The sequence below is a fragment of the Rutilus rutilus genome (assembly GCF_951802725.1).
Source record: "Rutilus rutilus genome assembly, chromosome: 1".
NCBI classification, from domain to species: Eukaryota; Metazoa; Chordata; class Actinopteri; order Cypriniformes; family Leuciscidae; genus Rutilus; species Rutilus rutilus.
This window is the reverse complement of record NC_140209.1, coordinates 54,264,649-54,336,737: the sequence shown is the minus strand read 5'-3', so window position 1 is coordinate 54,336,737 and position 72,089 is coordinate 54,264,649. Positions and strand designations below refer to the sequence as shown.

Here is a 72,089-nt window from a genome sequence, read left to right as displayed (position 1 = left end):
TCACACATCTCCCCTAAAAACCCCACAATTTGAATAGTATGCACAAACGGGGCTGAATAAGTTATACGCTTCAAGTGATAATTCACCAAAAAAAAAAACTGATAATTTAAATGAAGATCTTTTACTGATCCACATGTCGTTCCAAAAACATCCATGACTTTCTTTCTTCTGTGGAACATAAGATATTTTGAAAGTCCAAACAACATATCCTGGACCAAAAAAAGAGACTCTTTTCAAAAGATCTTCCTTTTGTTCCACAGACAATCTGTTGTTTTCTAATCAAAAACAGGAACAAAATCCCTTTCAAATGAGTGAAAACATTTTTTAAATGAAACGCTTTATACAATGCAGATTGTTTCAAAAAGCAGCTTTACAGGGATAAACAGGAAAATAATGATTCAATGATGCAAACAGAATTCAATTCTGCTGTAAAGCAGCTCTAAAAAGTCATAATTTAGTTGAAATCAGTGCATTGTTGAGTCATTTCAGTTCAATAACTGTAAAGTACATCAATTATGAAATAAGTTCAATTCAGCTATAAAGCAGCTCTGCAGAAAACAGTGACGTCATCATCTCATGCAAAAGTGTCAGTGCAGTCAAATTAATAATTTTAAACACCGGTTCTGTTTAATGATGCTTTCCATGAATCCAAAGGTTTCTACGATAAACTTTTGGAGTTATGGCACTTTTTGTTGTTCATAGCTTAAAAATGCTTGGAACAAGTTCATTTCTATTCCCTGGTTTGTTCAAATTTCTGCCCCAAATTATGAGCAAGCGCAATAGTGACGCTTGCTTGGTAATCACTGCTGATGATTTGAGGTGTTAGTTTCACAACTAAGCACATTTGAGTTCATAAGTTTACAAAACCTTGGCTTGCACAATATGCAAAATGTGGTAACACTTTAGAATACTGTTCCTTCATTAATGAATAATTACACAGGAACAAATGAGTAACGCACTATTAACATTATAGTAACTACTATTAACTAACAAGAAACTCTGATTAACGAATTAGTAAGTCATAGCGTTCAGTCGAATGTGGTAGTTCACTATTAGCTAATCAGTAACTACTATTTTTCATACCTCACTGAAGACTACTAACTACTATATACAGGTTAATAATTAATATTAATAATGCATAATATATAATAAGGTAATGGTAACTCATTAGTAATTAATCAAGTGTTACTACATCCTTCTAAAGGAACTACTAATAATTTGGATCAGTATTCTAAAGTGAAAAACATGATAACTACCTAATATTGACTGAAGTCATTGTAAGTTTTAAGGCTTTTGTAAGGTTTTTGACAGTAATGACTCAAGTGTTACTACATCTTTCTAAAGGAACTACTAATTATTTGGATCAGTATTCTAAAGTGAAGATCATGGGAACACACTAGTAATGACTAAAGTGTTACCAAATCCATTGGAAGGAATTACTATCAAAATCTTACAAAAATCTCAAAAGCTTACAATGACTTCAGTCAATATTAGGTAGTTATCATGTTTTTCACTTTAGAATACTGATCCAAATAATTAGTAGTTCCTTTAGAATGATGTAGTAATACTTGAGTCATTACTAGTGGGTTACCATTACCTTTTATTATAAATTATGCATTATTCATGTTAATTATGAACCTGTAGATAATAGTTCTCTGGGAGGTATGAAAAAAATAGTAGTTATTGATTAGCTAATAATGAACTACTACATTCATCTGAGCGCTATTACTTACTAATTTGTTAATCAGAGTTTCTTTAATAGTAGTTACTAGAATGTTAATAATGCGTTACTCGTTTGTTCCTGTGTAATTATTCATTAATGAAGGAACAGTATTCTAAAGTGTTACCCAAAATGTTAATAATTTAAAAAAATAAGCGGGATCATAATAATTGCTTCAAACCTTTGAATTGGAGGATTTGGGTAAATTGTCCTTACTTTGTTTTATATATATTTAGCTCTACTCTTCAGAAGCTACAAAAGATATTTGCATGTTTAAATAATATTTAATCATCCGCCTTATTAAGATAAGTAGACGGGGGAACGCAAAAGCATATCATTTTTCCTCCCATGCCATGTTTTTTCCCCCATCGCCATGTTCTTTATGGGCTCTGCGAGTACAAAATAAAAAACAAACATTGAAATGTTGCACTTTCTGCAAGATCTATGTGAACATATCTCATAAATAGTTCCTTCTCTGACAAAATGCCTCTGTCATTATTCACCGACCTCATGTTCGTGATTAACTAACCAACCTCCCATTCTCCCCATTATTATTAAATCAAGAACATGATGCATAACAAGCTTCATCCGTTGAGCATTGTGTGCGGATTCACTTCCGTCTGGACTCCCTCGGAGAAATATCAGGCTTTCACGCTGCTGTTGGTGGTTGGTCTATTGGTTGAGCTCCATATGAAATGCATTACTTCTGGTTTTCGAGCCTTACAGGAGAGTTATCATTCACTGGAAGCAGACTGGAGCGGATTCCTCTCCACGGGTTGCTGTGGTGCTCAGGGAGGCGCTCAGTCAAGGTCAGACTGAAAGGGCTCTTTGTGTGAGCTGGTCCGGTCTGAGAGAGCGAGACGGCTTCAATAGAGCCCTGTGATGCCACACAAAATGGAGGAACGGGCCATGTGGACTACGAACCTGACCATGCAAGATGCTCGTGGTTTATTTTCAGAGCATCTTTTTCAACATTCAGTATTACACCGAATAAGTATAAGCAGGCCCACTTGGGTCCTCAAAGAGTTTAGTTTTTCTCCATCTCTCTTTGTTTCACTTTTGACAGAAGCACACCCATAATGTCTCTCAGTGAGTGGCCACAAATAGACAATTGCTTTTGCAGGCTGTTCTGCGCTCAATGGAGAGTCTGAATTCCAGTCCAACGGCAGCAGCTCTGGAATCGCTCACTGGGAAATGCAAACAGTGTTCCCATGACAACGGTGCGGCGCAGCAAACCCTCGCTCCAAGCTCCTGCGAGGTGAAAGAGAAAAGAAAGGGAAAGAAGTGTGGTTGTCCATTTGCACAGCCGCTTTGAGCGTCTCGCTGGCGACGTTCTGTCGAAGGGCATCCCGACCGCATTGTGAAGTGTGTTTGGAGTTTTTGGATAAGATATTCCCACTGGAACTAGACGCTGACCTTGATGTAAGGTCACATTGCCAATGTTTAGTTGTTTATGTAGACTTATATTTAATCTGGGGAAGTGGACCCATGCCCTTGTCACCAAGATAAAGTTGCTGCGTCTTGCAGAATGAACTTCCCCAAAACCCTTTTCTTAATCTGACTGTAACCAGGAGTGTAGCAACTACAACTCTCCCCCTATTTTTTTTTTTTTTTAGAGATAAGCATTATTATTTATGAGTAAAAAAAATGTTGGAAGCTATCTCCATGGTAAGAAAAAAAAAAATCTGTGAAAAAACAGAAAATGCTGGTAATTTTCTGCCTGGACATTAAGTTTACGGACATTTTCTTGTGTGGAGTTACATTCAAGGGTGTAGAGTTACATTCAAGCTATTTTAGGGCATGAAAACAACTTTTTTCCAAAGAAAAAAACTTTTAAATATGTAATTTTGGTGATCAAAGATGAGTTTTAAGGGATACAATTACTGACTCCAGGGAGACTTGGAGTACATAAATGCAATTTATAATTACTTCTATTGTCTTTGAAATTTTGAAATATGGCTAAATTGTACTCCCGAATACTGACAGGCCTTTATGGTGAACAAAAAAAAAAAAAATGTTTAATGTCATTTTTATTGAATGTCATGTATTATTTAGATATATTTGCAATTATTAGAAATATTTGCAAGTCTAATATCAAATAACACTCTAGAGTTAAAATTATAATCAAGGGCCATGTGCTCTGTATGTTAGTCAACACAATAAGTGTACTTCTTTAAAGCATAAAATTATTAAAACAAAACGATTTAAAATGTACTTTAAAGTAAAACGTTTAATTTGACAATTATTATAAAGTGCTTTTTTTTTAAAACTTAGTCATGAAAGTCAAGTCTCTTAAAGTACACTTAAGTGGCCTTTTATTTCATTAATATTCAACGCTATCTCACGACCAATTCGTACGAATGATAAAAAGTTGGCTAATTCGTACTAATTCGTACGACCTCACTCGTACGAATTTGTACGATTTGTCTAAACCCACGTGATGGATAGGTTTAGGGGCGGGGTCAGGGGTAGGTCATTCGTATGAATTCATACGAATTGGCCAATTCGTAAAATATGTACGATTTTGCAAAAATCTTACTAATTCGTACGAGTCAGGTCATATGAATTCGTACGAATAAGCCACCTCGTAGAATTTGTACGTTTTCCCGTGAGATCTGGCTCTAATATTATATTATTTAAAACTGCAGTGTATATTATAGATTTGAAGAACACTACAAATGCACATTCAATACAGTTAAGTGCATCTTTTTTCTTTAAAGGGGAAAAGGTGAAAGACAGCAGACAGGGACTAATATGTCTGTCACACTATTCAAAACTAAATAAATAAATAAATAAAGGTGGTAAAACATCTATACAACTATAATGTAATGAAATATGCTAAATGCTCACCGGCCAAACATCCGGAATCAATATTTATAAGTGTCTGTGACCCATTAAAATGCCTCAAAAATGTAGATTTATACAACATATAGTAGATTCTAATATGCGAAAAACGGTATAACAACCGAGTAGTATGTCCAAGTACATACAATTTAAAAAGTATCCGGATGGCCTACTACTTCTGGCAAAATTCTGAAGTGCACATTCATTGGACACTTTACTATCCCATGAGGCCACAGGAGAGGATTTATGAATGACAGTGAAGCGACACAACTGTCGCTGGTAGGTCACATAACAGTAACATGGTGGATGTAGTACGTCTGAATTTCATCCAAACAGAAGCCACTGCCAACTAGTTTTACATCCAATGTTTTTCATTTTTTTTGGTCTACTGGATATGTTTTGTTAATCTGTATTTTCAGCACTTTGCCAGTTGAACGATCAACACCAAGTAACATAAGGTAAACTGAACAGGCCTATGGCATATACCTATAAGCTCAACACAAAGGGCAAACGTCACACTTTAAAAAATTAAGGTTTATTGGTCTCAATGGTTCCATGAAGACATCCATGAAATCTTTCAATTGTACAAAAATTTCTTTATAGGGAAAAAGGTTCTTTGGATTTCTTAAATGTGACCCTGGATCACAAAACCAGTCACATGTCGCACGGGTATATCTGTGGCAATAGCCAACAATACATTGTATGGGTCAAAATTATCGATTTTTCTTTTATGCCAAAAATCATTAGGATATTAAGTAAAGATCATCTTCCAAGAAGATATTTAGTAAATTTCCTACCGTAAATATATAAAACATTTATTTTTGTGAGTGAATGCAGCACAATCGCGAACATAAATGGACACCTTTAAAGGCGATTTTCTCAATGTTTCGATTTTTTTGCACCCTCAGATTCCAGATTGTCAAATAGTTGATCTCGGTGTTGTAGTTGTATTGTCCTATCCTAACAATCCATACATCAATGGAAAGTTAATTTATTCATCTTTCAGATTATGTATAAATCAGAATTTCAGAAAATTTACCCATGTGACTGGTTTTGTGGTCCAGAGTCACAAATGTTCTTCACGCTTAGAAAAAAATGGTTATTTTAAGAACTGTTTCACTAGAAGGTATTTAGGGAACCAAAAATGGTTTCTCTATGGCATCACTGCGAAAACCCCCTTTTGGCACCTTTATTTTTAGGAGTGTGAGCAAAGTTATATATTGCGCCCAGTCAGATTGTGTCTCCCATGACTATAGCTACTCTTGCTCGCCCAGTTCACTATAAGGTTGAGGTTTGAGCAGACAACACACAGTTTCCTGGACTCTAAATGCTATAATCACAATGAATGGTTCTGATCCAAGTAATGTTAAAATGCATAACCATCCACATTATAAGAATACGGGAAACTATTCATTTAGGACATCCTTGGAGTGGACCGAATAAACACTGAGCGGTTAAGATATTTGCAGAAACAGCAAATAGCGCAGCGACTTGGCAGCAAGAGGTCCAGAGAAAGAGCCGGGGGTCCCGAGGGAGAGGAGATGGGCAAGCGAACAAAGCGAGTGATTGGTGCTCTGTGGGCCAGTGACATCTCTCCTGCAGGGGAAGTGGAGGAATGCTGGGAATGTGTTGACTTCACACACGCGCACCCCCCCACAGAAGCCTGGCCTTGATGAAGGCGAATCAATAGGAGCTCTGTGGCGTCTGCACGTGGCGCTTCCTCCAGGACAAACACTACGCCTCGGCCCAGAGGACACCCACCAGCTAGACCTTCACACACAGACAAGAAAAACATGCATATTGCTTATGAACGCGCAAGCAAATGGCCTTATAGCACATCTGAACATATATTGAGTTTTTTTCAGTGTTGAGAATTATTTTAAGCGTTTTGTCCAGTAAGCATGTCTAAACTGGATTATAGGAACTGAATTGACTTCTTACAAATTGTATGCTCTATCTCCTCTCATTTTAGAATGTTCAGAATAGCATACAAGCATGTAGTATGTAGTCTATTTTCTTCAAGTATGCATACCCAGATTACCTGACTAAATGAGCAACGTGTTAGGGTTGAAAATGAAGGGTGAAAATGAAGTGCGCTTAATTGCATTTCTGCCATTACACCTCTCGAGTGTTTGGCATGGTAATGTCTCTGACAATGTTGATATGTTTGGTCTTGATGGAATAGATCTGCTCTGCTGCAGAACATGTAGGGGATTTGCTGCAGCCAATGCAAACACGACACGCTGCTGTGAGCAAGTAATGCTGCTGTTGCTGTACAATAGCGTACATGAATTACCTGAAGCAGATCTATACAGGTGGATCTGGGGAAGGTGGAGGGTTTCTGAAAGCATGCTGCAACTGCAACAGCAAATGCTGACCAAGTATTTAAAGGTTGAGCAGCGAGCTCATTGGCTACTGAAACAGTAGAAACCAATCAGCTGTGCCCTATAGACAATGATGTGATTGCAAGCAGATTGAGTTATGGACCCATCAACCTGCTCTATCTAGAGTTTCATGACAGAAATTTGTATTGAATGTGAACTTCAAGTGTTCTTTAAATATTAAGGATATATATAAAAAAAAACTGCTTGCAGATAGTATAAGGCCCTGTCCCAAATGGCACACTCCAGACTTGTGGACTTCCTCAGAGTCCACACTTTGGTGACGTCATGTAGTGCAGACCTATAGGGCCCTTGGCGCGAGTCCACGAGGGCGCATTGAGAGGTATTTTTGGGACAGACTCGACCGTCACGCCGGAAATAACGGTCTGATTGTTGTTGGACAGGAGAAATCACATTTTTCGCGCTCCGACGTCTTATCTCCATGTCAACTACACAGCCTAATTTTACAGTTCTATATTTTGATATTGTGCATGCCACCTGGGCATTAGACAATAGATACATCATGATGTTTTATTAACAAGGTTCGGGAGGAGCACGTTCAGATAATTAACACAGGTGGAGAGCACTCAGCAATCAATGGTAAGAGGTGTGTATATATACTCAGCAGTCTCACCTCATTCCATTGACAGTTTTTGCAGCATCCCTCCACCACCCCTTCTCCACGCTTCTAGTCCTAAACACTTACATACGGGGGGAGTACTCTGGGTTCGGGCCGAACTCCGAGCTCGGAGCCCTCCCTCCGGACAGCACGCCAAATACGCATTAAACTTTACCCCTTCAAATTATATGTAAGTGTGAACTCGTGAAATGCTTATTTAAATTATGTATACAGTTGTACATAATGATACATAATGTTCCATTTGAACTAAGATTACAATTTTAACACATAATGAAAATGTGCACGAGTTTCAGATGAATTTACAGGTTTCAATATTCATACTATGTTTATATATGACTCAGTAAAGCCCCGACATTCGGTCCTATTTATTTAATGAATCATAATGTGATCGTATTATCCAACACACTATTATTATGTTTGAGACATCAACCACTGCTCGATGACCATAATGTTTGTATAAACTGTAGGTAACAACTGGTAAAATGTACATCTAGGTCATAAAAACCGTAATATTTTCTTCTCAGCCATGTCAACAATTATCCGTGAGCGAAATCTCCTCCCATCCGTTGTCTGATTGGCCTTTCGCAAGGATTCCTGGGTAGTTAAAGTGTGTGGAGCCTGCATCTATGCGGGCTTCGCGGAAGACCGCTTCAAGGGTACAAAGGGGGCTGAGCACACTTCAGAGCGTTAAAATGCTGAATGGGACGGCCTACGGACTCGTAGACTCGGCGAGCACGTGCAATTTAAGTCCACGAGACCGAAAGTCCGCATGAGGTGCGCCATTTGGGAGAGGGCCTTATTAATGAGAGACATCTTAAGTGTACTTAAAGTGTACGTAAAGGCATGGAGGGCTCACTTTTGTCTTCCCTTGTGAAAAAAGAAGTGCACTTATTTGTACTGAGTGTGCACTTGTAGTGTACTTTTTATTTTTTAAAAGCTGTATTTGCAGATAATATATTAATGTAACAAAAGGTCACTTAAGTGTACTTAGAAGGAGCACACCTTTGTTACTGTTTCTTAACACACATCAGTACATTTATAAAAAAATGCACTTTGTAATAATATCAAATTAAAAGTTTTATTTGTAAATATATTGAACATTTGTGTTTTGTTTTAATAATCTTCTGTCATGCTGTAAAGAAATGCACTTAGTTTGATGTGTTGACTAAAGCACATGAAAAGTACTTAACTGTAGTGTGTTATTAAGTGTTACATTTAAAGTTAATATATTTAAACTTCATAATTATAAATATATTTAAAGAAATTACATACATTTCTAAAGAAATTACATTAAAGTATATTTTACATATAAAGATGTACTTAAGTCATACTTAAGTACTCTTAAGTTCAGCTAATTTCATTTCATATACATTTAAACAATAATATATTTTTATTTAATTGCAATTAACATGCAATTAAGTGTGCGAAGTTACCTATTATGAGCGGATAAATGAGAGACGTGTTAGGATCTACCCTGAAAAAGAAGTGCGCTTAATTGCACTGAATGTGAACTTGTAGTGTACTTCAAATCTTAAAGATATATTTTAAAACTGTGCTTGCAGATAATATAATATAAATGAAATAAAAGTGCATTTATTTTGATGTGCTGACTAATGTACTAAAACAAATGTAAAGTACTTGAGGATAATTTTAACTATAGTGTGCTATTCAATATTACATTTAAAGTTAATGTATTTTAAATAAATTGCAACTTCATCATTACAAATGTGTAATTACAAATATGTTTAAATACAAGACATACAAGTTTCAATATGAAATTGAAATACATTTTAGTTTACCGTAAATGCTTGTCAGTACAAAAGCACTCTAAAGTTCAGCTAACTGATTTTAATTTAAACATAAAACATTTTTTACACAAAACATTTCAATTTTTTTTTATATATTGTTATTTGCTGAGTTAAACATGCAACACAATGTGTCTTGTGAGTTTTAACGTACATTGTCTAGCATTGCATAATGCAAACTGCTTCATGCTAGTTATAAATATAGTAGGCAGTATTCAGTGTACACTGCTCAGTATGCAGTAAGTATGCTAGTTTTACATTCAAAATGTAGAGCCTCATTCATAAAACACTAGGGGAACGAATTGTTTCAATGATTAAATGCCACAATTTACATCACAATGGATTTACAAACCATTTATACACAAATTCGTTCTGCTTGTGTGCTTCATGAATGAGGCCTAAAGGCCTGTTTTATAATACATACTATACTTAAAAGATATACTGTATAACCTACCAAAGCATGAGGATGAACCTCAAGTAGAGGTTCTGGAAAATGCATTAATGTCTTTTATCTAATAAAAATGGCAATGTGGTAAAAATACGTTTTTTTCAAAATGAAGGCTTGGATTAAAATGACATTGTTATATGATAAAATGTTCCATAATAATCAGAAAGGAGAAATCTGAGAGCTCTCGCTTTAAATCACAAGACTTAAACTCCTGTGAGTTTGAGAGGGAAAACTAAATCTTGTCTGTCTTATAACCTCTTTGTAAATGATATTTTGCCGTTTTGTTTTCTGCTCATTTTCACAGAAATTATCTCCTGTGTAACAGTACATGAGCACAAAACAAATAGCTTGTGACAATTAGATTAAGTACAGAGTCTGAAATAGCAATTGAATGTGAAAGGCCAAAACCCAGCATGGAACTAGAGTGCTGAGGAATAGCGAGTGTTTTATGATCTCCAAGCGCAAGTCTGGGGAATTCTGTGAAGAAATTACACTGCGGACAGTCTCAAATGACCAAACAGACATGGAGGCCTCACTTCTGTCTTCTCTTGTGAAAAAGATGTGCATTTAATTGTATTGAGTGTGCACTTGTAGTGTATTTATATGAAGCCCCTTAAACGACATGTTGAAGGGGGGGATGAGATTGTAGAAAAAATTGTCAGTGCTTTTGTGTTCCCATGCTAAAGATTTGTTCCTCCAAAAAAGTTTGCGTTCCCACGCAAATCTTTCGCGTTACCCGAAAAACTTACCTGAGAAACTTTGCGTTCCTTCGCAAAACTTTAGTATTACCAGAGAAACTTTGTGTTCCCTCGCGAAACTTTAGCGTTCCCTAAGAAACTTTGCGTTGCCTAGCAAAACTTTAGTATTACCCAATAAACTTTGTGTTCCCTCGCAAAACTTTAGTATTACCCGAAAAACTTTGTGTTCCCTCGCAAAACTTTAGCGTTCTCTAAGAAACTTTGTGCTCCCTCGCAAAACTTTAGTATTACCCAAAAAACTTTGCAATCCCTCGCAAAACTTTAGCGGTCCCAAAGAAACTTTGCATTACTTCGCAAAACTTTAGTATTACCCGAGAAACTTTGTGTTCCCTCGCAAAACTTTAGCGTTCTCTAAGAAACTTTGTGCTCCCTCGCAAAACTTTAGCGTTCTCTAAGAAACTTTGTGCTCCCTCGCAAAACTTTAGTATTACCCAAAAAACTTTGCAATCCCTCGCAAAACTTTAGCGGTCCCAAAGAAACTTTGCATTACTTCGCAAAACTTTAGTATTACCCGAGAAACTTTGTGTTCCCTCGCAAAACTTTAGCGTTCTCTAAGAAACTTTGTGCTCCCTCGCAAAACTTTAGCGTTCCCTAAGAAACTTTGCGTTGCCTAGCAAAACTTTAGTATTACCCAATAAACTTTGTGTTCCCTCGCAAAACTTTAGTATTACCCGAAAAACTTTGTGTTCCCTCGCAAAACTTTAGCGTTCTCTAAGAAACTTTGTGCTCCCTCGCAAAACTTTAGTATTACCCAAAAAACTTTGCAATCCCTCGCAAAACTTTAGCGGTCCCAAAGAAACTTTGCATTACTTCGCAAAACTTTAGTATTACCCGAGAAACTTTGTGTTCCCTCGCAAAACTTTAGCGTTCTCTAAGAAACTTTGTGCTCCCTCGCAAAACTTTAGCGTTCTCTAAGAAACTTTGTGTTCCCTCGCAAAACTTTAGCGTTCTCTAAGAAACTTTGCGTTCCCTCGCAAAACTTTAGTATTACCCAAAAAACTTTGCAATCCCTCGCAAAACTTTAGCGGTCCCAAAGAAACTTTGCATTACTTCGCAAAACTTTAGTATTACCCGAGAAACTTTGTGTTCCCTCGCAAAACTTTAGCGTTCTCTAAGAAACTTTGTGTTCCCTCGCAAAACTTTAGCGTTCCCTTAGAAACTTTGTGTTCCCTTACGAAACTTTAGCTTTCCATATAAACTTTGCATTCGCTCGCAAACCTTTAGCATTCCCAAAGAAACTTTGCATTACTTTGCAAAACATTAGTATTACCCGAGAAACTTTGTGTTCCCTTGCAAAACTTTTGCGTTCCCTTAGAAACTTTGTGTTCCCTTACGAAACTTTAGCTTTCCATATAAACTTTGCATTCGCTCGCAAAACTTTAGCATTCCCAAAGAAACTTTGCATTATTTTGCAAAACATTAGTATTACCCGAGAAACTTTGTGTTCCCTCGCAAAACTTTGCGTTCCCTCACAAAACTTTAGCGTTCCCTAAGAAACTTTGCGTTCCCTCGCAAAACTTTAGCGTTCCCTAAGAAACTTTGCGTTGCCTAGCAAAACTTTAGCGTTCCCTTAGAAACTTTGTGTTCCCTTACGAAACTTTAGCTTTCCATATAAACTTTGCATTCGCTCGCAAAACTTTAGCATTCCCAAAGAAACTTTGCGTTGCCTAGCAAAACTTTAGCGTTCCCTTAGAAACTTTGTGTTCCCTTACGAAACTTTAGCTTTCCATATAAACTTTGCATTCGCTCGCAAAACTTTAGCATTCCCAAAAAAACTTTGCGTTCCCTCGCAAAACTTTAGCGTTCCCTAAGAAACTTTGCGTTGCCAAGCAAAACTTTAGCGTTCCCTAAGAAACTTTGCGTTCCCTCGCAAAACTTTAGCGTTCCCTAAGAAACTTTGCATTACTTTGCAAAACTTTAGTATTACCTGAGAAACTTTGTGTTCCCTCGCAAAACTTTAGCGTTCCCTAAGAAACTTTGTGTTCCCTAGCAAAACTTTAGCGTTCCCTAAGAAACTTTGTGTTCCCTTGTAAAACTTTAGCTTTCCATATAAACTTTGCATTCGCTCGCAAAACTTTAGTATTACCCAAAAAACTTTGCAATCCCTCGCAAAACTTTAGCGTTCCCAAAGAAACTTTGCAAAACATTGGTATTACCCGAGAAACTTTGCGTTCCCTCGCAAAATTTTAGCGTTCCCCCTCGCAAAACTTTAGCGTTCCCTAAGAAACTTTGCGTTCCCTCGCAAAACTTTAGTTTTACCCGAGAAATTTTGCAAAACCATCGGTCATTTTCTAAAAACATTTATATACTTTTTAACCACAAATGCTTGTCTCGCACTAGCTCTGCAATGCGCCACGCATTACGTAATCACTTTAAAAGGTCACGCGTCAAAGCGTCACGTAGTACTGTCGTCACGTCACGTAGGCGGAAGTACAGACCTAGTGTTTACAATGCGAACGTGTAAAGACTAAGTCAAACACCCTTTACAAAACACATAAATAAATAAAAGGTAAAACAACGATGTCGGACAATTTTGAAGTTGGAGGAGAAAATAGTTTTTCGCCCTACCCTACCTTTTCCACCTGACCTTTACAACGTGATTACGTAATGCGTGAAGTCGTGGACCTGCAAGACGATAATTTGTGGTTAAAAAGTATATATATTCTTAATGACCAATTAGATAAGTTTCACAAGATAAGACACTTATTCCTCGGCTGGGATCGTGTAGAGCCCTTTGCAATTTGGACGTTCAACCCGTTGGTTCCCATTGAAGTCCACTATATGGAGAAAAATCCTGAAATGTTTTCCTCAAAAACCTTAATTTCTTTTCGACTGAAGAAAGAAAGACATGAACATCTTGGATGACATAGGCGTGAGTAAATTATCAGGACATTTTTATTCTGAAGTGAACTACTCCTTAAAGTGCTAAAATGTTGGGTTAAAAGGTGAAATAGTTTGATGTGTGCAGTTTTCTTTCCTGTGTTGATGTATTTCCTATTGAATCAGGAAATTTGGTCTGAAGTCTGAACATATTGTAGGTTTGTCACTTTAAAAAAAAAATTGTCAATAGCTCTGAGCGTAGCTTGTAGCTTTAATGGATGACATCATTGAAGACACTAAAAATTAATAAATTCCAGCCATTTCCACAGATAAGAAAGTAAATAGTATATAGTGGTGTAAGGTAAGCATTTCCCCAGAACAGAAATAATGCACATTTTAAATGTGTATATCTGCCAATTGTTTTTTTTTTTTTTGTTAGTGTTTAGTAGGACCAAAGCATATAGACGAGCTCAGGCTAATCACAAAAAAGTCACAAAATTCTTAGCTTAACTGCTTTGAAACTTTAAAAGCATAATAAACCATCCACAGGCTTATCAGTTCACATCTGACATTCGCTCCAGGACGTCTGCCAGTGCTGTTTTCATTGGGGATATTTCTGATCTGTAGACTCAAATGATAAGTTTATGAGTATGATAAATCAAACCGAATCTAAGTAAGATATGACAATATAATCATGTCACATTGGATTTACAACCTTCCCCTTCTGCCATTCACTTGCACCCGATCTTAGTGTGTGCTGAGCGTCTGTCACCTCACATGAGTGAAGAGAGCCATATACGTGGGATCTGTAAGCAAACACACAGGGTATAGGGCCCTTGAGAACAGCCCTCTCAGCACCCCCAAAAGAAGCTGTGTCTAGATGAGAGAAGAGGAAGATGTTGGACAAACACACTACCAAAGGCAACTCTGTTTACTCTTCACCCTCCCCCAGACGCCATTTGCTAAAAGCTGGCAGTGCCATTTCAGTGGCCCCATGGCAACAGGAGAGAATATGTCACTGGGGTAAGTACTTTCTCATGATGTCATGAATTCATTATCTTGGCACAATGAAATACTGCATTGTCTGGTGCTCTGATAAGCCTCCTAGCAGTGAAGGGTGTATTTATGATAACTTAAAATTATGATTCTTTATAGCTTTAGTACAAACTTCTGTACAATGTTTAGTACATTTGCCATTTTGAATTTTTGAAAATTTCTTCAGAACACCCAAGCATTATTATTATTATTGTATGTTTAGTACAAACTTCTGTACAATTTTAGTACATTTGCCATTTTGAATTTTCTTCAGAACACCCAAGCATTATTATTATTATTATTAATTCACATTATTATTGAGCATCAAACCAGGACACACAGGGAGGTTTTTTTTTTTCACACACTCTTATATAGTAGTTATTAGAGTAGTTCTATAAAATGTTATCTATTATATCAATATTAGAGAAAATGTCTTAGTTGATGAATATCATATAGGCTGTTGTCATATCTTTTATATCATGTGTTCAACCTTCTTCCTGGACAACTGTCACCACACATCTTGAACAGAATCAAATGCAAACAAAGTAATAAAAACAACCACATTGTAAAAAAAAATAGTGTTGGTTTAACTTAAAATAGTAAGTAACCTGGTTGCCTTCAAATTTTTAGTTAATTGAAATTAACAATTTCACGCGCTATAGGAATTATCATCATAAATTTGACTTTCCTAGTTAAAAATTGGACATGAACGCCCTCTCAAGTCGTATTTACCCCTGAAAAGCTTGGGGATAATTTTGATTCCCAAGTTCCCAAGTTGGGCGAGCCATAAACTTTAAACATGGCGGAGGGGAGAACCATTGCTGCTGTGACTGCTATTCTTTATTCGTTTTTTTCCCCACAACCGCTACATCTTGTCTGGTTAAGTAGTGCACATATATGAGTAATCATTTGAAGTGTATTGTATGTTTTATACACAGCTCAAATAGCCTGTATTTGACCAAATTTCCAGAATCGTCAGCAGGATGACTATAGATAGCGCGGTGAATGTTTATATGGTTGTCAACGAATGGAACGCTAAATATCAGTTTGGCTTTTAAGGGTAAGAATTTCCCAATAAATAGGCAAGAATAGACCTGGTGCTCTCCATGCTTCCTTTTCTTTTCCGACAACTGCGCTTGAATGTGACGAGCTCGTAATCACAACTTCAGAAGTGGGAAGTAGGAAATTTCCGATAGCCCCTTGAAGGTAGTTTTAGCTACTGGGTCATTTATGAGAACAGGATGGATTGAGACGCATTCAATAGCTAGAAGGACATTGAGGACGCTTCTTTTTTTTTTCTTTTTGTCAATGAAGTCCATGAAACCAGGACTGTTACATTTGTTAGTCCCAATTACTCTAGGAAGTTTGGCCACCAAGGTGTCATTTTGTAATACATTCATAAAAGCTCTGTTCAGCTGAATTTTCACAAGCGCTGTTAGTTAGTGCTTTTATTAAAGGAGGCCGAGTAAACAATAACAGAATTGTCATGTTGATTTAATCAAGTGCATTGGTGTCAGTTTATGCTGGAGATTCTCCCAGATCTTAAATCTGATGAGCGTACAGACACATTAGCATTTGTAGAGAAACTATGTCTCCATTAATTCAGAAGTAGGCATCTCTCTTCCACACTTAAACATCAGCGTCTGAGTCTGAGTGCAAAGCTGGCTGTTTGTTCAGAGTAAAGAGCATTTGTGGTGTTGCCGCTGCTCTGACGGAGTCCCTGGCAACCAGAGTGGCCCACCCTGACCCGGACCACTTCATAGAGGATGTGAGTGGACCTGAACTAACCCAGGATAAATTCAGTCATTAGAATGAGGGCAGACGGGGTCACAGCGGTGTCACACAGACAACAGCCATTGTGAGGTGACAATGTTGGTTTGGGCTCAGCAGGAAACAGCAGGCGGACGGGCTGTGATGATGGATGGGTCTCTCCGTGGCACAATGGACGAGGAGATTGATAGATGGGAACTGCAGACGGAGGGCCACACAGAGGCGGATGTGAGCTGTTTGCTTCAGGACAAAGTGAGAGTTAAGGAAAGGTGGGGGGTTGAAAAACATCGACAGAGACATTGATCCCATTCCACAGATGTGTGACGTGATTGTGGTAGGACGGGTACATTCGTTTTGAAAAGGAACATATTTGCTCCCTTATAGTGCAGATATTGTGGGTTAAGGCCTTCCTTTACAGTGATTTTACCATGGTTAATGGGGCAGCTATGCATGAGACAAAGCAAAGAGACACTAAATAAAGAAAAAAATGTTGGTTTATGCCAAGTAGGTTTTTGTAGGCTATAATATAATAATTACTTCATTTTACAACAGATTTGAATGTGGCTCATTTAGTAATTTTTTTTAGCTAGTTCTTGTTTGGATGTTCTAATACAGTGTTTCTCTTAACTGGTAGCCGTTTTGAGAGTGTACAACAACAACAACAAATAAGTGTTTGTGTTGCAAGACTTTTATTTTGAAAGGCGTTCGTGAAAGCGGTTTACTCTGTCAGACACAAAGTGCCTGAGAGACAAACGTGTTGTCGTTGTGATGATTCAATATCTACCAAAAAAAAAAAAAAACTATACAGAAAAATCACTCCATTCGGATAGAGTGAATTTGATTGTGGTTGGATGAGAAGTATAAACATATACCATTCCGACACCCTATTGGTTTGTACGCGATCCATCCAAAAAAATGGCGGTTTTGAATTTGATTGTGTGGGTAAAAAAGGGTTTAGGCGGGTGGACAAAATTTGGGCTGGTTTGGTTTTCAAACATCTACAACATTTTAAAGTCTAATTTTAAAGCTACACTGTGTAGGATTTACTCCCATCTAGCTGTGAAATTGTATACGACTACCAACTGAATATTACTTTCTAGCCCCTCCCATTCCGAAGGCGTTTTAACTCCTACGGTGGCCGTATTATTTTAAATCTGCCGGCAAACGCGAGCAAATCTCCCTCTCTCATTCGTCACGGTGCCACTGCGTGTAAAAACGCGAAAGGCGAAGCTTGTATGTCCCTCTTTGTCTAATGTATTTTCAAGATGGATGCGCAACATGGCTTCCGCCATTCGAGCGACTCGCTCGTATGTATTCTAAATGGCAGATTATACACTTACGAGAATACTTAATTAGTTGGTTGAAGTGATTACACATTAATGAGAACGTATAATTTTGAAATAACGTGTTTTTTTGCTAAAAATCAACTTAAAATATTACACAGTGTAGCTTTAAATAAATAAATAAACTAAAGTGTGCATGTAGTCCATAAAATCAGTCATCATGACATTACTAAACACATCAGCTGACGTTGGTGTTGGCGTCACCGACGAGCACGCACTTTTAGCCAATCAGCGATCAGTGAATATGAAAGCGGTTTACTCTGTCAGACACAAAGTGCCTGAGACAAACGTGTTGTCCTTGTGATGATTCAGTATCTGCCGTCAAATGAGATTTTTTTTCAGGCTGCTATGAGTCATTCATTATTCTAATTTTATTTTCATAGCTTGTTAATATAAACAGTCTCTCACCTCAGAAAAATTAACTTTCCAGTCCTGTCAGACATGCTCGTAGCGCGCATGAATTATTTTTGAATTATCTTTAAAAAAAAATTATGAATGGGGCTAGGAAGTGACAATGTTAGTGACATTCTTAAAATGTATGTCCTGTATGCTAAGTGCAGTGCGACCGTACTTGTGTGTATGTCAGTCATTTTTGAGAGATTTTGCATGCTTCCTAAAAAAATGGTCGCGCTTAAAATTGCTAAAATGTGGGTCACGTGGCCAAACCAGTTGAGAATCACTGTACTAATAAGTCTGAAATGTGTAGCAAATCCTTTGTCTCGGCAACTAGAAAAAAAACAACAACGGTGTCATATACAGGAAACCAATCTTTCACTGTCTCATCTCTCTGCCGGGAAAGACTATAAATTACTACTGTTATTCATGTGCCAGTAGCCAACTGCTAACAGGTTCATTGGCCTCTATGCAATCACTGAATCACCTGATGGAGTTATTCAGCAACAAAAGAGCTCTGTTTGCAGAAACTCTCCAGCCTGATGCAACCTTTGGAGAAATGAGGGAGGGAGGTATAAAATAAAGCTATGATATGTGCAAGATATTTGGATATTAGAGGAACATTAATTATATATATATATTTTAAATTAATTATTTCATATTATTTACTCCATATTGTGTTATAAATGTATGTATTTAAAAACAAATTGATATATAATATATGAAATTATAACAATAAACATTAGATACACTGTCATTCAAAAGTTTGGGTAAGTTGGTAAGTTTTTTTTTATTTGATTTTTTTTTAAGAACTTATGCTCACCCAGGCTACATTTATTTGATCACAAAAACAGTAATACTGTAAAATATTATTACAATTTAAAGTATCTGTTGTCTATGTTCATATATTGTCAAATATAATTTATTACTGTGATCAAAGCTGAATTTTCAGCATTAATGCCCTCAGTGTCACATGTTTCTATCTGATGATTAGAAAGCTCAAAAGAACGGCATTTATTTGAAAGAAATCAACAAATTTCTTTACTGTTACTTTTGATCAATTTCATGCGTCTTTGCTGAATAAAGGTATTAATTTATTTAAAAAAAAACATTGTACTGACCCCAAACTTTTGAACAATAGATAACTAGAATTATTGTATGTGAATAAATAATAATTACTCATTAGCATTTATTAAATTCCTGTGCAGTTAAAATAGGATCCAAAAATGGTTTACCCTTATGATGTCTTTGCAGTGGGACGAACCCTTTGTGCACCGGGACGAATTCATAATTCCTAACCAACATGTTGATCTGAACTCAAGAATACTATATTAAGAAAAAAATAGTGCTGATCTTAAAATGCGACAAACTTTTAAAAATATTTTTAGAAGGTTAAACTTTATTTTGATGGTCCACTTTAGACATTCTAGTAACTATAAGTAACTTTGCAATGTCAACTAACTCTCATTAGAGTATTAGTAGATTGTAGAATGTAGGTTATAGGGTTCAGGTTAGCAGAATAAGTTGACATGTAGTTGCAAAGTTACTTATAGTTAGTAGGATGTCTAAAGTGGACTATCAAGATGAAGTGTAAGAAAGGCAAGAGCAAAGCTCAAACCCACACCTAATGCCACAGTACATGAGTAATATCTGCTAAAAAAGTGTCAGGTCTGAGATGTGTCACACTGTGAAAACAGGAACTTACCAGCAGAAGCAACAAGACATGGACATGATAAGAACGTTATCATTTCACTATCTATAGAGCGATCTGATAACAACCTTATGAATAGGGAAGTGTGTGTGTGTGTGTGTGTGTGTGTGTGTGTGTGTGTGTGTGTGTGTGTGTGTGTGTGTGTGTGTGTGTGTGTGTGTGTGTGTGTGTGTGTGTGTGTGTGTGTGTGTGTGTGTGTGTGTGTGTGTGTGTGTGTGTGTGTGTGTGTGTGTGTGTGTGTGTGTGTGTTTGACAGCTGAATCATCAGCTGTATAAAGAATGGCTGAGCAGAGGGAAAGTACATCTTAAACAACAGTCCCACACATATGCACACACACTGTCAGCAGTGCTTGCTGCACATATGCACAATCCTGGCATTTATATTCTTCAAGTGGGTAACATCGCTGGGGTTGTACAGGATCAGACCCCTTGACCCGGCAGAATGAGCTCAGGCAAGGAAAACGACCAAAGGGAGCAAACAATGACGACTTGCAGGTGTTTAAATACAGCAGGTGGAAGAGTAAACATATTAAGCAGTAAATTATGAGCACAGGGTAAACCACAGGGATAGGGCCGTAATCATAAAAATGACACATGAAGAGATTTGAACTCATTTAGATGGGGAAGGTTTTGTGTTTCGTGTGAAAAGATTTTGCAAGATTCTTCTAGGGAATAAAATGCAGCCCCTTGTGAAAAGGAGGTAGGCCTACCACCCCAATAAGCATACTTTTAAAAAGAGTACTTATTATGATAATAATAGACTTTAAAAAGAATATACTTAAGTGCTAACTTAATGTAATGTTTTCAGACAGTTAATTGCATGTTATTTACAATTAAAGGTACACTATACTTTAATTGGTTCAAAATACAACAATTCAGCATCCGTCCTTCTTTCAAAGTGTGTTTTTGTCTTGCCCTGATTCACTATGGTAAGTGTTTATATTTTAGACCGGGCGGGAAGGATTGTGTACATACAGTGTGTTTCGTTATGTCAATGTTGCAGTAGCGCTGTGCTGGAATTTATTTTCAAGCAACTACTGTGTCTATTAATAGGTACAGTAACGTCTTCAGCTAGTCAGCCTGAGATCCTTTCCAGTTGGTTAAATAATATTTTATGAGCAGTAGGTGAAGCATATTCATTCGAGTATCTTAGTGTATCTTTAAATAAATAAAAATGTATTATCGTTTAAATGTATATTATATGCTTATAGTTGTACTTTTAGAGTGCTTTTTGACCCACTTAAAGCTGTTTTTTGGGTTAAAAATTATCCAAAATAAATTTCTGAGCAAGTACATAACCAGCCAGTGTTCAAAACTATCTGCTGAAATGCTCGATTCAAAACTGTAGGCTTGTAATAATGTTTTTTATTCCAGTGGTACTGGTGGATTTCCATGGGAAATTTGAGCATGTCTTTGCGTCATTACGTCACATCTGCACACATAAAGAAGGTGTCCCGGCTAGTTAGGCTATGAGTGTGTGAGGATGTTGGAGGTGGAGATTTATAGCCTTTTCTCACAGCACTTGATATAAACGTATCAATTTGATGGGAAAAAACGACAATCACCAGTAACAACTGGAGATTCACCCATTGTAAAATGCAAAAGACTTTGGAGTGGCTCCAGAAAAAAAGAGACTCCAACTGGGCCCAATGCGAAAACAAGGATAAATATCTGAAGGGCATTAAATGTAGTCGTGCAATGCTGATGTTGTTAACATTAACAATTTGAGAATAAAGTATAATTTGCATGGTTTGACGTGATATGATAAGCGATCGTTATATTTAATTAGCGCGATTTACTGCAATGCTTTTTTTCCCCTTAGTTGGTCAGAACAAAAGTGGATCCACAAAAGTGGATGCGGATAATTCCGCGAATAACTGCAATAGACTGCAGCTTTAAGTATGACTGAAGTACATCTTTATACGCAATTTCATAATTACATTTATTGTCTTTGAAATATAGTTAAAGTATACTGCCAAAAGTACTGACAAGCATCACAAGTACTTTGCATGTGCTTTAAAAACAAATTATTTTTTTTGACTATTATAAAGTGCACTTTATAAGAGCGTACTTAAGTGTGCTTATAAACATAGCCATAAAAGTGGACCTTTTATTTCATTATATAATCTGCAGGCACAGTTTAATATTTAATATGATAATATTTGAAGTGCACTACAGGAGCACATTAATTGTTTTGTTCAATGAAATGATCGTACTATATTTTAGTTGGATAATGTTTTTTATTTCATATTTTGTATTTTTAGGGGATTTTATGGTACTAAATTATATTTATGCTATAGTCATAATCCATTTATTCACTTTTTGAGCATAGACCTGAAAATGAAATTTCTAACTTAAACTGTCATAAGTCTTGCCCCCGGTTTCACAGACAAGGCTTAAGTCTAGTCCTAGACTAAAATGTAAATCTGAGCTATTTCAACTGAAAGAAACTTGCACTGACTGATCTTAAAACATGTCAGTGCATTTGTTTTGTCTTAAGATTCACACCAGTAATGCTGTTTTCTAAGGCATGTTTATAAAAATTACTTAAATGTCCTAATTGAACTATGACCTAATCCTGGCTTAATCTAAGCCCTGTCTGTGAAACCAGGCCTTGAATGCCTTAGAGCACAGACTTAAGTTTGGCCTTTTTTTTTTTAAAGACCACACCTGGCCGATTATTGCTGAAGTGAAAAAAGTTTTAAAAAGTGAACTTGAAAAAAGTTATAAAGTGTATATAATTTATAGTTATGAAAAATACACAAAAATAATATTTTTATATGAAATATATATACATATTCCAAAACACATTTTACTCTGAAACTGTGAGAAAAATCAAAGCCATGAATCAAAACAAGCTATGATCCAAATTTGAGGTTGATATCTCAAAAAATTAGCTTTCAGTAAGATTTTGTTTGACTGCAGTACCAAACGTTTCCAATAGATGAAATTCGTCTCCCATTCATTTCCAATGCGGTCATTTTGACCGCGAACAATACAAGTGTGACTTTTCTCAGGACCATTTAACCTTTTCGAATCATGTTTTTTGTGTTCACACAGCAAGTGCCAAAACCTTTACCAAGGTTCGTACTATTCCGATGACAAAAAATTCAGTGAAAAAACAAACAAACAACGTAAAATCTTTCAGTCAAAAATGACTGACCAGCACCAGAGGGTTAAGTGCACTTACATCAATACATTTAACAATAGTAATAGTAAACAGTAAATATAATTCACTTCAATACAATTCCAAAAATGTACTAAATTTGTGTTTCTCACGGATTTAAAAGGCTTATGCTTCAGTTAAAATGAGATTTGTAAAAAGTATAAATTGTGCCTACATTTGAATTTCATTGAAATGCTAATGTGAATTTTTTTTGTAGTGGATAGTAAATGAAAAGTAGCCCATAAGATGCGGCAAAACTTTTGACTATTATTGTATGTCCTGAAATTCTCCCTCAGGATTACCATGTAGCCACTGTTTCTGGGTTGTAATTACTGTTTTGAATGGTCTTCTCAGATAAAGAGTCATTTGTGAGCATATTTATGGCCGTGTTGTTGAGGGTCATGCTCTGCCACGCTGAACGCTGGGATATATCAGCAGACATTCCTCTCACTGACTGACTGAATGCCTGGCTGCTCAACAGTTGTTGCTGTTAGATGCCGTGAGCTCCTAGATTGATTATGGGTGGACTTAAACTGGAAAATGTGCTGACGAAAAATTCCCTCAACCTCTGCTATCTATAACATGTATATCTGCTCAGGAATGTCGAATGCCATGAATACCCAACTTACCCAACTTATGGTGTAAGTAAGAGGAAATGTCCTATAGCTAGGCTTACTCCAAGAGGATTTCAGTCTAATAATATTAAGTAGCTCATATATATATATATATTATATAATATTATTGAGTTGCTCCCCTAATATACTGTATATGGGTGTTTCTGCAACTATGGGTACTTTTACAGTAGTGACATTTTAGATAATGTTAACATTTGTCATCTGATGCTTCATAAATATAACCATAGTGTCATTACACACCTTGACATAAAAAATAATGAATGAATAATATGATTTAATGTAAAATTATGAAGCATTTATATTAAACACCATTTTTGCTCATGTCCCACTGTGGTCTCAGTGTTGAGATACTTAAAATTCATATACATATTACTTTACACCATGTTAAAGTTCCTTTTTTTGTTTACTTGATTTTTTTCATCTAAACGCTTTAGAGTCCTGTTACCGCAACACTGAAAAAGACTCTTAATACGACATTTGTTCAAAGCCAAACAAATCTAGTTTCTATGGAAACAGAAATTAGCATGTGAGCACATGTCTGAAAGATTGGTCCATCTCCATTAGGTCACTCACAAGATTATTTTACATTTATTTAAAACATTTATTTAAAACTTGTTTTAAATAGCAATATTACTGTTTTTACTGTAATTTTTATCAAATAAATTCAGCCTTGGTGAGCAGAAGAGACGTACTTATAGCAGAAAAATTTAAACATTAAAACACTAAACATAAAGTCTTGCCGACCCCAAACTTTTGAACGGTAGTATTTGAATGGTTCTTGTTTTGCTTCATCTTCTTTTCTTTGTGTGTGTGTGTGTGTGTGTGTGTGTGTGTTTTCATAACCTGAAAATAACATTCCCGGAATGTTGCAGGCAGTTTTTTGTTTAGTTTTTTGAGACAACCTAATTAAAACTTTGAGACCTACAAAACCATTTCCAATGGTTATTTTTCAGGGATTATTATTATTATATTATTATTATTATTAATTTAATTTAATATTCAACAATATTATTGATCTGCTTTCATTGCCACCGTTATAGAGAACTGAACTTATATATATATAAATGAACTAAATTAATAACTTTTTTACAATAAAAATGAACCATCACTGAACTTCCTTAAGCTGGACTATGACACTATTTTCTTCTAGATCTGCTTTACAGCAGAAACAAATTTTGTTGCATTATTTTCCTGCCATCATTGTAAAGCTGCTTTGAAACAATCTATATTGTAAAAAGCGCTATATAAATAAAGGTGACTATTATTACAGGACAACAATACAGGTCATGCAAGTAATACAATTACTGTAGGCCTCTATACCTCAAGGCCTCTTGTAGCTTATTAGTTTACTAATTTCTAAGGTTGTTTTTTTTTTTTTTTTACATTAACATGACATCAAGATTTTTTGAATTCCTGAGCTAGTGCCAGTTAAGCCAGAGGATTTTGCATCATTATCAGGGTTTAACCCAGGATTACTTCACAGGTCACATCTGAGGTGGTGCGATTGAATAATAATTTAGATTTGGGTTCAAGCTCATTTTTATGTTCACGGATTTACATTTTATGATCAACTCAACCAAGGTTCCAGAAACTGTGTAGACTTTACTTTTTCATAGGAAATTCTCAAATCTGTATTCACATCCAGACCGTTTTAAATGAAGAGATATATAGATCCACTGCACCCTCTAGTGTTTGAGCGATCCGAAGACTCTCTAAACCGGCCTCTGATGGGTTATAGCCAAGGAAATGAAAAATGTTACACAAAGAGGCATTTTTAGTGGAATCTTCATATATTTATAATCTTAAGAATTACCACAGAAGAAAGTCTCACACACACATACACACAGAGAGAACATATTTTATGCCTAAAAGGACATTTCTCAAATTTCCAAGCATGACAAATGAAGGTTTATGATGTGGCCTTGAGATGGCAACCATGACTAAAGCTAAGCATCACATAAAAGACACTCACTGTGCGGCTCCAATTTCAATTCATCATTTTTTTATACAGTGGTGAACATTAATCAAAGATGTCTAAACAGTTCAGCTGACGCATGAAACTAAATCATTGAGTATTCGGTGAAATAAGATTGTCTTTAATTTAGTCCTTTTTTACTTGAGCCTCAAAAGACTGAAGGCAAAAATTGACTTGACGTTTGCATAAAACAGATTTTCAGTGACAGCAGTTCACCAGCTGTGTAATATGCTGCTCATCTAGTCAGGGCAAACTTTCCATAATAGTTTACAAGCATCAGCAAACTATTATAGAAAGTTTATTAATCCACATTTGAGTGATTCTGAGAACATAAAGTTGATGAAAAATAAAGAAAATCAAATTGGCTCTAAACATTCATGTACAAAACCCCCAACCCCCAATTCAACCCCCAAAAGTCAAACTTTATGCAGAATATTTTACAATTACGTTTTACATTTAGTCATTTAGCAGACGCTTTTGTCCAAAGCGACTTACAAATTAGGACTAAATTAAGCGAGTCATCGTGAAGAGGCAAGAAACAATGCAAGAAGTGCTCAAAATACAAAGTTCAGGCATTTTATATGAGGTTAAGTGCTCACGGAAGAGATGGGTTTTCAGCTGTCTTTTGTTGTCAGGGATTCTGCATTCCGGATGAGGGTGGGGATGGCATTCCACCAGCAAGGAACTGTGAATGAGAATGTTCTGGAAAGTGATTTTGTGGCTTTCTGTGATGGAACCACGAGACGTCGCTCGTTGACCGATCGTAGGCTTCTGGTAGGGATGTAGGCTCGTAGGAGTGAGTGAAAGTAGGAGGGAGCTGAGCCTGTGATAGATCTGTAAGCAAGCGTCAATGCCTTGAACTTGATGCGAGCAGTGAGTGGTAGCCAGTGCAGAGAGATGAACAGAGGAGTGACGTGGGCCCTCTTGAGCTCATTGAAGACAAGACGAGCTGCAGCATTCTGAATCATTTGTAGAGGTTTAGTTGCACATGATGGAAGTCCACTCAGAAGAGCATTGCAGTAGTCAAGCCTAGATATGACCAGAGCCTGGACGAGGAGTTGTGTTGCATGCTCAGTTAGGAAAGGCCTGATCTTCCTGATGTTGTGCAGCGCAAACCTGCATGATCGAGCTGTCTTTGAAATGTGATCTGTGAAGGTCAGCTGGTCATCCAATATTATTCCAAGATTTCTGACCGACCTTGATGGGGTGATTGATGTTGAATCTAGCTGGATAGTGAAGTCGTGTTGTAGAGACGGATTGGCAGGGAGGACGAGCAGCTCAGTCTTTGCCAGGTTGAGCTGCAGGTGATGTTCCTTCATCCATGTCGAGATGTCCGCCAGACAGCTTGAGATCCGTGCAGCTACTGTGGGATCATCTGGTTGAAATGAGAGGAAGAGCTGTGTGTCATCAGCATAGCAGTGGTAGGAGAAACCATGTGCCTGTATGATCTGTCCCAGTGATGTGGTGTAGATGGAGAAGAGGAGGGGTCCAAGAACTGAACCCTGAGGAACCCCGGTGGTCAGTTGATGTGCTTTGGATACCTCACCTCTCCATGCGACTCCGAAGGACCTACCTGTGAGATAGGACTCGAACCAGTGGAGGGAAGTTCCTGTGATGCCAAGTGATGAGAGGCTGGACATAAGGATCTGATGATTCACAGTGTCGAAGGCAGCTGACAGATCCAGGAGAATGAGAACTGAGGATTTGGAAGCAGCTTTTGCGATCCTTAGTGACCGACAGTAATGCAGTCTCAGTTGAATGCCCTTTCTTGAAGCTGGATTGGTTGACATCCAGCTGGTTGTTCAGAGACAAGAAGGATGTTACTTGGTTGAAAACAGCTCTTTCAAGTGTTTTCACAATGAATGGTAGGAGAGAGATAGGTCTGTAAATCTTTTATTCTTTATAACCTCCAAACGCTGCCTATAAGTGCTTAGAAGCTTCTGTCTCCTCTCTACTGCAAACATGGCCCATTCCTCGCTTGAAAAAGCTTCCAGGTCACTGATAATCTTTGGTTTTCACGTTACCATGCTTTCTTCATATTTCCACCAAATATTTTCAATGAGATGTAAATCTGAAGACTGTACAGGCCACTCAACAACGTTCTACGACTAATCCCTAAACCAAGCTTCAGTAGATTTGGATGTACACTTTGGGATGGCAGGAAAGTCCATTGATCATCAAGCTTCAGTCTCTTCAGTCTCTTTTGCCAAAATGGCTTGATCCTTCAAATAATTCATGATGTCCTTCATACAGTCAAGATTTCCAGTTCCTGCAACAGCAAAGCTCCCCCATAACAAGACTGGACCACCTCCATGTTTGACCACATTAGCTTTGTCTTTTTTGCAACAGACATACCACAGTTTGGTCATTTCACTCCATAAAACATTCTTCCAGAACTCCACAGGTCTTTCCAAGTGAATTGTAGCATATTCAAGTCGTCCTGTTATGTTCTTCTTGGTCAAGAGTGGCATTCGGCAAGATGTCCCAACATGAACTCTGCTTGTTTTTTCCTTCTTCCATCAGGTCATCTTGCAAGTCTTTAGCAGTAAATTGAGGGGGGTTTAATAATAATAATAATAATAATAATAATAATAATAATAATAATAATCTTTTATTTTGATCCCCCTGAATGATATTGTGCTTTTTTTTTCAAAACCCTCAATGGTTTTCTGGTACAACACATTTTAAACTTATGAATAAGACTGCTTGTCTCTAGGAACTGTTAGTGTTTTGGAAATCTTCTTGTAGCCATAGACTTTCAAATGTAATAAAACAATTGGTTCTCTATAGCTTTTATGAGAGCTCTTTTGACTTGGCCATATTCGCTACTCAACTTTAGCACATGCATGGAGTAAATGTATGTATGGTTAACAGCACAAGCTAATTCAGTTTTGTTAAAGATCCAGACATACATGTAGATTCAACGTGTGCCAGATGTGGGCCGGATCTGGGCCGACACTATGGTGCTTTCTGGGGAGTTTCCAAAGGCTTTAAAGGGGTCATATAATGCCATTTTTGTACAAGCTAATATGATTCTTTAGGGTCTAAATTAAAAGTTTGTAATATACTTTAATTAAAAATTCTCATTAGTATTGTAAGAAAACACTAATTTTACCTGGTCAAAAACAGCTCTGTTTTCAGCACGCCGTTTCAGTGCATGTGTCTTTAAATGATAATGAGCTTTGCTCACCCCGCCCCTCTGTTCTGTGGGTACACCGTATTAGACATTCTCTGACCGTATCTAACACAATAACCACGTGTTATTCGTTAAAAACGTGGGATTATGAATTATATTGAGAACGTCGTACATAGAAAACTTGCCGTAATGTACCCTGAGTGTAAACCTTAGACGCATTCATCGTGAAGCCTGCAGCAAGGTTTGCAAATTTCGCAAAGATTAATATAAATACTAATATAAAGGTTAATAAAACATTACACTCACATCTTCTGGAGGTTCAGCAGGAACACGTTGGTACCGATCCGTTTTTTCTCGTTTGTTAAGCTGTCTGGTGTGAAATGATTCGCGCAAACATGAAAGCGCAGACGATCGTGGGGAATCCCCGCGTCAATCCTTTGGGCATATCAGCTTCAAAAACAAAACTCAGCCACTGCTTCTTCAACGGCTCGGATTTAGGAACATCCAAATGACTGCTGTGTTCCTTATTACATCTAAGAACAGAACACCACAATCGCTTAGACGCCATTCTACTCCAGCATATCAACAATGGCGGACTACTATGACGACGGCTGTCACAGCTTGCTCAGGGCGGGTCTTGTGTTGAAACACGGCTGTCAATCACAATAGCGGGAGGGGCGTACGATCTTATGACGTCACAATATCGAACGGCTTGATTTCAGAGATGGTCAAACATATAAGGAGATTAAAACAAAACCACTGGATGGATTTTTATCATGATAGGATTGTTGTGTACAGGCACTGCCAACAGACATTTCAGTGCAATCAACTTGTAAAAGTGCATGTACCATTATATGACCCCTTTAACTGTGTTTAACACTATTTTGTACCATACCATAAAAATAAGTGACTTAAAAACAGCAGCGTTGAATAATTATGACACAGCTGTATAACAAAACAAAACAAAAATCCTGTAACTCAAAACATTACATCATATATTGACAGTATCACTTTTAATTTGCCACTAAACTGCTATATATGCAATTAAAACTGTATCTTTAGAAAAGCCTAATTACAGTCTCTAGGGGGGTTGAATAATTTTGATTGCCAGTGTATATAAAATCCCATTATCATCTCAAATTAAAATCTTTTCTTTTGCATTTTGATCCAGTTTAAAAAAGTCATGGTTGATATCAGTTCAGATTCATTGGAAGTTAATTCAAGCGGAAGGAAATGGAAAGTAAAATCGAGAGATGCTCTTTGTAATAATTATAAATTATATAAATTATAAATATAAAAATATAAAATAATAAGTATAAAGATTCTTATTTAGATATTATAAATCTTATACAGTATATAAATATCTTTATTATTTATATACTGTATAAGCTATGCAATATACTTTAACATTATATAAGATGCTTTTCTTTTATAATGCTCATGTTGACAAATGTAGTAGGTGATCCAAATACTTCATCCATACTGAACTTTTGTTGACTACACAAATAATACAAGTAATATGGTGGTATGCTATTGTGAACATATAAGCCCGGGCTTCATGCTGTGCTTTGGAAGAGAGCACACATCGTGATCAGTTGAAAGACAGATAAAGTGCATTATTAATAAATGGCAATTTTTAAAGGACACTGCAGTAGAAAATGGCCATTGTCAAATAAAGATGTGCATCCATATTTTTGTCCACTATATTTTGGTCTAAGCTTGTTTGCAAAATGATTCTGTTGTGTGTAGCAATAATACAATGTACAGTAGGGGTTAAAAGTGATGTCCAGTAGGGAAATTGACATCTATATTCAATCTTAGCTTTATTCAAATATTATTAAAAATGTGTTAAAGAATTTGTAAGCATATTGCATAGTTGTGCTTGGAGTCAATTGTTTTATTTGTGATAGCGAAATAAAACATGAAAAAATTGAGCGGACATCATTTTTGGCCAAGCTGTCATACAAAGGAATTATGAACACATGCAAAAACAAGAGAGAACCATAGAAACATTAATAACTGATTATGTTGTATTATGTTTTGTTTTTGTTTTCCTATAAAAAAAAATTCATGGTGTTTTCATTGTATTTTGCCTTTTTTTTTTTTTTGCCAAATAATTTTGTCAGATAAATACCTTAATCAAGTTTAGTGTTTTGTTCTTCCCTCATTTAAAATATATTAATAAAAAAATAAAATAAAATAAAAGTTTCCTTATATTTTGATGATTTAATTGAACTTCATTAAAAACAAACATCTCCTCCAGACATCACTTTTGGCCACTACTATACTGCAAATTGACAATTTCTCTAGCTAAAACTCCAGCGATGAAGTCTTCAACACTACAACAAACATCTTCCAGTCTGTGTTGTCCATTAGTATGCGATAGTCCACTATAGTGGTTAAAAAGTATATATATATATTTTTTTTTTTTTTTATGAAAATGACCGATCATTTCGCTAGATAAGACCCTTATTTCTCGACTGGGATCGTGCAGAGCCCTTTGAAACGGCATTGATTTGGACTTCAACAATTTGGTTACCGTTGAAGTCCATTGTGTGGTGAAAAATCCTGAAAAGTTTTCCTCAAAAAACTGAATTTCTTTTCCACTGAAGAAAGAAAGACATGAACATCTTGGGTGGCATTGGGGTGAGAAAATAATCATGAATTTTTCATTTTAAAGTGAACTAATCCTTTAATAGTATCTTGTTGGCCTGTTTAGCAGAGCCATTCATAGAACAAACCCTGACAACTAATAAAAACATATAGACACTTGATAATCTTATAGGATGTTAGATAATTGCATTTGAAAGATTTCTTTCAATATTAAATTTGCAAAAGGTGTTTTTATGCATGTTTGGCCTGGTGTTTTTGTTGCATTTACACTGTTCTGACCACTAGTGGTCACCGTGAAGACGGGTGTCGATTGAGTTGAAGCCTCGACACGTCACAACTGTTTCGCTGTTCAGTGAAGCCTTGATCTGCCCACCCCTACTATTGGCAATACAGGAGGATACTTCTGATCCAAAAATAATCAAGTCATTATTTAAACAATTAATTTTTATTTTCATTCACAAATAAAACAGTAATGAGTTATTTCACGATTGGAATCACTTCTACAGCAGAAGCATTACTCAGACCAGACTATACAGAGCAACCTCAGGCTCGTAAAGATTCATTACTGAAGCTCTGGGTGTTGCTAATAAATTACAGGTCGGCGATAGGCTTGTGTGGCCAGTATGGATATTTTTCCTTGTCCAGCTTGGTCTCCGGGAAGGTGTTGTTGAGATCCTCTATGGTCATCTGGTCGAAAGGAATCATGTTCCTGAACTTCTCAAGCTGCAAAGGACAAACAATCAGAGAGGGAAAATCATTTAAATGCTTCATACTTAATACATGAGTATTATGGAAAACCTTTGGTTTTGTAATAAGTTCAACACTGGAAATGTGCCAGCGACGGTGCAGGTTGAACTTACCCCTTTCTCGTACTCGGCGATACGAGCTTTAGATGCTTCCAAGTAAGCAGCTGCAGTTTTGTTCTGAATACATCAAGAAACACAACATAAGGATTTGTGAATTTTTTTAACAAAATAACACCCTGAATTTGGCCTGGTACAGTAAAACTCCCTGCATTTTCAGGATGACACCTTGACCTGCCATTACAATAAGCTAGTTTGATTCAAAACTCAGATCTCGTCAATCTGTAATTTGCATTAGGACTTAAAAAGCGTTGGCCCTCCAGGAGCGGCGTTTGATCTAAAACATCTGCTGGAGAGAAGAAAAACTGAAGTATGAAGAGAGACTCACAGAATCCTGCTCTTGGGAATCAATCTTTGCAGTCTGAGTGTCCGCTGGCTCAGGGACCGTCAACGCAGAGAACTGGAGACAGAGAGACGGGCAGACAGAGAACATAAGACACACTGCAGAAGAAGAGATGGGGTCAGAGAGAACTCACTGGATCTCACCTTCTTCTCAAACTCATCCACCATGCCGGCTTTGACCACAGCTGTTCTGTAGTAACTCCAGTCAATGGCAGCCGGTTTCTCTGGCAAGGAAGCAAGTCTGCAAGTAAACAAGGTTCAGCACAAATTTATAATTGACTTGACTGATACAAACATTTCTATATCTAAAAACCTTGACAGTCAGACTTAATTTTTAAATGTTTTTATTTTATAAAAAGCCTCTTACGCTCACCAAGGCTGCATTTATTTACAGTACAGTAAGAAAAAAAACGTACTTGTGTAAGTAAGTATTATTTCCATTTAAAATAACTCTTTTCTATGTGAATATATTGTAAAATGTAATTTATTCCTCTGATGCAAAGCTACATTTTCAGCATCATTACTCCAGTCTTCAGTGTCACATGATCCTTCAGAAATCATACTAATACTTATCAAATAATTTGTGCAGACAGACAGATACTATTTAAAAAAAGAAAGCAAAAAAAAAAAAAAAAAATTTATTTAATAGTTTTATATTGAACACAAGAAATTGATACAAAACATTTAGATTTAATATAAATGTTATGTTGAACTTTTTTCCCCCCATCAAAGAATCCTGAAAAAAATGCATCCAGGATTTCCACAAAAAAAAAAGAAGAATTAAACAGCATAAAGTTTTCAACATTGATAATAATCAGAAATGTTCATCAAATCATCATATTAGAATGATTTCTGAAGCATCATGTGACACTGAAGACTGGAGTAATGATGCTGAAAATTCAGCTTTGATCACAGGAATAAATTACATTTTACATTATATTCACATAGAAAAAAAGTTCTTTTAAATGGAAATAATACTTCACAATAGTACTGTTTTTACAATACATGTATAAGCATATTAAGACAACCTGCTTTAAAAAAAAAGAGATACTGATTCATTATCATGAGAAACAAGAATTGCTATTTATGCATCACAGCTTTAGCGAAGTTAAGCCAGCTTGTCCATTGACCTGCACCTGACCTATGGTGTTTTGCTCAAGGGCACAATGATGATATGGCTTATGGATCACCCCGTGCTGGGTTCAAAACATATCTTTAAAACCATTAGCTTCCATCACTCCTGTATAAACTACATGCTGGAGATTGTGATGTCCTTCATGTGCAGTGATGTAGAGACTCACTTTGCTGTGATGGAGTCACTGCGGGTCTTCAAGCTGTTGAACATGGCTCTCTGGTTCGGTGGGACCCTCTCCGCAAAAGCCAGCCAGTCAATGGCCTTTACAGCTGCACGTCGGCCTGCCATCTTTTACTCCTGTCAAAACATTTAATGAAGTTATGGTTATTAAGAATAACAAAGATCTTTCACAAGTTAAGCTAAGAGGCTCCAGCTGCATGTCAAGCAAATTGTACGGTCAGTCAGTCAAGTCTGACTTTAAGAAAACATATCATAATTGTGAAGCCAAGCACATAATAATGATTGTTTTCCACATACAAGACATATAATATATTCAAAATGTAGCCTACATATTATCAGTCACAGAATACCAACATATAGGACACTAGCCAGATGGCTCTAATGTAGTATACTAAAACACTGTTTTCGCATTTAAACAGTATTTATAACTAAAGTGTCACTGTTTTCTATTTTGATTACAGAAATTCGGTTTATAAGAACAACTGAGATGTAAAGCCTTCACTAATGCACACAAGTCGACAAGACAAGGTCAGCGTACGAATTATATAAGATAAAGACAAAAATAGCCACCACAAAACCGCGACATTTCTTATAAACGTGAAAGATAAAGACTAGAATTCATGGTTTAATCGAGTAAAAACAATCGGGCGCAGTATTATTTAATAAACGACTGGATTTTCGACACATACTCACTGCTCAAGGATCAAGCCGCTGCAATGACAGAAGCGTGATGGCCGCCGGAGAGCGGAAGCGCGGTTAAGAAAGCAGCGCTCGTTACTGACACCCAGCGGACTGGAGAAGAGCTGCAGCAGACTTGCGGATCCAGAGGGCAGGGATTTGCTCGTTATTCTGGTCAGTTTGTCTATTAGCTCACCTAAAGACTGAGGATTTCAATACTTTAGAATAGATGCATCATGAAAAAAAAATTAAAAGGAAGTTATATATTTTGATGTGTAACTGTGAAAACTACTATTATAAACGTGTAAAATAGACTATAGTATTTGGAGAATATTTAGTTTATATTATACATTATTCCTTTTTTTCTACCCGCTATATTACTGTGTTGTACTGTAGATGTACTATTTATTTAGAAGTATTATTTATTTATTTACAATACTTTTTTTAAATAAATGTCTTATTTTATTAAATTTATTTGTGTATGGTTTTTATTTATTTATTTAGTCAGTTAGTTAGTCTAAAGGCCTGTTCACACCAGAAACGATAACTATAAAGATAACTATATTAGCGTCCACACATACATCGTTCTGTTTATTCTAAGCACGTGCTTGTCTGTCACTTTAAATGCTCGAGCTTGTTACAACAGGATGGATTCTGATTGGCTGACAATGTTTTATCGTTCATCAGCTGGATAACAGTGATTCCAGCAATAGTTGTGGTGTGGACTCTGCTATTCTTTTATATTTAGAATGCTTTATTTAACTATGCATTTATCTTTATAGTTATCGTCCTTGGACCTTTAGTTAATCTTTTGTATTCATTTTTTATAAAAGAGATTTTTTTATAAAAAATTTTTAATAAAATAAAATTAAATAAATAATTGTAAAGTAGGCCACGTTAAGTTTGCAGGAGTGCGAGCACGAGCAATAAGTTGGTGTCTGCAGTTCACTTAACGGCCACCGGTGTCGCTAAACAAGCGTTTCTGAATTCTACATAGAGCTTCAACAGCATCCGTAGCATGCTCTTGTTATTTTCATTACCATGGTGAATTTACTATTTTCATTTTATTGCCATGGTAAATTTTATGGTTATGCTAAAGGTCAACGAGGTACTCCATATGAAGTAGGCAACATTTCCCCAAAATACAACACAACACAACATAAAAATCTAATTAGCTGTTACAGTTAGCCTAACTGGATAATAGATGACCCTTACATAAAATAAGCATTCAAGTTCATTTTATTAAGCATACTTAAGTAAAGTTCAAGTATATTTTAAGTATACTTTATGTAGTAAGTAGGCCTATACTAAATTTCAATGTGCTAGAAGTATACTTTTAACTGTAGGCCTACTTCGAGTACTGTTTTTACTGCAACTATAGGCTACTACAAGTAAACATATAGGTGTACTGCTAGTCAAATACTTTTAGCACATTTTTAGTTAATGAAAGTACACTTTCTGTAGCTGTAGTAGTTTTATACTGTAAGTACACTTGATGTTAGTATTCTTTAAGTCAACAACATCATTCTTATAATGTATTATTTTAGCACTCTAAGTACACTACTAGCCTACTATGTTCCTATGTTTTATACTTAGGCCTACCTTTAACTACTTTAACTCCTTCCCTTTTAAAAACATTTAAACAAAAAATCTAAATTCAATGTTCAGCTGCCCCATGGCATGTTATCTTGACTGAAGGGTAGCTGTAAGTTAGCATTGTAAGTTTGGCATTGAGAAAGGTTGCATGTGACCAAAACGTTTGCCTTTTTTATCAGTAAAAGCACTTGACTTTATCTCGCTTTCTTGACGTCTTTCGTCTTTTGTGGAGTATGCAGACTTTTTTTGAAGTGCCTATGATATTTTGACAAACATGTTTCTAAGAAGTGAATGATGACAAAAGTTTTCTAATAAGGCAAAGCCATTTTGACCTGTGACAGTCAAAATGTCTTAAATGTCACCTGTGATTGTGACTCTTTCTGTGACTTGTTGACTCTGTGGCTTATTCCACGAAACGGACCCCTTTTCCGTTTATGTCACCCAATATGGTCAGCCATAGCCTAGGCCTACTATTGAAATAGCTTTGTCAATCAATGCACAAAATACATGTAACCGGCTCATCAGCAAAAGCCCTAAGTAAAGGGCCAGTGCAGGCTTGTTTGCAGGGAAACTTGTTCTTCTCACAATTAAATAATAAAATAGGCGAGTGAAATGATAGATTGGATTAAAAGAATGAACTGACAAGGTGTAAACCTACTTATATAGGCTACAACCTACCCCTAGTGGTCAGAAGGACTACATCAAGAAAAATATATTATGAAAGACTTCATAATGGTCTTTGGCCATACACATTGACGTGGCTGAAATTGGCGATTGTATTACGTCAGAGTAAATAGCGTGGTAAAGGGGCAGTGACGAAGAAATCATGATGGAGTTGATAAAGTACTGTCACGAGCTCTCTCTAATCCCGTCTAGCGCGCGCAGCACTCACTCAGTGCGCGCCGCCGTTCACACGCGCGGGTCACGCTCGGGCCAGAGGGCGCGCGGACTGGTCAACAGCAGCACACGCGGAGGAGGACCACTTTACGTCAAGCACAGATGTAAACGTACTAAAGGTGCACCTCTACGTACATCTACGTACTAAAGGTGAGGAAAAAACATATAATGTATTCAGAAGGACATAATAATTCCCTGCTGGCTGCTTTATTAGAGTTGATGGTGAGGGTGACTTCATGACGGATGAAAAGAGCAGGTGTGATGTATTTTATCTATTTATCTCAGCTTTGTTTGCGTTATTTTTTTTAGGATGGGTGGTTTAAAGGTTAGATTTCCGATCATATAAGAAATGTATCTCGTGTTTCTGGGAGTCAAGGCAGTTGTGTGCATGATTAAATGAATTAAGCTACTGTGCCCCCCCCCCCAAAAAAAAAAAAAAACCGACAACCTGCTGCGCGTGCAAGTTTTAGCTTGTCAAACCGCTCTCATGCAGTGAACAAAATATGAAATGTAGAAACGCATAAAACTTTCGTAACAGTTGCGGATTACCGGTTCTGTTCAGGAGCTGATCGCGCGTTAAAGGCTATGCGCGTGATGCTGCCGGTGAAAGTAGACTTATTAGCATATATGAACAGAATAATAATAAAAATCTTTTTCGAAGTGAGGAGAATTTGAGATTAAAATTGAAATCTATAGGCTACTACAGAAGACTAAGACTATTTAAATGTTTTGACTAATGCACTTAATGCACCATATGTTCAAAAATGTAAATGAAAAAGGCAAAAATGCAGAAACCCTCAGATAAATAGACACAATGGTATAGACATAACCAATAACAAAATAAAATATTTAATAAAAATATATATTTATAGCCTATACACAGCCATGATATAATGTAATTTATTATAATACAAATATAATATAAAAATATCATGTGAATAAAAAATGCAATATTGTTAGATTAATTTAATTAAAATAATGAAAAAAGTATTCTAAATGTATATGCACACAATGTTATAGATATAATCCTAACCTTAATGGCAAATGAAATAATGAAATACTTATATTTACACAGCCATAATATAATATAATATAATATAATATAATATAATATAATATAATATAATATAATATAATATAATATAATAATATGAATATAAAACATGCCTCAAACACTGTAACTGAAAATGATTAAAATAATGAAAAATATATTTTTATTATTTTTTCCACTTTTTTGTTTTGCATAGTCACAGGAGAATTTGGCTTTCAGTGTTTGACACAAACATGAATCTAAAGAATATCAAGTTACTCAGCACTCAATCTCACAGAACAAACAGGGTTTTGTGGCAGAATGTGACGATTTCCATGGTGGAGATTTAAAACCAGAGAAGTTTACTGCATGCAAAACAAGTGCTTATAATCAACCCCTAGTAATATAAACAAGAAAAAGACTATTTAAGGAGATGTGTTTTTTAGATAGTATTGTAAAATGGATGATAATTAGCTTGTTGTCTAATCCCACAGGCACTTGAGTGAGGAGACACTATGACGGAGGGTGCAGAGATTCATCAGACCCTGCAGCCAAACAGGGCTGATGCTGCCAGGACGTCCTCTCTGCGGGCCGTAGAAACAGATTCCGGCCCGGCAGAGACGGCCAGCTGTGAGTCAGAGGAGCCGGACCACCAGGAAGAGGAATCCTCCACTTTTCCAGAGGTGCAGCATCATCCCTCTGCAGGGCCGGAGGACAGTGGCCATGTGGCGCCCGAGGGTGGCTGGGGCTGGGTGGTCGTCGCTGCTACCGTTCTGGTCTTAGCCATGACTCTGGCTTTCCCTTCGTGCATCGGGATATTTTACACAGACTTGCAGAACGACTTCCAAGCCAGCAACACTGAGACGTCATGGGTGCCAGCTATCATGATGGCAGTGCTGCATGCAGGCGGTAGGGGAGGGTTCTCTCATACTAACCGATTCGTGCATTTGATCCATTAGTTCATCCGCGCTTTGTGACGCAATCCTCACGGCGCTCCCGCATTCACCCTCACCACAGGGTCAGATACAGTATCTGAAAAACACTTCTATCAAGTTACTGTACTAATCAGTTGTGCAACACTGATCTGTTTCATAACATGAAACATAAACAGGCACAGAGGTCAGAGGATGACAGCGGTGGAAAGTTCTTTGGCAATCTTAAAGGGTTAGTTTACCCCCCCAAAAAGTATTATCCCATCATTTACTCACCCTCAAGCCATCTAGGTGTATGTAGGCCTATACTTTCTTTGTTTCAGAAAAAACACAATCAGAGTTATATTCAAAAATATCCTGGCTCTTCCAAGCTTTATAATGGGAGTGAATAGTACCTTGTTTTTTGAAGCCCAAAAAAGCGCGTCCATCCATCATAAAAGTAATCCATAGGGAGTTTAAGAAAGGCCTTCTGAAGCGAAGCGTTGCGTTTTTGTGAGAGAAATATCCATATTTATAACTTTATAAACTATAATCACTGCGTTGCGGTATCGGCCGTACACGAGTCTAGTTCCGGCGGAAGAGTGACCTTTGACCCGACGCATGTCGTAGGATGTAAGCGTAGCGTAATCTTAGTCGACGCCTCTCGCGGTTCAAACTAATAGGGCTGGGCAACAAGCTCAAGCTCTTACAACATTTCTCTTTAAAAATTCTCATTTTAGACTTCTAATTCATGACCGGTGTTTTGTTTAGCTATTTCCTCTGCGCTTCGTCAACACATCATCCGTCGGGAACTAGACTCGCTTACAGCCAGAAGCCAGTGATTATAGATTATAAAGTTATAAATGTGGATATTTTTCTTACAAAAATGCATCACTTCGCTTCAGAAGGCCTTTATGAACCCCCTGGAGTCGTATGGATTACTTTCATGATGGATGGATGCGCTTTTTTGGGCTTCAAAATCTCAGGTGCCATTCACTCCCATTATAAAGCTAGGAAGAGCCAGGATATTTTTCAACTCCAATTGTGTTTGGCTGAAAGAAGAGAGTCATATACAGCTAAGATGGCTTGAGGGTGAGTAAATTAAGAGATAATTTTCCTTTTTGGGTGAACTAACCATTTAAGTGTGATTTGCTCAGTCAGGACGCTTGTTATATCCCTTCACAGGGAAATTCATCCAGTCATTGCGGTACAACTCAAAGAATAGCTGACGTGGAGCAAAGGATTTGGGGACTGGCATTTTTATTCAGCTTAATGCAGCTCAGTATTCGTTTCTAGGCAGCAGCAGTTCAAAGTACACTATGCAAATATTACAATCCATTAGCATGGGTTACATAACAGTAGAATATACAAACGGTGTATATGCACAATCATTTTGTGAACTGTAGTGAACATAATACAAATGTTGCTTTCTGAGTGTGCAGGGAGTTGTGAACACTGCATAGGGACAGTCAGCTCTGAGTCAGGCAGGAGGTTGCTGTTGCTATTATATTGCTGATCTGGCTCTGGAACAGCCAATATGCCATTGTTCCTCTGTGAGAAATGTTTATTTGTCTTTGTCCAAGTTAGCGCCAAAGACAATGTTAAGGTGATCCCTATTGGTTTATTTTCACACAGTGCCGTGACACCTAAAGCATTCATTTAAGCGGTGCAAATGTTCAATCTCCCTTGGGGTTTTAAAGAGCTTGAAGTAATTTGCACTATACTAACTGCTGTGCTCAGTGGGTGCAAAGTGTCGCATCAAATCAAGTTTCTCGTTTTACAAACAAAAGGAAAAGGGGCAAAAGTATTAGTGTGACACTCATTTTCCCTCTTGATATGATACCCACTTAGGTATAACTCAATCGATAAAATAGCTTTCTAAAAGTGTGTTGTTTTTTCTTATCCCAGATTAATTTGCAAAGACAGCTCTAAATTAGCCTTATAGGCTTGATTCATGAAAAGTAAACCATTTCGGGACTTTGCTCTGTTTGTTTGAGTCGTGTCAACATGTCAATGGTGTGAGTTTGGGGCAGGACCAGGAGGATCACTATCAAAAAAATATTTCTGTATAAATGACTAATTACTTAGTAAAAATGGTGTTTAATACTGACATTTATAGCGAACTAAAATGTACTTGACGTCATTTATATTTTAATGCTCATGCTAACTTTTGTCAACTTTACAATAAGTAAATCCACTTCACCAGCTAAAGACTCTTCGACAGCGATGCCGTAGAAATATACAGAGCTACCGCAAATATGGAAATTCAAAGACAAATTTCTAAAGATGGCTGCGCGCTTGTTTCTCTCGCGCATATGGTCTGCAAGTTCACTTGTAGTATGGTTGCAGTATAAACGTTTACTTCTGTTACACTTAAAGTATACTCACTTTTAGACACTAAAAAGTGGGCCAATTTAGTTTCAAGTAGCATTGAAATACAGTACTTACTATTACTAGTACATTGATATTAGTAGCCTATACTTAATAAAATGAACTTGAAGTGTACTTATTTTTGTGAAGGCAATTAAGTGCACTTCTTTTTCACAAGGGACCAAAATGTGAATAGTGATGCAAGATTAACAGTCGAGTCCCTATAAATTAATCCAATATTGTGAATTACAACAGGGCCACAATTTACTACAAAAAATGAACAAATTTAGTCAGCGAATACTTCATTCGTGGCCATATGCATTTCCCCCCCTCCTGCATGTCATGAAGTGACATGACGTAGGGGCAACGGTAAAGGCCCTTTCACACTGGACGTGATTTTGACGCACGAATAATTCGCGCGATGGTTTTATTTTTTGATCAGCTGTTTGTGTAATGAGTGCTTCCACACCGAACGCGAATGTGCTGCGGCGAAAAAACGACTTAATTTTTTTTTGCTTCGATGTCGATTATTTTTTTTATTTTTTTTTAATTACGATTTGAAATACAATGTGTGGCGTAGCATTGCCAACCAACACTGTTATCTCGACTGTGAGTGTGTTGTGTGATAGGTTTAGTCGTTGTATAGTCCTGTGCTGTGTAGGCTAGCAGGCTAAACTACATTTGGGATAGAAAGCTAACACTATATCGTCAAAGATAGAGACGGAGACCGTGTTTACTTTGAACATGTAACAAAATGTAGTGAGACTATTTAGGGCTGCTTTTAGTATACTATACATTCTTTGTGTGATATCTACAGTTTCTAGTCGAATGATTTTAACTTGTTACTTAGTGTGTTACATGTAATGTGTAGTGACATTACAAAACGCACTGTGTTTAACGTTAGTTGAAGACGCAAAAAAACTGTGCACATTAGCATAGCTGCTACTCCCCTTCAGACTCTCTGTTCTTTAAGATTGGGTGCACCCAAAACCTTCTTTTCTGTCTTTTAAAGAAAATGAAAAGCTCGTCTTCACTGGATGATGATGATGAAGTGTCCATGTTTTCTCAGCTGTCGGCGTGAAAGTTTTGGAATGTTGAAGCTCTGAACGTCACAGAAATCGCAAATTCGCGTCGCGGCTGATGTGAATGGTTTTGACGCGAACTATTCGCTTTTTCGTTACGCATCCGGTGTGAAAGGGCCTTAACCCATACTCAGAATTTGTCCTTAGTAGTGAACACACACACCCGGAGCAGTGAGCAGCCATTTTTGCTGTGGCGCCCGGGGAGTGATTGGGGGTTTGGTGCCTTGCTCAAGGGCACTTCAGCCACTTCCTGCCGGTATAGAGAATCGAACCCATGACCTTCGGGTTACCAGTCTGACTCTCTAACCATGTGCGGGTCTCCGTATAAATCCAGCCCATGTTCAGGAGGGCAGTACAACATTACTGCATTGAAATGGCAGCCTAATTCCATAATCAAATGTAAACATTTCTGTCAAAGCCTATCAAATACAACGAATTACCTTTAATTTGCATATATACAGTGTTTTAATACCAAATGTAAATAGCCAGTGGTTTGGGTGAAAAAAAACACACGATTGTTTGTCATCATCTGCATATGTGTGAGCGTGAGGACATTAAACAGGACCATCTGTAAGTCAATACAGCTATTGTGCCATGTTCACATGAACAACCATGTTCATTATTGTTCATATTACAATGCCATTGTCTTTCCGTAGGCCCCTTATGTAGTGTTCTCGTGGAACGCTACGGTTGCCGTGCAACAATAATCATCGGCGGGATCCTGAGCGGACTGGGAATGGCAGCCAGCTCATTTGCACAGACAATGGTAGAGCTGTATATCACTGCTGGCATTATCACAGGTGGGTATATATTACCTTCGCAGAAACAGTGGTGTGAAAATGATTCTTGCTCAGTAGGATGAACCACATAAAATGGACTGAATTATCATCTTTCCTTCAGGAATGGGATTCTCTTTGTCTTTCCAGCCATCGATCACCATGATGGGCCACTACTTTGTGCGTCGCAGGGCTTTCGCCAACGCTCTGTCTTCCACTGGCACTGCACTCGGGCTGAGCACCCTACCATTGCTGGCCAACTATCTGCTCAGCTGCTTCGGTTGGCGGGGCAGTTTTCTGGTGCTGGGAGGGGTTCTGCTGAACTGTTGCGTTTGTGGGGCCGTGATGCGCCCCCTTGGGGCCAAACCAAAGACAGAAGCCAGAACCGGACCTACGGACAATCACCACCTCAAAACCAATTGCCTTTCCGTTCATCGGGAAAGAGAGGGTCTGAAGGGCCGCCTACGGGCCACTCTCTCCACCGTCATGCCTTTCCTGCGCAGACACATGGCTTTTGACCTGCTGTGCAGTAACCCTTACTTCTGTGCCTATGCTCTTGGGGTGTCCTGGATGATGCTGGGCTTCGTGGTGCCCCTGGTTTACCTGGTTCCCTATGCCACCGCGTACGGTATGGAGCAAGACCGGGCCGCTCTTCTAATGGCCATCCTCGGATTGATCAACATCACCGTTCGGCCCGCGACAGCGCTGGTTTTCGGGTTGCCTCGTTTCCGAGGAAGCCACTGCTTTGCATATCTGTTTGCCACTGCGGTGCTGATCAACGGGTTGAGCAACTGCATCTGTGGGATAGGAACGAGTTTTTCAGTACTGCTGGCGTATGTTATAGTGTTTGGGTTTTCTATGAGCCTTGTTGGCTCCTTGTTGTTCACCGTACTCATGGACACGGTCGAGATGAGCCGCTTCCCATCCGCCCTGGGCCTCATCAGCATTATGGAGAGCATCATGCTACTGCTCGGCCCACCATTAGCAGGTGATGTAATGTTTCTACAGTTGATGTTCACCCAAATATTCACCCTCATGTTGTTTTAAACTCATATGATTATTTTTGGAAGTACTTACACTTTACATGGTGCTCTTTTCCATGAAACAATTACAATGAGCTCTCAAGCTCCTAAAGGAACAACAAATAACATAAATGTAGTTCCTCTAATGCACTATGTAGACTCCCAACTCATGCACTAGATCATAGACTATAGATATACCAAGACGGTTCACTCGTATTGCTACGAATGGGAGAAACTGTAACGTGCAATATGGCGGAATAAGTCCCGCCTTCTAAATAAAAGAGCCAATCGCCAATTGATAAAGTCATTGTGTCACAGTAGCTGTTGTTAAAACTGCAGGTCCCATAGCAAGCTTTTAGGACTTTTAATGCTACTTGAGCGTAAGAAACAACATTTATGAGACAGCTCATGTCAGATTTGATTGCGGATTTGAATTTGTTTTGCTATTTCTTCATACATGTAGATAGGAGTTGGTCTTGCATGAGCAAAAAAGCTCCCTAGAGTAGGGTGATAGTCCCGAAATTAGGAGCTTTGTTCCTGCGTCCTGCGAGAAGTAAGCAGTGTCCTGCATTTCAATTATGCCTGTATTAGTTTTTCTTCCCTGAAATTACAATATCACAATATTTTTTAAATCATCCTCATGTTGTTCCAAACCTGTATATGAGTGTCTTTTTTCTGTTGAACACAAAAGAAAATATTTTAAAGGAAGTCGGTAACCAGACAGTTGATGGTAGCCGTTGACTTCCAAAGTATTTTTTCCTACTATGGAAGTCAACGGCTACCATCAACTGTCTGGTTACCGACTTCCTTTAAAATATTTTCTTTTGTGTTCAACAGAAAAAAGCATTTTCCTTTGTGAAATGCACATGGAGAAAATGAATGGGAAACTACTTCTGAGAAATGGCCAGTTCACTCTATTTCAGGGATCAACTTAAAAGTAATTTATGTGGCTTATTATGATTTCTTTTCTTTTTTTTTACAGGAATCCTGGTTGACGCCACTAGGCAATACGCATATGTGTTCTTTGCCTGCAGCATAACCGGGTCCACAGCTGGTCTCTTCATCATGCTGTCCTTCTACTGGCTGGACAGAAAGAAAGACAGAGAGGTTAAGAGCTCCTCCACTCATAAAGACACTAATACAATGAAGCCAAGCATTACGATGACCATAGACTGTGATTATAGTCCAGTGCCTTTGCATAGTAAGAATGACAGAGACAGAGAGACTGATGTGTGATGTGTGCCAAGACACCACCTTGAGTGCACTTTACCACAGGCTATTCATTTTTACCTTAAGTCTTCTAGTATTTACCCATCCTCCTATTATTGGTGGACAATCAGCTGTATTTGCCATAGATGATGTACACAAGAGATAAAGCATGCCGTTTCCTGGACTGCTGTAATAAAAGGATCGGACCAGAATTGCAGGTCTAACTTTTCATAGTGCCATATGGAACTGTAATCACTTCAGATTATCTCACAAAATACAATTTCTGTTATCACTCTAAACTACTTCAGGATTACTGACAAAGGCCAGTTGCAATTGACATTCATAATACTGTAATGTAGACTCTGAGATTAGGTTGTTCTGGGAACAAATTAATGTTGAAAACACAAAGAATGTGCAAGGCGGGGTCATGCAATGAGTGTTTTATTTTATTTTATTATTATTATTATTATTTCTAGATGCCTTAAATGATAAATGTTAGATCTTATGAATTAAAAAAAAAAAAAAAAAATTGTATAGACGCTGCTTTTTAAAATCAGTAACTTATTTATATATTTGTATGTATTAAAGAAAATGTATGCATTTGTGCTGTCTCAGTTTTTTGTGCTTGCTCTTCTTGCGCTGTAGAGGAAAAGTGGCACATTCCTCCAGTTGTGCCATAGTTTGTTTTAGGGTGTTCACACTTGGCAGGTCTGGTTTGAAACTGCGATTGCTTTGTTAGTGCGATTATTTGAAGGTGTGAACGCTGTCTGAACCCTGGTGTGCACCAAAAGCAGACCAACAACCACATTTCAGCTTCCAAATGAACTCTATAGTGTGGTTCATCTGAAATATGATCGCAACATGGACCAAAGGCATCTAAACTAACCAAAAACTGGATGTGATGTCACAAGATGCTACCCTAAAAAAGGACAGATGCTCTCAAGCATATTCAAGTTACATTGCTCATTGCGAGCTCTCAGAGACGAGAGAAGGCCGGATCCAAGTGCAGAGAAAATATGATAGAATAATAACAAACAAAACAACCAATCAAATACAAGAAAATCCAGATAAACTGGGAGCAGAACTGAGAGAACACAACATCCCACAAAAGAAAAGACCTGACAAAGAATACAGGAAACAAAAGGGCTTATAAAGGGAAACATTAACATTACAAGACACAGCTGAATGTAATCACAACAATCATGAGCACAGGCAAAGCACACTGGGAAATGAACTTCACAATGCAAAAGCACAGGGGTAACAATTACAGCTCAGTACAAGCTTTAGAACCGCGTCTTCTTGCAGCAGTTCTTCATTTGTGTGTAACGGAGGAATTCCTGCCTCTGTTTTGACTCCTTTACAGGGTTTATGAGCTCTTCGGAAAAAAATGAATAAAAATACCACCATATATGCACATACACATCAAGCACACAGCGTTGTTTTTGGATGCTCGTTCGCGCGAAGTTCCGTCGCAATTTACGACGTCATACTTTATATAATATAGTGTTGTCAAAAATAATATTTCGCTATTGATACTGAAATATCTGAAACGGTTCTAATGCTCCTTTTCTGCAGTAGCCTATCAATACACCGATACCAGCTGCGCGTTCTCGCTCTCTATTTTCTCAGACGGCGAATTTACAGTTTGACACACACACACGGCTCCTGTCACGTGCTTGCGCATAATTTTACTCATTCCCGCAGGTTTCGCACTTACTACACCACTGCACTGATCTAAATTGTGCTCTCATAAAGCCGCCTCTCAAACAGCTCACGAGTACCAAATTGACTACTTTTTCGTGGCTTATTGCAATTAAACAGTCAAATACATACAAAATGCCAGTCTTGCCGAGTAGCCTATAGCCTATTAATGTAAATACAGGCAGTTTTGGAACGTAAATAGTTGAGAGAAAAGACATGTGTAACATATTGGATCTGTGCATTAAAGTGTCATGTTGATAAGAAAAGACAGAGAAAAATCACACTTTTACAACGGAAACTATCCAGTGTTATTTTACATAATTAGGCTACTTTCATTTTTGTAGTAGCCTATTTCTTACCTGAATAGGCTAGGTACGTGTTAACACGTAAATCGCGTGTTAACACGTAACCTACTGTTCGACTCATCACGGAAAACTTAAAGCCGTGTTTGTTTCATTTGTCTCTTCATTCTATTGTATGTATTTGTGCTATCGTTTGCAATTTGTTGAATTTTTTAGTTCAATGATTCAAATAAAGCCTCCTTGTGCTGTGTGTAAGCTATGACAACAAAATGACCCAAATTATTAAAAAATATATATAAATTAAAGCTGCAAGCAGCATTTATCGGGGTTCAAGCAATTAAGGCCTTTAAGGCCTTTAAGCATAAAAGCATCAAAAGTTATTAAGATTTATTTAGCAAGCAACCGACATAATAGATGAAAAAGACCATTTACAGCCAATACAGGCAATGTACCATATAGGAAATATATGGTTTTAAAGCTTTTTAACAGTTATAGCGCCACCTTTCGTCCGATCTCCATAAAAAATGCTTGTTAACGATGTTATTTCACATATGCTCATCAATTTTGGTGAAGTTCTGAGTTTTCATTTGGGATTTATAGGCTTTTGAGTGTATTTTGCCATGCCCCTTTTCTAAATGACCCTGTTACAGCCACCCAAATGCCAAAGTTCAACTTTTTTTGATAATCATTGATCTAGACTAGAGAGTCCAGAGAATTGTCCTAGACTGGTTTGGTTCCGATCGGGCGAAAAACCAGGGAGTAGTTCGCAAAAGTAGGTTTTGGACAAAATTCGACATAGCAGAAAATTTTCCCTGCCTAAATCAAAATCAGAGATAGCCATGTTGTCCGCCTCGAGCCAAGGATTCCAGCGATATAAGACACTTGACCCTGGGACAAACGGTCTAAGAGTTATGAGCGATTTTGAACTTTTGGTTGCTGTAGCGCCACCTATAAGCCAATCGGGGTCATACTCTGATAGGTTGTCCCCAAATTGAGGCCTACCATCTGGCCAGGTTTCACGTCTCTAGGCCTTACGGTTTGGCCTGCACGATGCGTTTTACGAATCCTTACAATTACAATAGGGTTTCAGCATTTCATGCTTGAACCCCTAATAAGAGTGAGATAAGTCTTTTTTTTTTTTTATCTAAATTATCAAAACAAATGTGAGATGATAAATTGTCTGTATGGTGGTATACCACCATACAGACAATTTATCATCTCACATTTGTTTTGATAATTTAGATTAAAAAAAAAGAAAAAGAAAAAAGATATTCAATACTACGGGGAAACCTGCCATATATAGGCCTATGGCAGGTTTCCCCGTGGTATCAAATACCGATATTTTTCAAGGGATCATATTGAAGTTATCGTGACAACACTAATGTTCAGTGTTAATTATGTCAGTGAACAATAAGTGACCAGGACCAAAAATCTGAGAGAACCGAAAAGACCAGAAGATGTACGTGTAAGAGTTAACTAGAGCTCAGTGCTGCCTATGGTTTCCACAAATTAATTCTGCTCGTGTTTCATTAAAATAAAGATTAATTCTATCAGAACGTTTGCACCTTTAATGTAAAAAAAATATACAAGCACGTATTAAAGGTTAGTTGGTACGCGCTTTTGAATGATTCAGTATACGGAATCAGTACAGTATTCATAACCTTTTAACAATGTTTGGCTGCTTGTGCAGGTTTTCGAAGTTGAACTGAGGGTCAAATAAAGATAGGGTTTTCCAAAGCAGAGCAAATATCTCTGTGCAGATAATGTCTCTAAGAACCACAAGAGGGCAGTCATGTTGTGACTTGTGCAAGATAAACTCTCTCAGGCCGTATACTGAATCATTCAAAAGCGCATACCAACTACGTGCTTGTATATTTTTTTTACATTAAAGGTGCAAACGTTCTGATAGAATTAATCTTTATTTTAATGAAACACGAGCAGAATTACTTTGTGGAAACCATTTATAAAGCCTTTCTGACAAATTTTTAGATTCATGAAAGTGGATTCAACGAATTAATTTGCCCATATTGGCAATCTTTGGTAAGATATTGAGGTAAGGTTAAATTCACACATAAATCACTAGATTTTAAGCTATCTGGTCAAATGACCAGGTAGACAAAGACATAATCCACTAACATTAAACCATGCGGCCATTTTAATTGATTACATGAGAGAACCTATAAATCAAATTTAGGTTTTTTACAGTACAGGTTGTGTCCACCCTGTTACCTTTCCACCCTTTTCCAACAATGAACTAATCTGAATAAAATGTTGACATCCTTCCATGAAGTGTCCTTCCTTACAGAGCTCAAGAAATGGTTTAATGTCTGTCAATAGGCCACTCTCTTAAAATGCAACCCTGTTACCATGATTATACAGTAAACGAAAAGTGGATTTTTGTGAAAGTATCTACATTAAATCCTATAGTAAGTGTCTTATGGTTTCAGCTTGGGTACTATAGGTCAAACTATAGATTAGTAAACCATTTCTGAAGGCACAAGTACACCGTATTTGCATAACACTGATGACTTGATCACAACTTGTAAAATTTCATGCATTTCCCAGACTGCTGTTTACAGTATGATTATTAAAGAAACCGTAACTCAACACTCATTGTATCCCTTTATTTATTTGCGCATATTAGACAACCAATTTTACATTTTGATATATGCTTTTAAACCAATGCACAGTATGTAAAATTCAATCCTTGTGTCAAAACATGCCATAACGTTTCTGAAATAAATTAAACAGCAAATCAGCCCAATTTCAGTATCTACAGGCGTTACTGGGCAACGCTGCTATGTTTACAAATCTATATACATGAAATATAACAAGACAGCCAACAAAAGTGCGTGTGAAATCAAAAGACTCAAAGGGGTAAATAAACACTAACAAGTGCTCCTATACTTGAAGTTGAAGCTTTGCATAAATTAACTGAACTTAAACACTGTGACAAACAGAAGTTGGCTTCCGTTCCATGAGTGAAATAAATAAACAGTGAATATCAAACTCACCAGCAGATCCAGAGGCACATGGGATAGAAATGAGGTTCGTACAACCACTGACAAAGTTCTGTGACGACGGTCACATTGCACAGAGACCGAGTTACAGTCAAAGCAGTTTGTGTGTCAATACAGGGTGATGATGACCATGAGATCTTACACAGTAAACACTTTATAACCGTGGAAGTACAGAGTGGCAAATACAGAGATCAGTCTTGGAAACATCCATACCTTTTGAAGCCCTAAAAGAGAGGTTGCATTACGCAGACTGGTGTCCAGCCAGCTGGGTTAATAATTCATTAAAGGGGCTTTTAAAGGTAGGTGAAGTGGTGTAACATGAAGGTTTTCTTGCATTCATTCTAGTTAAACACATCTGCTGACCTCCACATTAAGACCCTTTACTGAACATGTAAATCAAGGCTGAGGTGACGTTCATATCTCACACATGCCCCAAACACTCATACAACACACAGTGACGTTCACCTCAAAGAAAATCCCTTTTCATTCTTTTTAATCGTTTTTACATTTGCTAAACATCTTTTAAATTGTGCGGCTCACTAAAAACACTCACACTGAAGCTGCGGTCCGACCCGGACCCTTGTCGTTTTGCTGGCTTTAAGTGAGACCTCGTGAGAACAAGAGAACCACGCCGGACGCTCACAGGAACGCCCCCCTCCCTCCCTCCCACGCCTGACATGTATCTGTCAGACGCGCTTGAGGCACGTCATCTCAGTCTCTCTTACGCACACACTCACACATTCTCTCTCTCGAGTGTCCTCTCCATTTCCGCAATGTGTCCGAGCTTGTGTGGAGGTGGAACGTCTGTCACACGCTGAGAGGGAGCATGCCGGGAGGAGACACGGCTCGTGGGGAAGCCATGGCGGTCAGGGCACCAGGGTCCAGTCCATTTATAGTCCTGTGAACAACAGCCGTGAGCAATACATCAATAAACACAAAATACCATTATTTCACCAATAATATTTTCACTAACAGAGGGGAGTGTAAGCTACACGCTACTTTAGCCATGACACACTTAACCTGGACGTGATCAGAGCACTACTATCATCAACTATCAAAGAGGACACCATTATCGCTTTCATGGTAGTTTGTAATATCCAAAATGGACATAAGGTTTTCTGGTTTCATGGTAGTCACACACTATTAATGTCAAACGAAATTAATACTGTTTATTTGTACTACATACCAGGGTTCCACACACACACACACACACGGGTGAAAACATACCGCAAAATGAATAACTAAACAAAAATAATCAACTAAATTACACTTGCAACAACTACATTTGCAGAAAGCATATACATAAAAGCAAAATAATAACCCTAATTATAGAAAAGATCCATTTTCAAAAGCACAAACATAAAATAACATTTGTAGAGTTAAAAAAGCTAAATGACTGTATACAGTATATTTTCCGGTCTGTGAAAATGAAAACATGAAGTACAATTTAAAAGATATTTTTAAACAAACATCATAATTATAAATTATTAGAATAATAAATGAAACCCACAACAATTAAAAAGCAAAATTTACAAAAGCGTGTTGTGCCTGTATTTGTAGTTCATATATAATAAGTGAGATTTCAATGATATTTTGACCACTGAACTAGGAAATGTCCCTGGTTTACATTTCAGAAATCTGATTACCTTAATTTAGACATTACTTGGAGAATAAGAACTACTACTACTATGACAACAGCAATACAAACACTTACGTCTTGTCAAAATACGTAGTGTGGAGTGAATGAGAGAACTTGGTTGCGTTGCTGTTGAGGTTTCCATTTCCTGTGGCGTAACTTTTCCGTGCCGCCTGGTCCTTGGCAAAGTTCCTACAGGCAGCGAGTTTAGACTCAAGAGCCTGCACAAAAACAGACATCCCATGTTTTCCCATCAGCATTTGTATCTCATTTTATTTTGAATCTGTTTGGATACAAGGGATCACGCAAAAATCTTAGTACGGATTGAAAGTATTCAGGAATTACCCCGACTTTCCGCAGGAGGTCACCAACGATGTTAAGGGCTGAGATGCGTGCGGATGGTGTGAGCGGAGAGTTTCCATAGCCATTGGTCAACCCTTTGGAGAAAAAAAAACCCCATAAAATAAAGGTAACATGAATGTTACTGCTGTCAGTCAGACTGTTAAAAGAGTTTGCTAAAATAACATGAATATCAACGGCTAATACAATGTTGATATCATTTACATAACATTTTACAAATAAAAAGAAAATGTTTCTATTTTACAGTATCCACTGAAAAGACAGATGCAAAGGAAACCACCTCTACTGTTCATCGGCTAAGAAGTGAGAGTTATTGGTTGATGCTAATAAACTCAATGACAAAGAACTCCAACCTTTGGAAGCAATGAAAGGGTGGTCCATGGTCTTATTCCCCACAGGTGTGGCCGGGAGGGACAGGGACGCTTGCACGGCAGAGTCTGTCTTATCAATGTCTAGGGTGGGAGAGCTGGGGGCCGACATCCTGACAACATCTGAAGTCCTCTCTCGTACAGCCAGCTCTTGCCGCAAGTCTGCGTGAACATGCACATTTTGCACTGATAAACCAGAACAAACTGAAATGGAATGTTTTGTTCAACTCTTCAACTTGACAGCATCTGCAAACATATTGATTACCACAGAAAAACATGTTCGTTTGATAAGTCGGCATTACAAAAACCTGTCCGTGGAGATTTCGGTTTCGATTTCTGCCCAGAATACCTTGAATTCTATTGTAAGTTCATTAAGGTTCACACATTCCAACATTTTTGATGCTTTTTAAAGTCAAAATTGATTTTTTTTTTTTTTTTAATGGAACGTTGTCGTGTTTCTTATAAATGTCTGCACGCACCTCATTTTTAAAAATCAATGTGCTCTCATAATAAGGTCGTCCAAAAGCCACACGAGTTTCAACTCCTCCCCTCCAGCAACCAGTCACGCAAATGAAATCATTTAGTTTGCATGGGACACTTCTACAATGCAATCCGTTCCCAATTGACAAAATCAAGTCCTGTCCTACATGTTTCTTCCTCATTTGATAAATTGCAATTGGGAAGAAAACGTGGTGGTAATTTCCGCTTAATCTCCTTGAAAAGCTGAGCAATGAGTCAGTTTGTGTCTGCTACACGCCTTTAATTGCAGTGCTGCAATGAGGCGTGTCCTGTAGCAGGGCTTGACATTAACACCCGCAAACCTGCCAAATGCGGGTGGATTTCAGCAGTGGTGTGTAACGCAGTCACTCCTACTAGACACTTTGGCAGCTCGAATTTTGCTGTGGGAATATTGTGTGTATTGCACATAATTGTACTCATTCCCACTGATTTTGTGGGATGTACAAGAAAATGTAATGATTTTTCCGCTGCTTATTGCGCTTAAAGTCAAATACACACACAATAATGTCAAAATGCCGGTCTTGGCGAGTATTCACGTAAACAGTCAGTTATGGTTTAAGTGAACGTAAACAGTTGAGAAAGAAAACGCATGTGTAACAGTAAAATGGATCCGTGCATCAGGTCTTAAAGTGACAGCAGCCAAATTATGAGATATAAAAAATATCTATATGGCAGTTTTTCCCATGGTATTGATGTCAAAATTGTGGCCAGTGAAAATGCTGAGTGGCTAGTAACTTTGGAAAACCACAAGCCACAGTGGCTGGTGAGCAAAAAAGTGAATGTCAAGCCCTGTAGTAAAGTTTACCTCTAGCTTCATCCTTCAGCCTCTGCACTGAGACCAGGAGTGACTCCTTCTCGTCCAGTTCGCTCTCCAGGAATGCGTTCCGCTCTATCGCCTGGTTTAGCCTCTGTTCAAAGTCCTCCAGGGATGTGATGGTGGCCCTGCACAAATCCAGACCGTCATTGTAAATATATCTTTAGCACAACACTCGCTCCATGTAGTTTGGTCAGGGTTTGTTAGACATTAGTGATGTGTAAGCTAGTCTTGTCCCATTTCTAAACGGTCTATACAAAAGTAGCCTAGCAAATCAGAGCAAAGTTAGTTTAGAATGACAAAATGTTGTCGTGTACCTCTTGGCTCTCTCCAGGTCGTCGTTGGCCTGCTCCAGCTCTCTGACATATTTGTGCAGCTGTTCCTTGATGCCACGCGTCTGGACCAGGTCGTCCTCCAGCATGGAGATCTGCTTATAGCTCTGGGCGTACTGCTGCTCCAGTTTATCCTGCAGTCAGGGACACAGGGGAGACACAGTCTGAGTCACCAACCCTCATAAACTATTTGAACTTTGACAATGGCTGGTGAGAAAACATATCAGCTATAAAAACTGACAAAGAATTCCCCTTAAGACAGGACTACTTTTCCGTTCGTGTTCTTGTATCAAACATAAAAATTAAGAGGCAAAACAATATCAAGAGCACATGACACATCCAGACATCCCCGCCTTAACTACAGAGAGCCCAATCCTATCCGAGTCAGAGATGTTCTGGTTCAATAACTGTAGCTCAAACACTGATTTGGAAACTTGCTTATGACATTGGATTTATTTTTTTATTACAGTGGCACAATGGTGAAAAGTCAGCCTTAGTTTACTCAGTTACTAGCATTTGTCTTCATATTTGATCAACTGTCCCTTAAATGAGGAACAGGAAAATGAGTAATAATATCAGTGCACATGGCAACCTTCCCGACTTCTCCTGTATGTAACCTACTTTATCCACCCCATTTCTTTTAGTCTAAATAAGCGTATTGTTTTGGACCATGGCAAAATAATGAGTGTCCTATATTTTCCAAAATGAATGAAAGGACAGTGGGCAAAGGCTAGTTCTGTTTTGGAGAATGTGATCAGTTAATGGTCGTACTTTCTGGGACAGCACAAGCAATCAGTTTAAATGTTATTTGGGTAAGTAGACCTTGTCCAAATATAAGCAAGCTGTATAAATCAAGTGTCTAGCTAAACTCAAGCCATTATCAGGATATTTCTGTCAGGGTCTTAGAGGAACAACTGTGCTTTAAGTGAGGCATTAACCTTCTATTTTCTTCCTCTTCATCCGGACACCCAATTACAGCGCACTTGGGATTAACAGAGACCCTCGACAGCTCTCACACTGGGCTCTGCTGCATCACAGCACTGTGGGATGTTCTTGACTGAGCACATGGGCTACACTGCTGATCTTTTAGAGATACAACTGCAGATTAAAGGTGTGTGGAGATATCTCCGTCATTAGGTGCTTTTGTATCCATTGAAGGGCCAAACTGTACACTTTTGTTGCATTTGATTTCCCCAAAGTCCACCAGCTTCATGCTCTCAAAAACATCATTAGGTTACTAGTACCTAAATTTGTATTTATATTTTGCAATTCCCATTCTTCTCAGGCTAGGTTTACACTAATCTGGATACAAGTGAAAACAGTGTTTTAATTTTAAAACGCTCTCCGTCCACACTAACGCATCTCATTCATACTAAAACTTCTTACATCCATGTACTGCGCATGAGTAAAACATAATACGCTTTGACGTGTCATTTCTGTCAGGCGTTTATTTGCTTTCTGCCTCTTTGATGTGTGTCGCAGCAAATTCGAGGAAAGGCACAAGTTTTTTAAATGGAGGGACAATGAGGTGGAGATGCAGTGGGTAAGAAAAAGTTGACATTAATCTTTAACAATGCTATTAAAATGGAGAGCAGCCAAAATAACTGTGGTTACAACGTTGTCCGCCTTCTTGCTTTAGGATGAATGATTCATATGACTAAAAATGCGTCACTGTTTTCGAAAGCCTCCATTTTCACAGTCCACAGAACAATGTGAAAGCAGCGTTTTCAAATTTCAGGCGGAGAGAAAAAGATGCGGTTTCCAACTAAACGTATTAGTGTGGACAATTGCTTACAGTATTGGAATAAAAATATAATTCTAAAAAATAACTGTATAACTGAAATACACAAATACTACCATTATGTACATACAGTACTGGAATATTAGAATGATTTCTGAAGAATCATGTGATACTGAAGTCTGGAGTAATGATGCTGAAAATTCAGCTTTGCATCAGAAATAAATTATATTTTAAAGTTCAAAACCATTATTATAAATTGTAATATTTCACAATATTACTGTTTTTTTTTTTTTTTTTTTTTTTTTGATCAAATAATTGCAGGCTTGATGAGCATAAGAGACTTCTTTCAGAAACATTGAAAAAATAATTTTTCCAAACTTTTGAACGGTACTGTATATACATTACAATTTAAATAAATAATTTTTGGCAGTACTGTAATGAGAATTTGGCTGGTAAATGACAATTTATTAAATATATTACATTATAAATTAATTTACCATAATAATAATTCAGACAATAAATATAACAATGCAAAACATCAATAGTTTGGGGTTGGTAAGGCCTAATGTTTAAAAAAAAAAAAAAAAAAAAAATCTTATGCTCACCAAGGCTGCATTTATTTAATAAAAAAATACAGAAAAAAAAACAAAAAAAACAAAGTAATATTGTGAAATATTATTACAATTTAAAATAACATTTTCATTGTAATATATGTTAAAATGCACTTTATTCCTGTGATCAAAACACCATTTCTGTCCTGTGATTTTCAGCATCATTACTCCAGTCTTCAGTGTCACATGATCCGTCAGAAATCATTCTAATGATGATTTGATGCTCAAGCAACTTTTCTTATCATAATCAATGTTGAAAACAAGTTTTGCTGCTTCATAATTTTGTGCAAATATTTTTCAGGATTCTTTGATGCAAAGAAAGTTCAAAAGAACAGCATTTATTTGATCACATCATAAATGTGTCTCTTTTGATCAATTTAATTCGTCCTTGCTGAATAAAAGCAATTTCTTAACAGAACAAATCTTGATCCCAAGCCTTTGAATGCTAGTGTATATTTTAAAAATGTATCCCAAATAGGCTTCATTTGAAGGAAAATATAATTTACTATTTCTTTCTTCATGCATGTATTGGAATGAAATACACGCTAGACAGGTTTTATGAGATTCTCTCCAATAATGTGATGATTGCTGAACAACCCATTTTCACAGCTTGGTTTCCACAAATGGCCTGTCTGGATTTTTTTGTGTCCTTTCAAAAAAGGAAGGAAATTCCTGCTCTTGTCTACCTTGAGTGTGTCCACCTCGCTCTTCAGCCGCTGGTTCTCGGACTGCAGGTCTCGGATCCGGTGCTCAGCCTGACCCAGCTGAGCTTCCAGCTCGGCCTCCAGCTCCCGACTGCCTTCCTGAAACTCCTGCAGCTCCTCCTGAGCGTCATGACAACTGCAGATACGCAAACATATAAAACAATCACACGTCACCAGCCATCTGGAACAGTGGCGGCACATTCATCACATTAACTATGCAATGCAAATTGACACCCAGACTGCAACAAAGAGCTGACACGCTACAAGCATTTAGGCCTTGACAGCTGGTGCTAAAGCAGATAATGAATTACAGTCACTCAGGACTGGGGCCATTCAGACTGGAGGTCCTAAAAGTGGCCCAAAAGCGACACCCGGTTAAATCCACGACACCGTGTTACCTAACACACATCACAAAGAAGAATTCAGCAGTTCCTGTTGTTTGATAGTGAGTCGGAGCATCTCGTGACCAGAAATGACGCGGTTGTTGAAAATATCTACTTTGTGCATCTGCACTGCCAGATGTTCACTTCGAACCCTTGAAGGTCAGGGGTCAGGGGTCAGGGGTCAGAGACCGGCTGGAGATGAATAGTGTGGTCTGGTGGCAGGAAATGAGCTAAGCAGAGTGAACGCAGGGTCCTGGTTGTTTTTAGACTGCGTTTCCGAAGCCATGTGGTGCTGTTTGACATGACACATCCCTTTAACCCTGGTCACTTCCCCTCAGGCCTCCTTGTGTAACGTGCAGAGGGAACCTTAAATCTGTCACCTCCTCCCTCGAAATACCAGACACGTGCGGCCTGCCTCCTCAGCACAAAACACTCACTCCACAACAGGAAGCTGCTCAAATGCACAGTCAGTCCATATTGGAGGAATTACTCACTACTGTTCAAAAGTTTGAGGGTCAGTAAGTTAAAAAAACAACAACAACAACAACAACAAAAACTTTTTATCAGCATTGATACATTAAACTGATCAAAAATGACGGTAAAGACATTTATAATGTTACAAAAGATTTCTATTTTAAAATAACATTTATTACAAATCTTACCGACCCCAAAGGCACGTATAAACCAAGTTAATGTGAGTGGTGTTCTCTCACCAATCATGATGTCAGGGTGTTGTGGGTGGTTAGGTGTTTGCTTGCGTCTTTTAAGGCTTGATGTTCTGTCAAGTGAGTTAAAAGGCAGACTCATTTGTGTGACTATTTCCAGCAAAGCATGTTTTGCTCCTTCCTCAGCAGGAAATTCCTGGGATTTGAGAACTTCCTGTGCTCCACCAAGGCTCCGAGACAGTAAAACCACAGCCCAGGAGGAGCATGTGCACGTGTTGAAACTGTGTAGGAGTTCAGAGCGAAACAGAGAGAGACCACCAGCAGACTCACGGTCAGCATTAGTGCCAGCACCAACTGCCGGCCAGCTCAGTTTTAGCTCAGAGACACTCTCCCCTCCACTTTTGGTCAAGTCAAGAACACGTTCTGAGCTAAACGACACCTAAACAATACTTTTAAATCCAGCTTTTGCAGATATGTCTCAGTGAATGACTGATGTTGTATTTTGCCATATCAGCGTCACAAGCTATTGAATATCAAACTACAGTTAAAAGTATAATAAAGTGCTTTAGTATGCAAGTCAACACACCAAAATAAGTGCACTTTAAAACACAAAAAGATTATTAAAACAATTATTTAAAATGTACTACAAGGCAAAACTAAGATTAACCATAATTTTTTAAAAGAGTACTTAAGAAACACTGAAAGAAAGTTAAATATCTTCAAGTTAATTTACGGCTAATTCAAACTGCACCAACATAGATCGACCAACAGCAACAGGTCAGGTACATTCGTCAGGTTTTGTCGGATCAGTGCGTTTCCCCTGTTAGCGTTGGTTGTAGGGGTGGTGAAAAAAATCGATTATTGATTAATCGCGAGTATGTTATGGACGAGTATGAATCGATTATTAAATTTTCAAAAATCGATTTTTTATAAAAAAATAAATACAAAAAAAAAACACTCTGCGTGCATTTAGAGCATGTTATGTTATGAGAGGCGAATCACAACTACTTCAGAAAACCCAGCACAATAGGAACTACCAGGCAGTGACGTATGTGTACGCTGAAATAATAAGTATTTCACCTCAGAAAAACGGACGTTCCTGTCCAGTCAGCCGATATACTGTAGGCCTACTCATAGCGCACACTCTTCAATTGCACGCGCAAATGCGGAGGGGCGCGCAGTGTATCGCTTCACTGTATAGTGCAAAGGAAACTACGAGCATGCAACGTTGTTACGTTGTAAATTAGTAAGTCATGAAATAAAAGTAAAATACCAATAAATCACGTTACTGGCACGTCGTGTGTTAGCTGAGAAGGATTTGCATGCAGGTATGATTTTCATTCTATTCACCAGGAGCAGTTTCCATGTTTCATTAACAGTTCTTGTTAGTCTTGTGTATTCACCATGGTAACTGTCGTTTCAATATTAACCCCAAAATGCCACTTTATTTTCACTTTGTGTTATTTTTTATATTTGTAAAATACTGTGGTGGCTCATACCAACATTGTATTAACAAAAGCTAGTTTGGGACTGCTATTTAATATCTTTAGCTGAACACCTTGTCTTTCTAGAAGAAAATTGTCCAGTTTCTACAGTATGTTGGTTCTGATCTACTTCCTAAAGGAAATAAGCCTTTCATTTATTTGTTATTGTTTAGTTCAACTTGATGAGTCACAACACAATGTGATGTATTCATTTCTGTGTTCTACAGAACATAAGCTACATACAAATAATTCTGAAGTTATAACTACACGACACAGAAACTGACTTTTTTTAATACTGCAATCACTTTGTAGTGTATTTTCGTTTACTGTTGTGAACCGGAAAATCAATAATCGCTAATCGAGAATCGTTAATAATTGAAAATCGACTGTAATCGAATCGGGACTTCAATAATCGTAATCGAATCGAATCGGGAAATCAGACAGATTAACCACCCCTAGTTGGTTGGTGGCTGCTTTTGCCAAGTGAACGTTAAATCGGCATTTGTCGGGTTGTAGAATGATATATGAAACAAACTAAAGGGTTCCGAGGAGTAGTCTTGAGATATGCAGGCAAATCACGTGCATTTTGGACCTGCAACTACATAGATATGCATTTCCCACCACTATTGTTCTTGTGAGAACTAGCACGTACTATTTAATTGATCACATCAACCAATTTCTTCACTTCAAGCTTGACTAGGCTATATAACGGAGCCGAGAGCTCAACATCATATTTCAAGCATTACATGTTTTACAAATGACATTGTGAGATGCCCAACACAATAACTGGAACTGTGGAGCATTTCCACAGTGTTTCGGTGCATCTCTTTTGTCAGGAGCAGTGAAAGGCTCAGTGTGTTGTGGCATCTTCTCTGTTTTTCCATGACAAAGTGCTATAGTCATATTTACAGCCATTCACCACCTGCAGGGCTTGTGATTGTAGGTATGACTATGAACACAGAGACAATCATTACTGCCTCAGCCAGCCAAAGTTTAACTAAAATAATGTGGCCATAAACAAATCCAGATTGCTTGTTAGAACATAAACAGCGGACTCCCCATGGCTTTTATGTGAAGGTAAACTGCACAGTTGTAAAAAAGCTCAGCTAGTTGCTATATTTATTAAGCTAGTAGTTAATGACTTCAGCTTACCTCTTCTTGTATTTGAGAGACAAGCATTTCCAGTAATCGATTTCCTCATCTTTCGAGGAGAATTTTGGCATCATCTCTGTGTCCATGGTAGAGACCTGTAGAAGCAGACGGGAATTAGAGCAGTCCTGAGAGACACACTGAGTCTGTTCATTTGCACCTCCAGCTGCAGTTTTGTCCTGGTACAACCCCACAAACAGATCCCAAGGTGTGTGTCCTCATCTGACACAAGGCCAATACAATTTTTTTTTTTTTTCACTTAGCTGTTTGTTTGTAAGCTCACAGTTTTTCAGGTCGCAGCTTTCGACATTTTAGATTTTTACACCAGACTAATTTCATTTCAATCCTATATAGAAAGAGAATTAAGGGATCGTTGACCCAAAAAATGAAAATTATGTCATTCACTCAACCTCATGCCATTCCAAACCCACAAGACTCTCGTTCCTCTTCGAAACACAAACATAAAGACATTAATAATGAAATCAGGGAGATTTATGTCTCACCATTTAAAATACATATGCAACCAAAAGTTACATAAAAAATAAAAATAAAAAGTTTAAAAGTAGGCTATAATCTACATGAATTGGGCAGTTTACTCAAAGTCTTTAGAAGAGACAATTGCTGAAGTGATATAGGCCTAACTTAAATTGTGTCTCTGGATTCATATAGATTACTTTTGCGATGTCTTTTCAAAGCCTCAAAGATTTTCAGTGGTGGGACAGATATGTCTCAGTTTTGTTAACTGGTCATTGTTTGGTAAAAGCAAGGACATTCTGTCTAAGGTCTCTTATTGTGTTCCACAGAAGAAAGTAATAGAGGATTAGAATGAAATGGAGGTGGGAAAAAGACAACATTTTCAGTTTGGCATGAAATAAGCCTTCATATAGATCACATGTGAAACCATTTATCACAGTAGGACAACAGAGCAGTCCTTCCCTGCTTAAAAGCTTGCTCAGATTAAGATAAAGGTTTACAGATATTGCCCTTTTTAAAACATTAAGCACACTTGGACGTTCATGTGCATCTATAAGTCACGTGTGACTAAAACGTCTCATTAACGTTCTTCATCCTTGTCTTGTTTTGGGAAATCATTTGGTTAGCAAGCACAGAGATCCAGTGTTTTTCAGAAACTTTGACTCAATTAATTTGTATCGTAGGTCATTTAGTGCGCAATCGCTCATTAGATCTGACATGATGAAGAGCAGTGAGCCGAAGACATCAGTTTCGCTCAGCACAGGGCCTCTAAACTAGTAGCAGATGGACCTGTTCTGCTACTAAAACAGTCCCAAATATTCCACACATCTCTGAATTCTCCGGATTCTTCTCCGGATTCTCAGCAGTGTCACATGGTGCGACCCAGCGCTTTCCCACACCTTCTACATTCCTGTTGCAAATGACTAGGCATACAATTGGGCACATTTAAATAGGAAGTGAAACTATCGCACCCTCATTATTGTAAATATGGAAGAACAACAAGAAAACTAACATCAGGTTTGAAACTTCTGACTTAAGATTTCAATGATCATACTTGAAGTCGGCATGAAACAGAAGTTGCGATAGTCTTTTCTTGCGACGTATATCCAAGTGAAACAGCTTCTCGAATATATAATTTTTTTTTTTTTTTTAAGTAGTACAGGACTTGATTTTGTCCATCAGTAGCCTAATTGATTGGATGGTTGTGGTTTCCTATTGGTGGATGTGTGTGACATGTTGATCCCGCCCTCACGCCAGTAAACACATCATCAGAGAAGAGATGAGATGTCGCAGCAAAAGGGAAGGGAAGTTGTTTTGATTAAAGATTATGGATTCATTGTTTAGAATAATGCAATATTTAGAGATCGGACGATTTTAACGATAAAGATTAGGCTACCATGTTTGATTCATCAACCGATAGTTTTTAAAATGGACACTGACTGAAAACAAACATAACACATAAAAGAGTACTGAACTTTAAAATGTAAACATAGTACAGAACCATGAAAATGTACTGTACTTTTTTTTATATAAAAAAATATTAATATATTAATTATAGCCTACCTTGATCATTCGTTAGTTGATCGTTAGTGCATTAAGTAATGTCAAGAGATACAACTTTAAAAAGTAAAAATGTATTAGGCTAGTTAATGATGAAATTAACAATGAGCAATACTTTTATTAGCCTTAGTTAATGTCAACTTACAAATGGACACTTATTGTAAAGTGTTACAATCATATAAATTCAAACAGTCATGCTTAAAGATGGCCATCTTTAAATATCTACACAAAGGCCACAGCATCTGCTCTGTGCCGAGCTCAGTTTCACGTGTCAAAACAAACACCACGAGGCGTCAGTGATAGTTTTTATTTCACCTCTAGAGGTCGCTCTCGCACTGTATAATGACAGCGCACCCTTCTCATTCGCTCCAGCAACGGATGTAACCAGGATAAACTATGGGTATGGATTTTTTCACGATAACCGGTTGTTCAAGCAGTCGGTTATCGGCAAACCGATCAATCGGTCAACCTCTAGCAATATTCCACAACAAAAGAATTGTCCATTTTTATATCATGGTGACTTAGGCCTATATGAAGGTTTTCCCAATCCATTTATGTCTGTTCCAGCCCTGGATGTCACAATTTTAAAATTACTTTCTTTGAGGTTATGTCTAACTTTACGTTTAAAATGCTACACATCATTAACTTGAGAGTAGGTGGCTGTACAGAGTCAAATGGGCAAACTATAAATTGAATAAGTTATTTTACATGTGAAAACCATTTCATGCTGAACACAGTTGTGTAGTAGTGTTGTTGGGTATGTTCTTTAGACAAATGGTGCCATTTATTGGTTGGACTCGATATTAAACAACAGATTGAGCAGAAAAGTACAAATATTCATTTTAAAAATAATCAGAAATGTCCCTCTAATTTAATGAAACAGCATGCTAAAGAAATCACACCTGTCCTGCACAGAACAATCAATCCATCAAACACAAAAACAGCAGTGTTTTTTTTAACTAGCCTATGTAGCAGAATTTGGCTCCAATGGGATTCACTCTCCTGAAGGCAGTCAAAGCTGATGTCATTACAATTGTTGTCATTTGTAATGTCTTAAGCCGCCCCGCAGAGTTCCTCACCCCTCCCAAACTGACTCCTGACAGCGAGGCCATCTGTCCGGCCACAGAGCGCCTGTCCCGCACCCCAGGACAGTGGGATGGTTCCTGTCTAACGCAATGCTTTCCGCAACCTACACTCTGTGCCAGTGACTTACACACAGTCAGAGGACTAGAGGATAGGCCAGATTTATTTTTTTTCCAAGGATGACATTATTCCCAAAATCACAATCCAGCACACCATATCCTGCTGAGTAATGCACTATAAACATGTGCCATATCCTAAATGATTTGGGGATGAAATCTGCACTACCATTGAGTTTTCTGAACTGCTTTCAAGTAGCGTCACCGTCAATATAGGCAACTTTCTTTTCTTTTTTTACCAATACTTAATAGGCTTTATATTTCTTTTTTTGGTATGACAAGACTGACATGACATTAGAAATCTAATCAAACCCAATGTCACAAACCTGTGAACACGAGAACAACAAACATTGCTGCATTTACATTAAAGGTAAGTTACAATTAATATTTGTATAGATGTGCAAGACATAACTTTAATAGCCTATTTATAATGAATGTTATACCGCAAGACAAATGACAACAGATGAAAGAACCTTATCATATAATGTAAACAGTAAATAATCCAAACACAATGTTCATGTATTTCTAACAAATATCTGTGTGAAGATGTGCATGACTTGTCAAACAAATGCTAAATTTGTTTAGCGAAGGTTAAGACGCAAGACCAATGAGGTCATATTACCAAATCACAAGACGACCAGGGGTCAACACTCAATATAAAAACAACAATGAGCCCGAAAATTTATATTAAACATTAGCAAAAATACGCACCGTTGAATCGTTGAGAATCGAAAACCGCACGTGAATCATTTCGGTTGATGTTTCTCCCGGCAGGCCAGCGGATTTGACCAACGTTTATAAATAAAACCATCATATATCATTTAAATCATTACTATCACAACTCAATAAGCTGTGGTTTAAATTCCTCACGATATGAATCGTTAAAGGCGTTTTGACTGTAACGTTACGCCAGAAGAAACCGGCACTTGGAAAAAAAAAAAAATCATGTTTCAACAACTGTTGGTCTTCAGTGGCCAGAGAATGACAGCTTAGGATAACAGTCTGTTTAAATTATAAAGCCTTTCATTTCATTACCGCCCTTTGATTGGGATTTATTATCATAAACGGAAGCATAAAGGTCATGAAACTGTACCTTCTCATGTCCTATTCCTGAGGTCTGCGGACAGGCTCGGCTTCGTCTTCCCTGAGCTCGAGCGTCGGCTGATACAAATGCCAACGCGACTCCTGATTTCCCTCTTCAACTTCCGGAAAGATGACGACACCGCGTCTTTGCGTCATTCTAACGTCAGTGAAACGCTCGCAAGGCGCGTTCTTGTTAATGAGGTACAGACTGTACAGTAAATAGTAAAGGTCCTCTGAATCTGAAACTGACGCGATCAGCTCATATGGGTGCTTTTAAAACGGGGAAAGATCATTCATATATAATCATCAATATCACAAAGATATTCATGTTCCATTTTACCATTGACCAAATCTCTTCTGTAAATCACACCACACGATGGCGCGTTAGGTCTTCACGGTAAAGTTCCAGTCTTTCTGGAAATAATTATTGGCTAATAATAATAATAAATGAAAACATATTTTTGTAATTTCACCTGAATATCAACATTTGGCAAAACAGTTTGAGGTTAATTGATCTAATTTTGTGTCTCTGGAAAAATAATGATCCATGGCATTGTATTATCAAAGTTTTTGTGTGTCTGATTTGTGGACACATCAATGTTTTTAGATTTGTGGAGTAAAAGTTATATTTTTTTTATTTTGAAGTAAAAATATCAAAAGTAGACCCTTGGGGTAAGATGAGCCACCACAGAAGGCCCGAGTGGCATGTTGTTACTAGTGTTATCATTTTTAAATGTAATAATTATTGTAATTAATGGGGTTATTATTCGGTATTTCCATGAATTAGATGTACATTTCAGACATCTTTGCTTTTTATTAAAACCTATAGGTTAGTTGAGTGAAATCATTCCATTTTTCATAGTGTTGCTACATGGCATATCTTCAATTAAAATATGAGCACTTAAATAATTAAATATTCATATGCCTGCATAAGTGATGGAATAATTTTACCTTTCAGATAAATCTCTTTTAGTGAGATTGTTTTGTGTTGTCAGTTATTAAATTATTCAACTAAATGGTCAACATTTTATTTTAAATAGAATAGTTGATTTAGTATTTTACATTAATGACACTTTAAAACAAATACATACATTCGCACATTAATAAGAATTATATCAAAAGTCATTTTTTGGCTAACTTACCCCAGGACTGGCCTCTTTGAAAAAAAAAAAAAGTACATTTTACAAAGAAATGTCTCTATTTATTTCCTATAACACATTGGCTGATGCACCATCATCCTGCACAAACTATACTTATATCTAAATACGTTACAATTTAAAAGGGTGGTATAATGCCTTTTTCACAAAATGTAAAATATGTCTCTGATGTCCCCAGAGTGTGTATGTGAAGTTTTAGCTCAGAATAACCCACAGATATTTTTATATAACATGTTAAAGTTGTCACTTTTATGTTCAAACCGAAGTCAGAAAGATGGAGAGCCTCCAGAAGAAGTGACAACATTTCTGAATAGTTAGTTGGTGAATTTACGTAGCTTATGTGTAGTTATCTTCGAGTCATTGATTAGCATATTCTGTCTTGATAATCTATAAATCGTGTTCAGGGGGCGGAGTTTATGTAAATTTTAGGGTTGGTGATGTCACTAACACGGGAGGAATGTTGTGTAGTTCTTACCAGCTGTTTAGTCCTTAAAAAGCAATTTCTTTAAAAGAAAATATCTCCTTTTGCTTTGAACTTTGAGCGTTGTAACTTTGCAGAAGTTGTTTATACTCAAACAGCAACATTACACACTAACTAAAGTTAGAAAAGTGAAATCATATTCAACCACCCCTTTAAAAGTAAATGCACATTGTTCTTAAGGGGGGGGGGGAGAGATCTTCCTCCATGTTACCCTATATTTAAATAGGAACAGTCTTTTTTTAATGAAATTATCTTAGTTTCCATTCAATTTAGTTGCAAACAGGCCTTGTGGTTTCGGCTATGCGTTTATTTATCCTTTTTCTTCATTTCTTTATATAGACCTACATGCTTCATATTTTCATGATTTGTCATCAGAACTTTTTATCTTTTGTCAAATCAACTTAGATAATTAATGTGCTTCAGATAACATAATATTTTGAGTTTAAATCTCCATTGTATTAACTCAAAACTCAAATGTACTTACTTTTTTAAGTTAAACCGACAATAATTGTTACAGTGATAAATAATAATAAATATTGTTATTAGGCAATTGAAAATATTACATAAAATAAGGGCATTATTTCATGTGTTTTAAATTTTTTAATTACTCTCTATAAATGTTTTCATATAATATTATCATCATCATTATTGTTGTTGTTGTTGAAAATACTACATAAAATAACAAAATATGTCTAAAAGGCACAAGTACTCGGCTGAAACAGCATAACTATGGTCTATTTGGAACTATTTCCATGGAAATATGCAGTTCCATGCAGTTTCAGATCTAGTTTTTCAACATTCTTTGCATGACGATGTCTATCGTCACGAGTGTCGTCAGCATGTTATCTTATGGGAGTATCGGTTACCTGTGTCAGTGTGTGTGTGTTTCCGAAGGCTGACTCTGTTCACCTCGTCCAGCATCTCAAAGCCAGCCGAGGCGATCCAGCTGGAGTTATTGAAAGCGGAGAGTCATCATGGATGAGGAGGCTCAGGAAGACAGCGAGTGTCCGGTGTGTTACGAGAGTCTCACGGACAGCGCCAGGACGCTCAGCTGCGGGCATCACTTCTGCCATGACTGCTTAGTGCGAACCCTGGTGAACACCATCCAGAACGGCTACATTAAACGGGATGCTATCATCTGTCCTGTCTGCAGACACCTGACATTCATCACAAAGCACCACAGATTAACGTTTTCCCCGGCTGAGGGCAAAAGGATCGGAAGGACACTGGAAGTGCCACCCGTCCCCGCTCCTGTGTTCCCAAGGAATTCTGTTCCCGGGTCTCACAGTGGAGGTCTCGGCTGTATCGGCAGGTGTCTAGGGAGGATTTCATGTAGACTATGTAGACGAAGACTCGTCTGTCCTAAAGACGCTTCAGAGGTGTTCATCATAAGCGAGTTGGGTCGACCCATGACAGAAGGGGATGTTATTGACATTGGGACAGCTTCGGGCTTACAGAGGGACTACGGCAGTAATGGACAGAGATTTTGCACCATCTCCTGCTGCCTTCTGATCTTAATGATCACTTTCACCTTATTGGCACTGGTGGCTGCCACACTTCCATGGGTTCTGCTGGCATAAAGGATCCAGAACTGCTACCTCGTGTACGATCAAACGCTTTAAGAATAGTATATATTATTATCAAGCCACGCTTTCTGTCACGATGAATGTTTTATGAAGAACAGACGGTTATTGTGAGATCATTTCCAAGGCTCGTTCTGACATGTCTTGGAGGGAGGCATGCAGGAAAAGGTTTCATTACAAAAACAAAGTCATTGTATATAGTGTTACTTAATGGATAAACAAGTATTTTGTTCCACAAAGGTGTTAAGAAAGTTCTTGAAACGCTTCCCTTGAGCTACTGAGGGGACGGGAGACGTTTAAACCTCGAGAAGCAAAGATGAGCTTGTCATTTGATCTTGGAGAAAGAAAGACCGTGGGATTCAGTTGCAGCTACCGTGGACACAGCAGGGTTGAGAATGGAGAAAAGGGAAGGGTGTGATGATGAGGCTTTACTTTGAGCTTTTCTCGACTGCTTGCGATGCCTGGAAGGAATGATACACACCCTCGCTTGTCCAGAAATTCTTGTAGCGCGGGTTAGCGCTTAGATCCAGCCATGATGACTAATTCTTCACATTCTGCACAAGTTATCAGTCACTTCTTGATTGGAGGGTGTTAATGTCACATACCTGTGCAGCAATGCACACTTGAACCCTTAAAAGTCTTCATGTGTACATGTTCGTACTGTAAGTGTGTCTTCTCCCAGAGGACAGATTTTATTGTTCAGAAGTTTCTTTCATGGCTCAGTAATGGATTTCTCAGTTTTAAGCATCAATTTGTTTAATGTTTATCCTAAAAAATGATTTTTTTTTTCTTTTTCATTCATTTATCTCATAGGGAAAGCGTTATAAGCACTAAACCAAACCAATCAGAGTTTAATCACAACATTACAAAAGTTTATTTGAAGCAAAAAAAAGTATTTGAAAGTCAAACAAAAAGACAAAGGTATACAAGACTTTGTACAGTAGTGGCCAAAAGCGATGTTTGTTTTAATGACAAGTTCGATTAAAATGTGAGGAAAATATTGTATATTTTTAAATATGAGGGGAGAACAAAACACTGAACTTACGGTATTTATCTGACAAAATTATTTGGCAAAACAAAAGGGGGTTAAACTACAGCTACAGGTTTTATTTGACTTTGCAAAAACAAATGCATAGAAAAAACAAAGCAGCTCATAGGAAAAAGCATACATCGAAACATAGTCAGTTATTAATATCTGACAGTTCTCTTTTATGCTCTGTTGCATGCGTTCATAATTTCTTTGCCTGACAGTCTGGCCAAAAATTATATCCGCACAATTTTGCATGTTTCATTGCGTTATCACAAACAAAACAATTGACCCCAAGCACAACTACGCAAAAAATCTTTAACAAAAATTTTAATAAAGGGTGAAGATGTCAATTTATTTCAAGGCCAGACATCACTTTTGACCACTTTACTGTACTTTACGATAAGTGAGGGAAAGAACTATATCCCATGAAGCACTGCGAATGACATAATCTAATAATTAAAACCGATGGAGATTTTTTATAAAAGTATTAATTTAAAGTTGTTGATTATATCTAGAAACAATTAAGTTTATTGCAAAACATGCATAAATATATAAAAAAATCATTATTTTGAGAGCATAGGGAGATCGACTCGATTTACGTCATTCGCAGTGCTTAATGGGAGTGGGCGGAGCTAACGAGATGTTTTTTTTTTTTGCTTGTTTCGACTCTCTGATTGGTGTAATTTTCAGTACAGCATCATGGGTAATGTAGTTTTTCACCACAAATTCCACTGTTAAACAATTATTTTATGAAGAAACATTCTTAAAATATTAGATGAAATATTCATCCAAACATTATTAAGATGAAATAATGCAGGCCGACGGCTGCAGCAGAAGCAAATAGTGTCGATAAACAACCTTGTCGCTCACAGTAAGGCTGTCTATAAAGGTTTGTAAGTTATCATTAAAAATAATTTTCCCTATGGAAAAAAAGAATGGAGTTTTTACTTCCGAAACCCGATTGTTGCACTATATAGTCAACATTATTTGGAACTAGACGAGAAATGTTTGAGTTTCACATTGAGATAAACACCTGATTTGTCAAAGATACGGCAGTTTCAGACATCAAGCTTTTCAATTATTTCCCTTACAATCTTATAAAGGCATGCATGCCTTATATAATGTCAGGACATTGTAATTACGGCAGTTTGAGGTTAACATCACTTCTTAAAACACACAAAAGCACTTACACCAGAAGTATTATTACAAATGTAGAGTTTAATATATATCTATGTATTTCTGACATTCTGATAAGGACTGCGGCAGGCTTCACAGTACAGACTGTGTTCTTCCACTGATATGCTAAGCTGAGGAGGGTGATTTACAGGCAGGTTTGTACATTAGTTCGGTAAGCAGAGCTGGAGAGGGCTGTACATTGTTGGAAAATGTGCACTGATCAACCTTTAAAGTTCACACATCCCTGCTTCATCACTGACTCTCTTTATTATCTGGTATCATTTTAATGAACACACACACACACGATTATCTAAAGGGAATAATTAAATGCATTCTCTGTTCTGTCACTCCAACTTGCTGGCTTTAACCGGATGATGTAAATGGGCAATATATCAACCAAAATGTTCAATACAGATGACTGAAGTGTATTGAGAAAGAGATCAGATCTTAAGTTTAGTTTGTCTCCTTTTGTAAAATTTGTGGGTTCTTTGTCCATTCTTGTTCTTTTTGAACATTTAATTGTATGCTGAAAATGTCACAGATAAATGAATAAATACATGTGTCTGTATACATTATTGTATCTATCTGTTCATTTTAAAATGGTCTTTTGAAAAGATTATTCGAATCATACATTTCCTTGATTCAAGCAAGTAATGAGAGTCTGTTTGACTCTTTGAATGTTGATTTAACATATTTTGACTCATATGATAATGCTTACAGTCCTCAATAAGAATTTAACACATCTTATAATTTAAACGTCTTTCTGCACTGATTTCCCCCCACAATCAGTACATAAAATGCAAAGAAAAGCATCTGGGTGAATTTCACAACAACATGTCCAGGTAAGGCCATTTCACTGCAAAATCAAAAGACAAAAAAAAAAAAACACTATTAAGATTTTTTGTTACATCATTGCCATGGTAAGTGCATTAGAAATTACTGCAATACAAATATTTTTGTTTTATTTAAATCTACATCAGTGAAGTACAAATCATACTACGATATAAATACAATTTAAATAATATATCATTTTTCATATTATAGATAGTTTTGCCATTTTTTCCTATTTCGGTAATGACATTTGGTTGTGAAATTGTGCTTAATTATCATGAAAATAATTTAATGTAATAATTTAAGCTACAATAAGCTTCATGTTCTCTACAGGAATACAATTTCTTGTTTGTTTTCTTCTAATTTTGGGGTGAACTATGACCTTGACAGTTTTATGACATTCACCTGTGCAGATTCTGTGTCAAATCATCAGTTAAAATTA

At 37.4% G+C, this 72,089-nt stretch overlaps 4 protein-coding genes across 5 annotated transcripts; 2 read left to right on the top strand and 2 right to left on the bottom strand.

The window, feature by feature from the left end:
* Positions 1–31,619: 31,619 nt before the first annotated feature.
* On the bottom strand, positions 31,620–34,515 carry atp5pd (ATP synthase peripheral stalk subunit d). 2 transcript variants are annotated; one of them, XM_084421453.1, is made up of 6 exons: positions 34,407–34,515; positions 33,700–33,830; positions 32,543–32,639; positions 32,385–32,456; positions 32,054–32,116; positions 31,620–31,916 (listed from the first exon to the last, which is right to left on the bottom strand). In XM_084421453.1, the coding sequence occupies exons 2-6, from the start codon at positions 33,819–33,821 to the stop codon at positions 31,785–31,787; spliced, it is 486 nt and encodes a 161-aa protein (XP_084277579.1). In that variant the 5' UTR covers positions 33,822–33,830; positions 34,407–34,515; the 3' UTR covers positions 31,620–31,784. The 2 variants fall into 2 exon arrangements, with proteins under 2 accessions (XP_084277579.1, XP_084277578.1); XM_084421452.1 differs by having other exon boundaries at positions 34,403–34,471.
* A 2,389-nt stretch (positions 34,516–36,904) lies between these two features.
* On the top strand, positions 36,905–45,555 carry slc16a5b (solute carrier family 16 member 5b). The gene is made up of 5 exons (XM_084430058.1): positions 36,905–37,034; positions 38,409–38,823; positions 42,934–43,077; positions 43,178–44,041; positions 45,058–45,555. The coding sequence occupies exons 2-5, from the start codon at positions 38,430–38,432 to the stop codon at positions 45,309–45,311; spliced, it is 1,656 nt and encodes a 551-aa protein (XP_084286184.1). The 5' UTR covers positions 36,905–37,034; positions 38,409–38,429; the 3' UTR covers positions 45,312–45,555.
* A 4,341-nt stretch (positions 45,556–49,896) lies between these two features.
* Positions 49,897–65,501, bottom strand: ndel1b (nudE neurodevelopment protein 1-like 1b). Its single transcript, XM_084424406.1, has 9 exons — positions 65,400–65,501; positions 61,077–61,171; positions 57,375–57,528; positions 54,322–54,470; positions 53,996–54,132; positions 52,657–52,833; positions 52,289–52,380; positions 52,022–52,164; positions 49,897–51,205 (listed from the first exon to the last, which is right to left on the bottom strand). Exons 2-9 carry the CDS (start codon positions 61,160–61,162, stop codon positions 51,115–51,117), a joined length of 1,029 nt encoding a protein of 342 aa, XP_084280532.1. The 5' UTR covers positions 61,163–61,171; positions 65,400–65,501; the 3' UTR covers positions 49,897–51,114.
* Positions 65,502–68,001: 2,500 nt separating this feature from the next.
* LOC311298954 (RING finger protein 222) lies at positions 68,002–68,607 on the top strand (the record flags this gene model as incomplete). Its single annotated transcript, XM_084422301.1, has 1 exon — positions 68,002–68,607. The coding sequence occupies one exon, from the start codon at positions 68,002–68,004 to the stop codon at positions 68,605–68,607; it is 606 nt and encodes a 201-aa protein (XP_084278427.1).
* Between the last annotated feature and the right edge of the window lie 3,482 nt (positions 68,608–72,089).

Excerpts from the sequence above, each read along its gene's own strand:
- slc16a5b (XM_084430058.1), top strand. The coding sequence starts at position 38,430 with ATGACGGAGGGTGCAGAGATTCATCAGACCCTGCAGCCAAACAGGGCT. Across the intron at positions 38,824-42,933 it reads GGCAGTGCTGCATGCAGGCG|GCCCCTTATGTAGTGTTCTC; the intron begins GTAGGGGAGGGT and ends GTCTTTCCGTAG. Across the intron at positions 44,042-45,057 it reads GCTCGGCCCACCATTAGCAG|GAATCCTGGTTGACGCCACT; the intron begins GTGATGTAATGT and ends TTTTTTTTACAG.
- atp5pd (XM_084421453.1), bottom strand. The coding sequence starts at position 33,821 with ATGGCAGGCCGACGTGCAGCTGTAAAGGCCATTGACTGGCTGGCTTTT. Across the intron at positions 32,457-32,542 it reads TGGATGAGTTTGAGAAGAAG|TTCTCTGCGTTGACGGTCCC; the intron begins GTGAGATCCAGT and ends CTCTGTCTCCAG. Across the intron at positions 32,117-32,384 it reads ATTCCCAAGAGCAGGATTCT|AACAAAACTGCAGCTGCTTA; the intron begins GTGAGTCTCTCT and ends TGATGTATTCAG.
- ndel1b (XM_084424406.1), bottom strand. The coding sequence starts at position 61,162 with ATGGACACAGAGATGATGCCAAAATTCTCCTCGAAAGATGAGGAAATC. Across the intron at positions 52,381-52,656 it reads CCCTTTCATTGCTTCCAAAG|GGTTGACCAATGGCTATGGA; the intron begins GTTGGAGTTCTT and ends TTTTCTCCAAAG. Across the intron at positions 51,206-52,021 it reads ACTACGTATTTTGACAAGAC|GACTATAAATGGACTGGACC; the intron begins GTAAGTGTTTGT and ends TGTTGTTCACAG.